The sequence below is a fragment of the Azolla caroliniana genome, unplaced genomic scaffold (genome assembly GCF_043228905.1).
Source record: "Azolla caroliniana isolate FFs.n. ecotype wild unplaced genomic scaffold, voAzoCaro1.0.p SCAF_1, whole genome shotgun sequence".
NCBI lineage: Eukaryota > Viridiplantae > Streptophyta > Polypodiopsida > Salviniales > Salviniaceae > Azolla > Azolla caroliniana.
This window is the reverse complement of record NW_028230436.1, coordinates 2,277,452-2,327,989: the sequence shown is the minus strand read 5'-3', so window position 1 is coordinate 2,327,989 and position 50,538 is coordinate 2,277,452. Positions and strand designations below refer to the sequence as shown.

Genomic DNA, 50,538 nt, shown 5'->3' with positions numbered 1-50,538 from the left:
TGCGTTAGTAATAGAGACGTGTTTGGTTGTGGTCTCTTTTTCCCCCCAAAACAAACACTCCTTCACATTAGTTAGCATTGTTGTGGTCTCTTATGTTAATACGTCGTTGATTTAAGTGATTAATCTTACATATGTAAAATTATGTGTTAATCCATTATGATTAATTGTGTTGAGGGTATAGATTGAGACCAAGCTTAAATTTGACCAATAATTGATTAATTCCGCAACCCATTTGAGAATGGTTGAACCGATGAGGTTAACACTTTCCCTAATTAGTTAAGTAGAAGGAAGCGTAGATTGAACTTAACCTCGTCTTTTTTTTAAAGAGTAACATAAGTAAACTTTTTAGTCCTTTTATCGTTAGTACGATCTTATGGCAAGATAAACCCTCTACCTTCTACATGCATGTAAAAAGGGCTTAGTAAAAATAGAGAAAAATGTGTGAATTCTTACTTACCATAACTTTTAGGGAGGAGTCGTACATGCATTATAATCATCATTATAAGCGATAAGAATATTATTGATCACCTTCTTGCTCTTCAAGCCGCAAAGTCTAACGGATAAAAAAGCTTTTGATATGATGCCTTTCTAAGCATATTTGGAGATACACGGAAGAATGTCAATTAGAAAAAATATATGCTTGCAATATCTCACATACTTAGAAGATGATATGTCCTATTTGCATGGGAGATGGAATTTTAAAGTTTATCATTAGCATTATTGGTATTAAGGAAATCCCTCTCACCAACTCTGTTTGGTGCATTAATGAATTGGAAACAAATACTTGACTAGTTTGTACAACAAGAAGCTATTGAAGAGTTATTATTGGGAACAAGTCACCATGCCTTTGTTGTACATAGATGATGTAGTGCTTTTAACAATGACCTTTAAAAAGCGCACAAAATCTTATGATCAGTTTGAAAAACTTTTGCATCTCAATAAATTAATTGTCAATAGCTCCAAAACAATGGTTCATATTGAGCCACTTGGAACTATAAGAAACTTCAAATATGTTGGACTTGAGGTTCAAAACAATCATAGATGAAACAAATATGTTACTCGTCAATTGAAAGTTGGAAATGGAGAACACACCCAATGGAGGAGAAATCAAATTAAGATTGGATTCTCAATGAATACTTATTTGACACTTTGTTGACATCAATGCTTGTTATTAGTTAATGGCATGGTACACCATCATAGTTTACTTAGAAAGAGTTTGGAAATAGAAATGGTAGTAGATCACATCGACTTCTTAGAATACCATGGAAAGTAAGTAAAAAAATTTAAAAGCAACGAAAGGGCCCATTACTTAGGAGAGATTTTTATAGAAAGGCTATACAATGTGGCTTATATATATATATATATCGGGGAATCACCCCCTAGAAGGACCATTACTAAAATCTAACTATCCATCTATATTATCGATCTCTCTTAGGGACTTACTTTGATGATGATGGTGGGCAATTATCGGTAGCTACTGATGCACAATCAATGGGAGGGGCAAGGTATGGGCAATACAACAAGGAGAGGAAGTGTTCAGTGGGGAATAAAACAAAGACATGTTTTATAGATCCACAAATGACAACAATAAGAGAGAGATAGGTTTTATTAATGTCCACTAAGGACCAGAACCCTGAAATAAGAGAGAGATTTTTAATTTAGCATCCTTGGTAGTTAAAATACGATTGATAGGACTAGATAAAAGGCAAGAATCCCCGAGAAAAAGGAGGAAAAGGAAAGAGAAAGATAGAGAATGGGAGACAAGGAAGAGTGGGTGGCATGTGAGAAAGGGTAAGGAAATGAGAACAACGTAGGGTATGTGCATTAGATGATTGTATTTATTTTCTTTCTTTGAGTATGAATAACAAAATTATGCTAGAAAATGAATGATGCATGTTGGTGCAAGAATTGGTAAAGCACCAAAACTACATTCTTTTTAATCAAGAAAGCATACATACTCCCTCAAGTGGGTGGGCCAGGACTAATTAACAAGGTGATATACCAAATCTGAATAAAGAAACTGGTTTCACCTAAAAAGTTACCAACCAATAATTAGTTCAGGTGGCGAAGTGCACATTCCTCAATACTTAACATCTTTCGCCGAATTTCCTAAATCTCTTTGGAAGTTCTTTCAATATGATGCATAATCTCGTTAGGTTTTACACTGTCAAAATTCTCCCCCCGTTCGAATGGTGAGTTTCTACGCAAGCCTCCCTTTCAATGACGATTCATAGACACTAAATCCATGGCTTAGATCTTAGTATTTCCGTTGGCCATGTACATGGAGGCTTTATGTGGTGAGAGATCTTTGATTAGGATCATTGAACGTCAAACCCATAGTTGAATTGTAGTTCTAGCTCTCAATCTCATATTGGCATTTTCTGGTTCACAACATCATGTTTACTTCAGATCACCCCATGTGTCAAGACCTATTAGGTTTAGCTTGGAAGCTCAAACATTTGCTTCGAGTACGATGTGAAACCATCCAGAGTAATACAAGCATTGATACATTCTTGGCGTATTTTGATACAATGAGTTTCCATACCACCAATGCTTGGAGAGAGCAGATCTCTCATGTGTAAAACTTCACGTTCACTAGCTATTAGTGTGATCCAGAGATGTTCGTGAATTTGTTGTTAAAAAGGGATCTAGGAGATCGGCGAAACCCAACGAGACACGAAGAAGGGACTGGGGGGACATGGATTAGAGAGAAGTGATTGGGGGAGTTATTCTATAGCAATGTGTGTGCGTAGTTCTTTTTCAGCTCTGCCTTCTTGGGTAGGCAAACGACACGTGGGCACATCATCATATGGAAAAAAAGCGTCCGTTAGTTTTAGATCTAGCAAAAGAGAAAACAAACGTAAAAAAAGGATTAAGAAGAAAAACGAATTGAAAAAAAAAGAAAACAGAAAGAATTATTTTTTGGAAGGAAGGTTTCACTTGTGGTCCTGCTCATCACTTTTGACCGGACAAAAGGCCCCATCAGTGTGAAACCAGCCGGCGCCTTGTCTGTCTATCTTGCGCCGTTGTCCGGACAAGAGGCGTAGGGTGTGAAACCAACGGACAAGACAGTGAGACTCGACAGAGCAGTAGGGTTAATTAATAATAATAATAATAATAATAATTTAATAAATATATATCTGTTTTACCTGTAGAATATGTCTTTTGTGCCTGTGTAATGAATGAACGCATGTGCACGAAGCTTTCCTGCGCCATAGCCACTGAGCCATCGCCATCGCCATCGCCCCCTCCTCCTTCCTTCCTTCTCGATTCTCATCCTCCATCCTTCTTCCTTCTTTTCTCCCTTCTGAATGAAAAAGGAATTAGGGCAGGGAAATTTGTCCTCACTTTTCCACATAAATGCCGCCATAGCCACCGACCGATATGTACTTCTTCTTCTTCTTCTTCATGTCTATCTGTTGCCCGCCTCACCTCTTCTTTTTCTCTTTAGTTTTCTGCAATGCGGACATGTTTTGTGATGTGCTAGATCCCTCTGTAAAGAAATGTAATTAAACGGAAGAAACTAGGGGCAGCGCTATTACATGTTAACATCCAGATACGTACTGTAGAATGCATGTGAAACAGTTGGTTCGCCATAGCTAAAAGCTTTACTTTTAGTTACCTCGCCTTTTATCTTTCTGCCTGAGTACATGCATGTTCAGCAGAAGAAACGTAGCCATAGCCAAAAGCTTCACTTTTACCGATATTTTCTCCTTTCTTGGTCACTTTTATGTCTTCCTTTTCATCATCATCATCATCTTCTTCTTCGTGGTCTTTCTTCTTCACCTTCTGCTGCAATGTGAATGGTCACATTGTTGCACTGAACTCAGCTATCTAACTGAATAACGGCATCGATCCTCTTTTATCTGATGGCGTTTCAGAATCGTCCTCTTTACGGCCTTCTTCTCTTCCACCGTCTTCTTGCATTTCTGTGCTTCTTCGCAGTAGATGAGATAAAGTCAGAGGGCACAGATCTTGCAGATGTCGCAGTGCTGAAGGAGCTTCTGCAGAATGTGGGCGGCATAGCTTACCTTCCTTCTTGGACGGGAGACGATCCCTGTGGAAGCAAATGGGATTATATTCAATGCCATGGAACCTCAGTCACAGCCATTGAGCTCAAAAACACAGGACTCCACGGTCAGCTTCCTTCTTCTCTTAATTCTATGGCAAACCTTCAGAGCATTGCGTTGCAAGGAAACAATTTCTCTGGACCTCTTCCTTCCTTCAATGGCCTCTCTTCTTTGCAGAGTGCTTACTTGAACTATCAATCTTTCTCTGCAATCCCTTCAGATTTCTTCCATGGATTATCTTCGCTTACATTGCTCACTCTCGATTACTCCCCTCTGAACATCTCAGAAGGAGGATGGATGCTGCCAGGAGAAATCGTCGAGCTCAGAGAGCTTATTACGCTGTCTCTTACTTCCACTCATCTCACCGGAGCCTTACCAAGCTTTCTTGCTCTTCTTCCTAACCTGCAGAACCTTCATCTTGCTTATAATCATCTCTATGGATCCATTCCTCCTTCTTTTGCGTCTTCACCGAAGCTTGTTTCTCTTCAGCTCAACAATCAGATAGGAGTTTACCCTCTCAATGGCACCATCGCTCCTGTTGCCGGAATACAGTCCCTGTCTCAGCTGTGGCTTCAAGTGAATGCCTTCTCTGGTCCGATCCCTGACGAACTCGGAGCTTTAGTTAGCCTGAAAGACTGTCGATTGAATGATAACAATCTTGTTGGACCCATCCCAGCAAGCTTCGAGAGTTTAACATCACTCTCATCTCTTTCTGTCCAGCACAATAGCTTGGTTGGACCTCTGCCAAGGATACCGGGGCTGAAACCAGAGAATTTTACTACTGAAGGCAATGGCTTCTGCTCAGATGTGATCGGCGATGTCTGTGCAGAAGAAGTGAATGTTTTGATCGATTTCTTGGGAGGATTTGGTTACCCTCTCGACCTTTCTTCATCATGGGTTGGTAACAATCCTTGCTCTACTACCTCAACCTCGGCCCCATGGATCGGGATCTCCTGTAATTCCACTACAGGGAAAGTTATCACCATTAACCTTCCTAACCATGGCCTCACAGGTTCCATATCTCCATCTGTGGCTAACCTTTCTTCCCTGCAGAATCTCATTCTCAGTGACAATGCCATAACTGGAACCATTCCATCATCGCTCAGAGCCCTCAGGTCTCTCCATAGGCTCTCGCTTCAGAATAACAACTTATCTTCTCCTGTGCCATTGTTGCCAGGTGTCTCTGTAAATCTGACAGGTAATCCTATGCTAGATAAAGTTACAAATACTGACATCCAAGCTCCTGCTCCATTGCTAGCCAGCCCCTCTGGCACAGGAAACATGAAGGAACCTACGAGTTCATTACCATCTCCTCCAGCAGTACCTACGACAGATGGATCGCCATCGGTGCTCCCTTCACAGAGAGATAACCCTCGTTCATCCTCACAGGAAACTAGTTCTGCATCGTCTTCATCTTTGCAAGGTAAGAATACAGAGACGAACCGAAGGAGTACCTCTAAGTCTGTTCTTGTGGGGGGTATTTTAGGTTCGGTATGTATAGCCTTCCTTGGTGGCGTTCTCGCAGTTCTCTTGGTGAAGAAGAAGAAGAACTACAGACGAGGTCGGAGCCCTAATGCAATGATGGTTCATCCAGATGAGCATGAACGGTCCATGAAGCTTACGTTAGGTAATCGACGAGTCTTTGATCTGTCAGAGAGCTTAACAGAAAGCTTGGTGAGTAGTGGCTATGGTGATAACCATGGCGTTCAAATGGTGGCGGATTCAGGTACTAATCTCCTCATTTCCATCCAAGTTCTTCGCAACGTGACACAGAATTTCAGTCAGAAGAATGTGTTGGGGAAGGGAGGATTTGGAGTCGTGTACAGGGGAGAGCTTGATGATGGAACAAAGATTGCTGTGAAAAGAATGGAATCATCTGTTGTGAGCAGTAAAGGATTGAAAGAGTTTCAATCAGAGATTGCTGTTCTGACCAAGGTCCGGCATCGCCATCTTGTAGCTCTGCTTGGTTATTGTATCGATGGTAATGAGAGGTTGTTAGTCTACGAATACATGCCATTAGGACCTCTGAGTCATCATCTCTTTGAGCATCAGAAGCTTGGCTTGACTCCATTAACGCTGAAGAGAAGACTGAGTATAGCTCTGGATGTGGCCAGAGGAATGGAATACCTCCATGGCCTCGCTCGAGAGGCAAGCTTCATCCATCGTGACCTCAAGTCTTCTAACATTCTTCTCGGAGATGATTACCGAGCAAAGGTTTCTGATTTCGGTTTGGTGAAGCTCGCTTCCGATGATACGAGCTCTGTGGAGACCAGGCTTGCAGGAACATTCGGCTACCTTGCACCTGAATATGCAGGTAAATCCATTCAACCCATCATATCTTATTCCTGTGCAGGACTGTATTTGTTTATAGCTCAGTTTTGTATGCAATTTTTTTATCAACTCCCAGGATCCATGGTGAGTAGTTTAATTGCAGAGCCTGTATTCTTGGTGTATGACTTTTTGTATTTGAGCTGTGCACATCTGCTTTATGTACTGGTTTCTGCAGGATCCATGGACAGATTCATGGGCAGATTCTAATTGCGCATTCATTCTTATAAAATCTATTCTTTCTCTGTATATGACGAGCCTCTTCTCTGTTTCTCGTATTGTCTTGTTGTATGGTTTCTGTGCAATATTAGGAATTAGTTTTAAGGATCCATGGCAAGCTTCTAATTGCAATCTGAATGATCGTCTTGTGTATAGTTTATCCACAAGTCAGTTTTGGTCTATTGCGTTCTTCGTACTAGTTTCTTTGCTGTTTTAATCCATTACCAGTATCCATGGCAAGATTCTAGTGGCACAGTTTGTAATATTTTTTTGTGCCTTCTTGTGTGTGATTCGTGTGCAAGTCTGTTCTTTATATTGTTTTCCTCGTACTGTTTTTGTGTGTAATTCTAATTCTACTCTATCAGGAGGAGCCATGGTGAATTACCTCCTGCACAGGTTCATGCCTATACTGTTTGGCAGGATCCATGGCAACCTTGTATACCATATATCCCACAAAAAAAGGATCACACCAGTGATCGACAGATATCTATCCGTGTTTGAACTTTACCCTCGTGATCAACGAATTAATGAATTTTCGTAAAGCTTCTGTGGTGGCGACCTTCTGTTCTGTTCACTAGCTAGGGAACACAACCTGCTTGCTTCTGTCTCATATACTCTGGTTCCTACAGTGTCATGAGATAGATACATGAATGAAATGATTTGGCACTGTCTGTTCTCTCGCCTAATTTGACGTTTTTGGTTTCCATTTCTCTGCAGTGACAGGGAGGGTGACGACGAAATCAGATGTGTTCAGCTATGGGGTGGTTCTGATGGAGCTAATAACAGGAAGGAAAGCACTGGACGAGACACAGACCGAGGAGGACATGCATCTGGTGGCATGGTTCAGACGCATGAGCGCCAAGAACGACCTGCAAGAACTGATGAAGACCGCCATGGATCCTGCTTTGATGGAGGAGGTCATGAACGCAGAGAACGACACATCCGTGCAGAGCTTCAAGGCAGTGGCGGAGCTGGCTGGGCACTGCACGCGGAGAGACGCATGGCAGCGTCCAGACATGAGCCACGCAGTGAACGTCCTCCTTCCTCTGGTGGAGCTATGGAAACCTGCAGACATGGAAGGAGAGGATGGGATAGGGATCGATCTCCACATGACGTTACCTCAGGCACTGAAGAAATGGCAAGCTTATGAAGGCGTCACAGGGACATCTTCTTCTTCCACCACCACTACTTCCACCTCCTCCTGTACTACCATGACCAGCACCAGCACCACCATGGAAAGCTCCTCTGCTTTCTTCACGCATTACTGCTGTGTGGACCTTGACACCACTAATGGTAGCATGCCTAGCAGACCTCTCGGCTTCGCAGAATCCTTCACTTCCAACGATGGCAGATAGAATGGCGGTGTACATCTCCCATCCATTTTCTGATCAGCCGAGACAGACAAAAGAATCAGCGAAAGAGAGAAACCATCAGAGAGAGAGACAGAGAGACAGAGACAGAGAAAAGTTTTCTTCTTTGATCTGTGTATACATATATATATATACATACATATACTGTGTGAGCGAGCTCTGGCTATGGCGGAAGGGAGCGCTTCTTCATCTTCTTCTTCCGCAGAGCGAGGAGCGGGAAAGAAGTGGAGCTGCCGGCGCCGGCGCCACGTAATGCTCTTGCCACGTCACACGTCGAGGCCCTGCCAGCTGGCGCCTCGTCAGGCCCTTGCCACGTCACACGTCGAGGCGCTGCCAGCTGGCGCCACGTCAGCATAAAGTTTTATTATTATTATTATTATTATTATTATTTATTTGTTGGCTTTTATTTCGTCTTTCCGGCTGCGGACCTGTAAACAATGGGGTTTTTTTTTGTTTTTCTGTGATCCTCTGGTTTTTCATTTGTATTGTCTTATTAATTTGAATCCTAGTGACCTGTCTGTTTATGGTTATATTCTTAAACTGAGGTGTAAACCCTAAACCCTAAACCTTAAACCCTTGTGAATGTCCATATGGAAGTGGTTTTGGTGTCCTATACACACAAATATACATACATATATGTACATGTCCTAGAAGAGCTACCATAAATCCATCGGGCCCTTAACATGTATCACGTCCATTTTTCCGTTCAACCCTTGTGGACGTCCATGGCCTATACACATAAATTTGCATACATATGCATACATACATATATGTATATCTCCTAGAGGAGCTACGAAAATCCATTGGGCATTCGCATGTATTGCGTCTATTTTGGGCGTGCTGTCTAGAATAGCTCATTCATCTCATCACATTGTTTGTGACATCCCACAAGAAAACAAGTTCATGCAACATTTATTCAATCCGAACTTCTTGTTTCTTTTTCTCTCTTTTTTTGTGGTGCGTGTGTTCTGGTTTGCTTGAAGATGTGTGGCTTTGTTAGCACATCTGCCTTTTCTAGGGGAGTGGGGCTTTGGTGGATTGGATCGAGGCCTTGGTTGGAAGTTGGAACACGAAATTGGTTCTTGCGGGGTAGGTAATAGGTTTTTTATGCACGCATTCTTGCGGATTATGTTTGCTTCACATGATGTATGTATGTATGTATGGACGTGTTTTTTACAATCAAGACACATGATAGTGCACACATAAGTTCTTGGGTGTTTTTTATACGTTGAGTGAAGACCCTTCGGGTTTTAGATTTGGAAAAGGGACCCATGTCCAAGGGACACACTTACATGGACAAATCGTCCAATGTCTCTGTCCCTCCTAGTAAAGTGAAGCGGGAAAAAAACATCCACACTCTGAAACAAACAAAAAAGACGAAGCAGTCTCTGTGCAATGCAGAGACAGACAGACAGACCGGTATTTCCCTGACATGGTAGTGGAATTCATTAGTTTTGCTACTGATTTAATGTGTGATCTGCATCTTGAGGTTGTGAAGTTTCTTAGCTGAAAATCACGTGACACCTGTCATATGATTGTACCCATAATAGTTTTCCAGTGATGGAAACGATGCTTCGCAATTCATTTCTTGTGACCAAACATTACTGTTGCGAAATCAAAATCAGCAGTGTTACACTACCAGTATATTTTTTTGTGTCTCTCAATCCACTTTGAGATGCATTTCTAATTTTCGTATGTAAAACTCATCAATAATTTCTCCATTCGTGGTAATTATGCATCCATTAATCTACCAAATACTTGATCTGTAAACATACTCTCTCATCATACATGAAAAATAATCTGACAAATAGTGTTAAACAAAAAAGAGATCATAAGGAGGAATTGATTTCCTTTTCAATGGTAAATTAAACAACCGTAATTAGAGACTATATATCCAATAGTGGTTATAATTCACGGAAAATATAGGCCTGGAAGTGTCCCCTCTCTAAGGCACTGTCTGCATTGTAGCTCCAATCGGTTAAACTTTGTATGGCAATAGCTCATTCCGTGGTATGCATGGAACCTCTTGCTTGAATATGTAAGTATGGACCAGTTTCCAACAATCAACAGATTTCATCCTAAGGCAACACATTAACTACTCTTAGCCCAACCCATACTATTGGCAGAAATTCAATAAGTCTATTTGCTTCTCTTATCCTCTTATTTATTTTTTATAGCAAACTCACTAGCTTGTTTATACAGTTTGTTAAAAGTCATTGATATCCATGATATCTCCAAAGATGGTTCAAAAGTATTTTAAGTACGAGGCATTTTGGTCTTCGTGAAAAAGAAGTCTCGTGAGTTGTAGCAAACAAGAAACTCACGAGATTGTGTCAAGTGCGAAGGCAAAGACTCACCTTCCACTAGTAAATTATCTCACAAACAATTACAATTTCGAGTGTGTATTTGTAGTGTGAATAAACAAAACATTGCGTGCAAATGCACACTGGGTTATGTTGGCTGTTCTCGTGAAGAGTGTATGACGTAGCATCCTTTAGAACCTAATTACTGAAAAAGAAAAAAAGTGAGTGATGGAGTAGAAAATTACTAATATAGCCACAAATATGTAGGCAAGTCCTATAAATTATAAGATGAAAATAATGCAAAAATGTCAATTCTACACCCAATAAAGCGATTGGAATTATTGTTTCACGGCAATTGCTTGCAAGTCAACAAATGCCCTCTAAATCAATTTTCCCCACAAAAATCAAGATTCACAATCCTCTATTGATCTAAGGTCAAGCATGTGGGCGAAGTACATCAATTAAATGCCATATAACCAAGGAGATGTATGACCTCAGGTGTACGAGCACATTACAGTCAACGACATGTACGGTATCTCCAAAAAATGCAAAATTACAATATAAACCATAGAACATATCAATAACAACCTAAATTAGTACATTTGAGTCTTGTTGCAACTAATGATGTTAAGTTGAATTTGTGCAAGCTGAATCAGTTTACAAATGACATAAAACATAAAGCAGGAGCTCAAACCACTACTAATCAATATTACTCCAACCCCACATTTAAGATATGAACCAGACACAATATTTCCATCACCTTATAGATAATGGGTGATTGAAAACATGCAAGATACTCCCCCAGACAATACAAATGTAGTACATCTAAACTCGAATATGCATTTAGGTAATTCATGTATAACACTGGCTAAAGCTGGCACATGAATGATGCATCAAACATTAACAGTCCAAACGTACTTGCATTAATAGATTAATAGAGTTAGATTAAGAAAAATGTTCCCATGCCTGACTACATAGGAACTGCATTTTGCTATAATTTCTCAAATATGTGATGTAACATCCATTTCTATTTTCGACGACAATAGCAAAAGCATATATAAATAAATCTTCTTGATCTTATCTGATAAACGAGAACAAAAGAAATTCATACATTCCATTACTGCTCAGCATGCATTGGTGCAAGTAGGGATCTCCATCTTGTATAACCTGGGATGCAGTTGGTATAAAACTTTTTAACAATTAAAGAGATTGGTTTAGAGACTTTATAACCAAATAATGGAGAATGCTTTGAGAGTTTTTTTCCCAGGGACAAGGTTTCAAGATTTCCAACTCAAAAGCCTTTCTTTCCTTCGTTTCGCTGATCAAAGGTTTCAGGTACAAATCTTATCGAATGAGAAGGAAAAGAAGAAAATCCATCCTAATATAGGAAGTCCTAAAAAAGGTATACAATGCTAATATAGCACAAACGCCGATTGAGGCTATGTATAATAATCAGGATCAGGAAATTAATCAGGCTTTTTCAATATAATCAAATCAAATTTTTCCATGGCAAATGTATGGGTTGGCAGCTTGAAAGTTGAAGCTTGTGACACCATGATGGATAGCAAAAATCCACTCCAAACAAATTGTCAGCAACAGATGATGTTGGGAGTCATTTATACCCATTTTTGCAAATATCATGATCTTGGATGCTTGCCCAAGTGTGAAAGCACTCGCACATTCCTCTTCCCAAACTCTAGAGTCTCTCGCAACCCATCCTCAAAGCTTACAGTAAACTCTGACTGCTTAGGTAACACCTCGGTAACCCTTCCTTTATACCTGTCGAACCAAACGAAATTGAATAATATTTGAATCAGAACCAAATGTGATATTATATATATGCATTTTTTTTTTCTTATAATACATTGTTTGCCAGAATGAAAAAGTCATCATTGACAATGTTTGTCTATTAACCTGACAAAATGGCAATGATTGAACTTTGCTTTACCAACATATCAATATATGTATATATATATATACCAACCAAATGTGTGTATACATATAAGTATACATATATGTATACACACACACGCACACATACATATACATATATGTGCATTACTTACCATGACCTATCCCTTGGACGGAAAACTTCGACCCTTTTTCCAACCGCAGCTCGGCCTAGTTTTTGTAAAACCCAATTATCATCAGATTCCTTTTGATCCGATTCCAATTCACTCTCATTGTTTGGCAACATTTTCCGGACATTCAAGGCAGAATGTTTCCTCCTCTTCGATCGGGGGCCTCGAAAAGTTCCGCTACCACCACCATTGTTATTACCCGAAAATTTTGCAGAGAATTCTCTCTCAGGATCTGAAATTACCCGAAACACCTCTTTTAATTTATTTACTTTCTTCTTGTAGCAATACATGTTTTGCTTATTTTATTGATGGCAATATCATTTTTATAGTTTTTTTAAGGAAAGACTAGAGGTAGTGATTCTACTTATTTGGAAGAAATTTGGATGTTGAAGTAAATGGCATTTTCAAGACCTTTGAAGGGGTACTTTAGGAAATCAAGGGACAGTTAATGAATTTCATGAATAAAACAGATAGTTTTGTAAATATTCATTTTTGTGTTTTCATACTTTCAAGAAACAGCTTTACTTTTAGTTTTATTTTAATTTATAAGTAGACACGTCCTCGTTTCTCAGTTATGGCTTACTCTTAACTTATCAACAACAACTCGGGGTTCAAATCCTTAGTACTTTCACACATCTTTGTTACACCAGCTACCATTTCTCCTAAATTACATGCCACGGTGGTGTATCAAATCAAATCAATGGTTGAAAATTATCTCAACTAGTAACCATCTGGACTTCTCTTATCGGTTAAATATATGATATGTGGTCTATCGAAGCACAGGATATAATAACCTAAATTCTTTAGAGATGGTTAATAAGCTTTTCATTCCTCTTCTCTCTTCCGATCTCTCTACTGGTTCGTGTTAGAAGGAAAGAAAGATATATCAACGTATTTTAATGGCCTATAAGACCAAACAAGAGATTACATCTTAAGTGTTGTCTCGTCTTTGAGAACAAATCAAAATAAAATAAATATTACTCAGAAGTATATACATATATACATATATATAGAGAAATTATTTACACACCCATAGAAGTGCATTTTTTTATACAACACTTAACACTTACCAGATGAGGTATCATTTGATGAGTCTAACCCTTGATGATGACCATCATCATATCTTTCTTCATAGCTTCTCTTGGCTTTTGCTATACCCGTATTCTTGTCTCGATACTTAACACTAAGAGTAGAATGCCACCCGAGATCTCCTCGGACCTTGAAAGCCTGGGCTGTGATTAGTCAACATGTAAAAAGTGAATTCATAAATTGACATATACTTTGTTACCTTGAAAAAAAAGGGAGAATTATAATATATTGAAAAAAAGAGTAGTATATCTACAGTAACCCAACAGATAAATGACATAAAACCAATAGAAAATAATGCAAATAACATAAAATGTATATAATATATATCCAAGCACTGATTTGTCGAATAACTCAAGACAGTCCAAACCTACACTCTAAAGCTTATTGAACTCTCGCTAAGGAAAAAGTGGATACGTAAAGAACAAGTTAAAAGCTAGCAAAACAATTTGATGATAATATCACCCAATCAAATTAAATCCAAGGATATAAAAGTCAAGAAACAAATGGAGAGCCAGTCATTGTTACGCATTTATAAAACTCTTGCTTTTTCAGACAGTACCGAGCATCCAATTCATTTTTCAAGTGAAAAAAACTAAAAACCGCCAAAGCTTAACAGAAGCTGTTTACCCTTGTAAATGTGATTTTCTTGTTGTTTAACTAATTTATAACTTTAGCATTGTTCACCTTACATGTGTACAAGAAATGCAAGTGTAAAGTAAGCCAACTAATAACATGAGAAATTTATTTGTTAAAATTATTTGTACAAAGACTTCTAGTATACTATGGTGTAAACACATTAGAATGAAAAAAAAATGTACTTGAAATGACAGTCTATAGAGATTATACCACTTCCATCGTGGTAAGTACTCCTCAAACCAGAACCACCTTCCCGTGAACCACTGGTGTCTTCAGATCCTGATATTAGAAAAGTAAAATGAAGCTATATAATCCGTGTAAATGAAAAATACAAGTCCACAAATGATCTACCTAACAAAAGAAATAAATCAACACCTTCAAATATTTATATGAGATCACAAATATCCAAAAAAGATACTGGGGACCTTTATACGAGAAACAAAAGTTCGGGATATAACAAGAAAAGATAAACAAAACTGCAATATATGCTGTACTCAAGAAGAAAATGCCGTGCTGATTCCACATTCATATCATCAAATGTCAAAGATACTCCAATGATCATTAGTCAAGCAAAAACATTACACTGATCAATCTCCCATGTGCACTATTTCTTATATAATGGCATAGTAACATGAAACAAATTTATCCAAAATTTAAAAATCAGAAAAAAAAACAAAATATTCTGATACACATTTAACAATTCAAGTCTATTAAAATTATATTCTGATTTGAGTTACCTATTGGGCCTAAACTGTAAGCTAGCATATGTTTCAACAATAAATATATACAAGTTGAGATATCCTACCTTCATCCAAATGTAACGGATCAGGCTGCCTCTGAGGTTCCTTTGCACCTATGAAGGGGCGGATTTTCATTACTGTTTTCTTGGTGCCTGTTTGATTCTTATTTGCGCTGTTAATAAACTTTACAGTCTTCACAGGATTATCATATGCTCTCTTAGCTTCAGAAGAAGGGTTCATCCTACTTAGCATATCCTTTTTCTCATCAAATACAAAAGTAGGTTCATTAGACTTGATTCCAGAATTATTATTATTATTACGATCAGCAAAGGAGATCTTCTTCCCATTGCTCGTTGCAATTGACTCTCTCGCTTGAATCATATATTTAGTGAGCTTGGCAACCGAATTATTTTTCTTCTTGTTCGTATTTTCAAGACCCCTCTCCTCAATATAACCTATGTCCTTTGTTTCATTCTGTTGTCCCTTGGACATATTCATGTTCAATTTTGGCAGAGTGATCTTTAACTTCTTTATGACACCACCACCAGTTCCACTCTTATCGGGCACATCCATTTTTTGCTTTCCATATTCAGCTTTTTTTAATGGCTTTTCGTCGTGTTCCTTTACTGCAGGGACAAGCATTTTAATAGTCTTCTTTATTGGACGAGATTCTGTAATTTGCTCATCATCAGAAGGACACAGTCTTAAATTTTCATCCTTCGGAGGAAGCCCTGCTGCAATCTGGCATTGCAGTATCAAATCTTTATCACGCTCATCACGTCTCCTCCATATCTCTCGTATCGCATCATCCACATCTTTGATCTGTATAGCAAAACATGGTTGTTCAGTAAGCACACTTTTTTTCTACATCATACATAGCCTTTAGATATATATACAGTACAAATGAAGGCCGCACACATAGGCCATAAAATATTACTTTGTGACATTCCCCACGGCACGCAGGGCATGTATAGTGCAGATTGTTGTCTAGCTGAAATTCCTGATACTTTTCATCACTGAAAGCAAATTTCCAGCTTAATGAATATAAGAACTTCACATAAGTTCTTTAATTTTGAGTTTTCAGTTTAAAAACTCAGTATGTTGTTCACAATCAGCACGTCCTCTTTTCATCTTTTATTGAAGACTCGATAAATTTGTACCTTATTCCATCGCAATGAGAATGGACCCAATGCTCACAGTTGTCACAGCAAACCATAGGGGAAGCCTCAGAATCTCTGTAAACCTGCAATTCACATAGAAACTCATGCAATCAAAACCTGAACACAACGTAAGATAAGAGATTCTTTGAACACATAATAAAGAGAAAAAAAGTTCCATCATAAATCTCTTAACAATTTTCATGTACAAATAGTTTTCACGTCATGGTTTTCCTTGAACTATTTTAACTTGCCATATATCAATGGTGCAAATTTTAAACATCAGCGGACACCGATTTTGGGGTAGACTAAATGTATAACCTTTCCTTGGATTCTTGCCATAATAAAGTTAGCCAAAAAGAACCTATACGTTTGCACTTTACAATGCTCTATGTTAAATATTAAATATTAAGACGGCTGCCACATATTGAAAACTGATACTTAATGAAGATTCAAGGAAAATACATGTAGTAAGCTCTTGATTTCATACCACTACGTTGTCAATGTTCTTTCCTTCATCACTTAAAAAAAGATGAAATTCCAGAGTCAAAATATGTGTCTAGCAACCCTCAAGTTATGGTTTCGACTTAACAACAAGCCATAGAGTATCTGCATAGAAATGAGAGAATTCCTTGTGTGTTGAAATTCCGTCCAAAACAAAGTTTGTTTTTAGAAATCAGACCGTAAAAATGGAAATCATCATAAAAAAAGCAATGCATCACATAGTAATGTCTGTAAAATTTTTCAATAAGAGGGGAAGTAATCGCAATAGAAATGATAAGGATTCCCGAGAGGGGAGCTCTAGCAGCAAAATGTGGTCACGTGAACTAGAAACATAAATTAATTCAGAAAAATTCCTTTACCGAACAATCAGGTGTGCATTCAGTTCAAAATATATCATTCCATGATGATGAAAACAGCGTATATGCCACGTAGGAACATGGAAATGCACAAGATAGGAACTTACACAATCCTTATTTGTGATTGAACTTGAATAATTGGTATACACAGATGTCACATTAAGTGATTCAGATTCAAGCATGTTCTTCCCATTGGAAACATAGTATAGGCATAGTAAGGATGTGGAAAAACACAAAATTGAAACAAAAGAAATCAATGATTCAGCATTAATCAGTTCAGGTGTAATATATCATCCTTCTACCAAAACAGAATGTATGAAGGGTACGAACATGGAAAAGCACAAAATAGAAACTAAAACGACCCATTATTAGCAATCAAGCTTGAAGGATTGGTATAGACATACAGATTCAGATATATTTAGTGCCAGAGGATTAAAAAATCACTTGCCTTCAGGCATACTGTACAGTACTTCCCCTTCATGAAAAGTCTCCCACAAGCATCGCAGAAGGTATGCTCAAGAAACCACCTGTTTTATTGAGAAACTCATCATCCAAATTATATAAACTTTGAGGTTTTTCACATCTCTGATTTTAGAAATCACACATATATCAATGCTTTTCAGTTTTTTTATGCATGGTCATTTTCAGTTCAAAAGTTCAAAACTACCATGTAAAAGAAATGAAACAAAGCCATAATTACTGTCGGAGAAGTTTCTTAATAGAAGGGAAAATATAAAGCTACAGATGGTTTATTAGTCTTATCAACAACATGTTGCAAAAGATAAGATGTTGCCATACATTTGCATACTACCTAAGCAGACTAATTCCTCACATTGTGCTCTACAGTTGACCCGTACCGTAGATTGTCAACAATATAAATTATTTATGAATGGTGAAATATCACAGTTGCTTGCATACATAATAAGGCGATACTTATTATGAGTTTAGGGCTACATTAACCCTCATAATGCATGGTATAAACAAGAATAAGCTTTTGTCAGTATTCTTCAATGTAGTTAGATTCTTGCAAACCAGATCAATCTGCAAAATATCAATTTGAAAATATATACCCTTGATAACTTGCTTGGACATGAATTTACTCTTACCTTGAACTAACTCCACTTCCAGGAACTCGAGAAGAACAACTGTGGCAAATGGCATGCTTGGGACAGAGATACGGTCCTTTACTAACGTGCTGTCATATAAACAGTAATTACAAGAATATGTCAGAGCAATAAAGTGGTTACTCAAGAATCCAATGTTCAAAAAACACGAATGTACTGACCTTGAGTGGTGGCTGCTGGCAATATACATGAAGACCAACATCACATCTTTTGCAAAACATAAGCTTGTTAGGTTCTCCCGTGCGTCTACAGACCTTACAATTTTCAAATCAACCAGAGCAATAGCCATTAGATCACTCAAAACACATAAGAAAATAGAACTAATAGCTGAAAGACTCATTAATATTTTATAAAAATGATCCTACCTCACAAACCCGACAACTTGCACAAACCCAAGATGACCAATTGAACAAATCTACAAACAATACGATTCATCAATACAAAATGGAGATTTGGGGAGATATCAGATAAAAAGGGATTCAACCTAGATGCACTATGTACATGCATATAAAAATTATATTCCTTTTGTGAAGAAAATAACAACTCACCCCGGTCGCCAGCCCAGCGCTTCAAACAATTCCTATGAAACATCTTTTTGCAGCTTGGGCAAGGTATCATCCTATCAGCTTTCCTACTGCCAGTAACCTCACTGAAGAAGCAAATCTCACAGGTTACCCCACCAGAAATTCCATTTGGAACAACTCCAGTTTCAGTGAGCTGAAAGGAAAACAGGCCCCAAATTCAGTTCTACAAACTTTCATATAGTGTTACAGATCATAAAAATAAAAACCCTCATCATAATGTAAATCATACACATTCATAATTTATCCCGAATTTAACTTAAATAGTACTCTTTACTGTCTGTAAGCTTGCTATATGTATAATGATATGTCTTGATTAAATAAACCAAAGACATCACATACGAAATTCCCCCAAAGTACATTTGTATCATTTATAACTTACCTTAAATTTCTAATTTCAGCAAATAGTGGACCAAATGCCATGATATGCATACAGTTAAACTGATATGATCCTCTTTGTAATACTAAAGGATGTCATAGTCATGCGACTTATAGTTGTAAAACTGCTTTGATTACTCGTCTAGCTTTGTTAAGAGTGATGGATATGTAACTTACAGACGTAAACCTGATATGTTCCTTCATTTAACCTTGTTCAAAATAGAGTAAGAAAACCAATGGCGATGTAACTTATAGAGTTCAATTGACATATTCTTTGATCTAGCTTTGCTCCGAATATATTAATGATGGCTTACAGACTTGAACAGAAATGATTCATTATACTGCCTTGTCAAACCATACTAATGATCCTCAAGAGACATGAATGCAAAGTAACTTACAGATTTAAACTGATGATCCTTCACCTAGACTTGTTCCAAAATACAGTACGCAAACCAATCGTAGTGTGGCTTATAGAGTTCAACTGACATAATCCTTCATCTAGCTTTGTACCGAATATACGAGAGTTACAATTATGGACTTGAAACTAACATGATCCATCCTGTAGCTTTGCCAGGATATACTAACCACCGTGCTGTCTAATTGTTGAGTATATGTTTCAATTGATCCATACTGCATCTACCTTTGTTCAAAAATAGACTACAGGAATAATCATGTACACATAGACTTACATTGATATCATGAGGGAAGCGATGATTGAAGGTGACTTATAGAATTAAAGCCAATGCATTCCATCATCTAGACTTGTTCTAAGGATGTACGTCAACTCATATCATCTTTCATGTAGAATTATAAGGGAGGTGATCATAGTGATGTAACTTATTGACCTACTACTGATATGATCCTTCATTTAGCCTTGTTTAAGGATGAACATACATACTTAAACTGATATGATCCTCTACCTAACCTAGTTCAAAATTTATTAAGGAAGCAAGTTATGAATTTAAACAAACATGATCATTCATTTAGTCTTGTTTGAATATCCCAAGGGAAGAGAAGGTGATGATGTAACCAACCTACCTGTCTAGAGTCGCCAATCCTGATATGCTTTATTCATTTGCTCACTAAATATACAATCAAATGTAGAACAAAACTGATAAAAGTCATCTAGCCTTGTTCAAGTACACTGTGGACGTGATCTTGATCAACGTTCCTATGTGTACAATGATATATGTAGAAATTAACTGATGTGCCCTTTCCTCTAGATTAGTTCAAATCTTTGATCTTGCGGCCTCGGCCACTTTGTTCATTCATCTCTATCGAATAAACAATCATATGTATAGAATAGCCTTGTTCAAATATTTTTGAAGGACGTGAAACACAATGTGACCTCACTACATCTGCAAATGCCAAGATTTTAGCTAAAGAAAAATTGGGTGATGTAACTTACATGCCGAGCAGCACCAAGCCGAGCAGCCTCGGCAACTTTCTTTGCTTGCTCAGCTAGAGCTGCTGCCTCGGCTACAGCAATGGCTGCCATGGTAGCCTTCTTCCGCATCACCGCTTTCTTTGATAGGGAAAAGGGTGTATCTTCTCCGCTCTCTCCTCCAGTGTTGTTCTTTGTCTTCTTGGCCTTGAGATCTTTCGCAAGCCGAGGAACTAAAATATCTACCATCTCTTCGCCTCCCGATGCCATTAAACATGGATTTGCGAGAAGCTTTTCCAAATCCATCACATCTTGTAAGAATGATTCTTTGCCCCCAGGAGCCAAAAGTGGGGCCGGGGTCCCATGAGCACAAAAACATATCTTCCGGCTGGCGCAAATAGAAATAAACCAAAGAAACAATCATTGTTAGCGAGAATTCGGCCCAGTAAACAGAAAATAGAAATCTTGATTTGTGGTAAGAAATAAGGAGTAGGAAGTACAATAGGAAAAAGACCCGGAAATTCCATGTCAGAAAGAAAACCCTAAAAGGAAATCTGAATTTGCAAAAAGATAAAGGATGCATAAGAAAAATTACCCAGAAACCCATGTCAGAAATAAACATAAACCCTAAGATACACTGAAAACCATAATTTCAAGAAGAAACAGAGAAAGGAAGGATAGTGTAAAAACTGACCCATAAACCCATATGAGAGAAAAAAGACTGTTTTCCTATTTACAAGAAGAAATAGGTAGCCCAGACACACTCATGTCAGCAAATAGCCAAAAAGAAAGCACAGAAACCTCAAATTTGCAAAAAGGAACAGCATGCATCCAGAGACCCATGCATAAAACTAACCGTAAAAGGCGCACAAACCCTAATTTCAAGAAGAAACGTGGAAAATAAGCATGAAAAGAAACAGAACCCAGTATTCCATGTCACAAAAAAGTTTGCACAGGAAACCCTAATTTCAGAAAGAAAAAGGGGAACTTACGATAGGCGAGAGGGAGCAGAGAGTACAAGATCCGAACAGAAGAAGAAGACGGGTGAGGTATAACGAGAGAAGGAAGAGGAGTATTGAACGGTGAAGACGGCGATGGCGATGGCGAGCAAAACATAATAACAGAGATAGGGGGGAGGGGGAACACAGAGAATGAAAAAAAATAACACAGACAGAGAAAGAGATAGGGGGAGGGGGGGAGGGGAGAGAGAGAGAGAGAGAGATCGAACCAGGTAATGGGACATGCGACGTGAAATGCCATTAAAATCGAAGAAGATGAAGATGAAGATGAAGGAAAGAAATTTCCGACGACAAAAGACGTTCAGTCTTTTCTTCTTCGTCCTCCTCCTCTTCCTTCTTCTTTGCTTTTGTTGAGTTTTCTTAATATCTCTCTCTATACTTCCTTTCCTTCTTCTTCTTCTTCTTCTTCTTCTTCTTCCCTCCTCCTCCTCCTCTTCTTCTTCTTCTTCTTCTTCTTCTTCTTTCTCAACAAAAGAAAGAAAGGAAGGAAGACATAGTTGAGACTAAATGGAAGAAAAGAAAAAGAAAACAACTTGTCTCTATCTTCTTATCTGAATGTGTGTGTTCTCTAGATTATATGAATCCGCGTGGGAATGAGACCAATCCCGTCAACCAATACCTTCATCGCCGCCAATCCTCCATGTCCCCCGATAAGTGGTGTCACAATTGATGAGTTACAGTAGGGTCAACGATCATGGGCATTGTTGACGTGTTTTGAGTCGTCAAATTCACGCTTCATTTTTTGTGTGTTTCCACTCCACTTCTCGCATGTTCATGAGTTCTCTACCTTTCTCCCACTCTCGTGACCTCTTTGTTTGGCAAATGAGTGACCATCCCCGAGTGGGCTACCAGCTTTTATGGCCACATCATGGCATCCTTGCTCTATATTATCATATGCATCAATGAGATGGGATTGTTTCTACTCGGCTCATTTGTCGACCCAAAGGATGTCACATCCCTTTCATATGTATGCCATGAAAAGTTTTACATATGATTGGCAATAGATGTCAAGGATATTGTTGTTTTAAGAACTCTAACAATGTAACGAGATCATGTCGGTGCGCTATCACCATTCGATAATACCTTGGTTTTTACCACCTTCCCTAATAATACCACTCATCTCAACCCTTCTAGTTAGCCTGCAATTTGACCATTATACCCATATGTGTACATGACCCCTAGAATTGAACCTACATAAGTACGCATGCTAAAGTCAACACTGTGCGTTATCACCATTCGATAATACCTTGGTTTTTACTACCTTCCCTAATAATACCACTCATCTCAACCCTTCCAGTTAGCCTGCGATTTGACCATTATACCCATATGTGTACATGACCCCTAGAATTGAACCTACATAAGTACGCATGCTAAAGTCAACACTATGCCAAGTGGCATAAGTAATCGTTATTGTCATGAGACATGAACAAAGGACATTTGGAGAAGTTCGTAGCATCTTCAATTTTACACCATTCTAACATGACATTTTTATTCAAGTTTGGCCATTGCCACTTGACTTATGAAGGCTTTGAGCATAAATGATTGATGGTTATGTGTTACATCGCAAAGGTTTTGAAGGACACATGGGATGTTTTGGAATGATATGAAAGGATAACCCTTCTATAAACAAGGTTGTGAGCTCTCATCTAAATCATGGAGTGACCTCCACTCATGGACTTTTGTACATTGTGTGGTTATGTCCACCCAATGATTTAGGTGGTGGTTATCAAACATGGGCCCTTGTGGGTAAGCGCTAACATAATGTTGTAGACTCAAGGGCAAACACATAGTGTTCATTTGTTGTTTATTGTGAGATGTGTTTTTCTCATGCTACCCAAATGAGAACACATTTATATGCTTGGATTTAATTGGGATTTCCCTTTAGTCAATATTGTATACTCAACAATTCCCCACAAAAGAGCCAATGCATGACCACAAGTTTACAAAAATAATCTAGTACGTATATGTGGGCAACTAACTCTACACACTACATGTGCAGGAACCACCTACAAGCACTTGTAGGCATCTACTTTCTTGCAACTTACAGACCCTTATCTCCCATATGATGGGCATGAATCCCAATCCTCAAACAATGACCCTTGGTTCGCATTTTGTGATCCTTGATCAATGACTTGGAGTTAACTCATGATGCTTTATTATCAATTGTTGAACTAACACCATCCTATGATGTTTTAACTCATGATGTTGTATTATCAATTGGTGAACTAACACCAACCTACGATGTCAAACCATTGATGCTCGATCTAGTGCTTCCTTGAGCATATCAACCCTTAACACCCTTAACGTCTAAAATAGGCATTAACTAGTGCATTTATGGCATTGCCCAATGTGATTAATTCTCAAATGAGGTTATACTACACCTGAATATTAATAGCAAATTGCAATACCAAAACTATGCTTTGTTATACACATATCACCCGAGTTTGTGGTTCATAAACATAGCAATCAAAATAATAGTTATCAATCTGTATGTCCACCAACACAACCCATGGGAAAGAGTACCAATAAAATAGTTCAACCTTTTTCTTGATTTTTAAAATTAAATGGGTCAATCACTTGGTCGTGATGAGTGAAAAGTTGTAATACAAATATACTTCTTAAAAATAATCCAATGGTTATAGATGTACAAAATCCTTTTTACAATATAGTGTAAGCCCTAAACTAAAAAGGGAGCTGCGCATATACAAGAAAGAGTTGCCACTAGAGTTGATTCCTCAGAAATTGCCCATGGGGTATTTTACATATTATAGTATTGATGCTAAGAAGAATTACATAAAAAAGTTCCTTGTTCACTATGTGTTGATTGGAATTATGTTTAAGTGAGATTCCAAAGCCAGTTTTAAACAAGCTAGAGAGGTATCTCTATTGTCTTCTTTCTGGTACTCAGACTCAAACGCTGAACCTCCACACCTGCAAAATCGAACATTATGAAATAATTCACTACCTTAAAAGCTGGTAGCATTATGCTCATTAAATAAATATTAAACGCCTTGGATGAAGAAGAATGTGTTGTCGACATGGATAATCAGTTTAGTAAAAGAAGCAAAAAACAAATTTGTCGGTAATGAATTCAGATGATTAAGAACAAATACATTTTTAGTAGTACGCATATTTCAATAATTGATGACCGAAGAGCTGAGCACGACTTGCTTTCAGACGCTTCTGTGTACAACTGAGCGAGTTCCTGCCAGAATCTGCTACAGCAAGCAAAATCAAAAGTAACACAGAAGAAACCATAAAAAATCCTTTATAGCAGCATCACTAAAATGGAAATATTATATAGTATGATATAAACCTTTCAATCATAGTGCATTCATGATCACATATTTCAATGGAAAAAACAAGAACTCAACTAACCCTTCATGGTAAAGCATAGAAAATGATGTATGACAAACCTTCCAATATGATAGGCATTCATGCACACATTTCTCATGACAAAAAATAAAAACCATCCAGAACTTGCTAAAACGCATAAGAAAAAATAGATACTTTTAATGATGATAACCTTTTAACATGGTAGGGCATTCGTGGCCACGTGTTTCTTATGACATCCTTGAAGACTTTGAGCACCTGCACCATCATCCCATTAAATGCACAAATCTAACCCATGAAAACATGCACCTTAATACATTAAAAATATAAAATCTAATACATTTACAATGAACAATTACAACCCATTAAGATACACAAATCTGACCAGTAATACGACTGAATCGTCTGCAGTATGCGCCCAAAAGAAGAGGAGAGGCAGCAATCGTCGAAAATGTGCCACCAGAACAAGTCCCATTGCATCAAATAGGTCACCTACATGGTGGAGCCATATCGTATACCAAATGGGATTCCTCTGATTTCTTTCCAATTCACCCAACATCTCATTCAAAATACTCCTATACCTGTTTCCAAAGAGCATGGACATTCAGCAAATCTTTAATCCCATAAATAACGTTTTGTTAGCAACAAATTTGTTACAACCTGGTCCTGACACATGGTACTAGTGTTATATTAGATATAAGCTAAAGAAAAACTCTAGACCATGTGTGCTATAAACTAGGTTCTTGGTGGCTAGGTTTGAAAGTTTAAGTGTTTTCAGTTCTCATCTAGCTTTCCTCTATGTGGTCTAACCTAGTTCCTTTTTGAGCTCATAATGGGTGGTAGACCTGTCTGCACACATCATTACACAATCAATTTTGGGACCGGGATGCATTCACATCAGTATATGGGAAGGTCGATGATGGTTGATGTATGGAGGTCAGATGCTATTTGTTTGTGTGCAGGAAATGGTGTTTATGCATAAAAAAGGCATAGCCCGTTAATAACCTCAGTTCAGTATATGCCAACTAGCTCATGGATGAGTGAATGGTGTTGTATCCAGCTGAACATACATCGACAAGCTCATGCATCAACGGAATGACGGGTCTGGACTGTATCCAGTAAGTGTATGAGATGATGAGGATGATGATATGTTACTGGCAAAAATGTTCTGTGAGGCCAAAGGTAAAAGAACGCAAAAAAATTTGCACCTAAATGATGTAACTAGGCTGTGATCAAAGTACAAAGTTATCTGAACCATGTGTACAAGTAATGCAGAGGATACAATGTACAAAATAAATAAATATCTTGGAGAAGTAGAACTTGAATGAATCAGCCCCTGAATGCTCTCACAAGGTCTCTTGACACAGCTTTCTACAGAAGTCTATAATGGCCTTTATACAGGCCCTGCTGGCCTTCCATTATTCTGGAGAGACTCACTAAATCTACCAATCTCTAGTAGAAACAACCTCAAACATCACTATACATAGAAGTGCATGCATGCCTCAGGATAATGGTCCAAAATCCCTCCTTCAAGAGGCAGTAGAAGCATCCTCGAAACTCATAGTAAACTGTAGACTGGCATTGTTAGTGCTCCTCACTCTAGATCTGTATGGCATAATGGAAATATCCTCTGCTAAAGAGGAACATTTTAACCATGCAAAGTATCCAAACAAAAGAAACTGATAAGATATAATCGGTAAAAATAAATAATGGAGACAGGAGAGATTTACAAATAATTGAGAAGGGTGGGGATTAGGACGGGAGATGAAAGGTCTTAGCTACAGCCATATACACTCCTAAATATGTGAGGTACAACTATGAAATACATATGGATCTGATCCTTAGAATTTGCGTCATCTAAGTGCATCAAGTGTGAGGTGTTCTTCACTGTCATGTTCCTGGGCGAAGCATTGTGTTGAGGCGATCTTCTCTGGTTAGACCTCCCCATCCTCCATACTTAATTTCCAGATCATGGCTAGGGGTGCATTTGAAGAGTAGACATAGGCTACAGATTGGTATCACTCAAGATCAGAACCCCATTTCATCATTGTGTTAGTACAGTTATCAATGGTGCATATATTGGCCTTGGTCTTAATTTTATCGTAATTAATTATTATATATTACTCCACCAGGAAATGATAGAGCGAGAAAGGGGTAAAATTTTGAACCCACATTTTAACACCATTTAAGGTATGATATTACCATTTCGCCCTTGGATTACTTCCTTCCAAGCATCTAACAAGTTGTATTGATGTTTGAACCACAAGGGGCCAAAGCTCGCCGGAGCCAATTATATTATGTGTGACAGAATCAAGTATAATATCCTTGTACCAACGAAGCTCTGACGGATTAAGATTTTCTTTTAAATGCATGAAGATTTTCAATGCCTGTCTCTGCCAATTACATTCCAAGTAAATATTGTTATTAATAAAAAAATTGTTATTGCAACATCTAACTGCAGTCCAATAGCGAACCACATCATTGATGAATATAAAAGATGCAGAAGCAAAATGAGAAGAGAAAAACAAAAGAAATTGTGTGAATTAGACATACTATATTCTGAGTATAATATGTAGCTATGTAATCATGATATGGCAACAGATATGACATACTATATTCTGAGTATAATATTTGTAAAGCTATGCAATCATCTTTTTCCTGATGCACATGCAAGTAGGAAACAGGAAAATTTTATTACAATCATTTTCACATAACGTTTCTTACATCCCAATCAATTTATGTTATACAATGCTTCTTGTGATATGATGATCATTTCTTAAACGGTCATGGTTTTATGAAACAACTGAACAAGCCTTACCTTGACATGCAAAGAATGATGATCCAAAGCCATAAGAGCACAAGGTATTAGTAGAGTAGAAGAAGGACTCAAATGTGGATGCTTTACCTGGACATGGGAAAAGAAATGGTGATCAATTACTGCATTCAAACTTGCACACATGATATTCTAGTCACGGTTTATTCATACGAGAGATATAAGGAAAATTCTGAAATGCCCGAGGTTTTTCTTAATTTCTACAAATGTCCCTACGTTTCTGTTATTTCTCAAAATACCCACCGCCATTCAGAGAGCAATTTTATGTGTTCTTTGAGCAATTAAACAGTCAATTTATCCACTTCTTCTCAACTATATGTGCTATTTCCATATTTAAAGGGGGCAAATTGATCATATAATTGTTCAAATAGCACATAATTTGTTTTCTTCACTTTCTTTTTATCTTCTCTCTTTAAGGTCTCCTTAATTCTTTTAGCACATATATACAACTTAAATGATACTGAAGGGTTCTTTTAAAACAAAAGTATTTCGACATTTCCAATTGCCTTCCAGAAACAAGAATTGAGCATAGCAATTGGGTAGTAAAAACATTAATGTTATCCATCATGAAAAACCTGTTTTAAGCACCAGAGCAGTTGATGTGCTGCAATAATCGCAGATGCCAAACTCACGCTGCTTGAAATAGCTTTACAATCAGTTGTATTTCTCTCACCAAAATCATTCTTCAATCGACTCTTAAGTATCGGTACAAGATTAGGGAGCCTCCTAGATACCACTCTCTCAAGACCAACACAAGATTCAACCTTGGTTTTTCTGGTTTGTCCTTGTTCCTGAAGCTCTGATTCTCTGACATCACGAAAAAAAGTATCAAGATGTCTCACTATTTTATTTGCTAGGTCCTGGGCATCCTTACTTATCCATGAGAGGGGTGTCTTAGGATCATTTTCAGCAGAAGCTATTGCTGCACAGGTAAGAATCAGATCTTGCATCATGTCCCCTTGTTTCATATCCGCAATGTCTACCTTCAAAATAGAATATAATATCCTCAGAAAGAAGAATGAAGCACGGGTAAATTCCTCAGCTGTTTTAATATCCTGAGCCTCATTTATGGGGACCACAAGATCAGACGGAAGCTGTAGAACCTGCAGTGAGAAAGAAGATAAGGGCTGTGAAATAAAATGGCACACATATTTTGGGCACATGAAAACCCAAATATGCTGAAAACCATACTGCATACCTCTACTAGTTTCTGCAAAGCTTTCATTCTCTCCTCACAGAGATACTCAGAAACTTGTGAACTGTCCAGACCTCCAGTACTTTCGAGTGTAATTGAAATACCTCTAAGAATAATCATGGTCTCCAACTTTATAAATACATCTGCAGTTTCTTGATCCATAAAATGTGAGACCTGGTAATGTCTTACTAATATAGCACCCTCATAGAGTCCAGATGATATCATTGGGATCACATAGCACCTATAGTGGGGAGTTCCAAGAGATCTGTATGGAAATAAAAAGTTACATCAAAACCATGGGGAAGTTGAGGTAAGGATGAAGTGTGATTCACTTCACGCTCTTCATTTGAACGTTTCTAGTCTAAAGTTACATATAGTAACCTACTGATAATTTCATCAGAGCCACTTTTTAGGGGTTTTCAGCTCACATTAAAGCTGCCACCCGTAATATAATGGATTGCAAAAAATAAAGTGATTCGCCCAGTAAAAGATTACCTCAACAGTTGCAAGACTTCCTTTGCCCGTGGTTTATCCCCGGATATTTCACATTCTTCAAGCAACGCAGAAGCAACAACAATTAGTACAGGGAATAAGTTATCTTTGTTTGCATTGTCTGATATATCCATTAGCTGGAGATGTATGGCCCCCTCTATAGAAAATAATAAAAGCCTTAAATCAGACGTAAATTGGAAGCCTTCAAGGACTGAAACTGATGACTTTTTATGTACACTTCTTAGTGAATGTATTGCTGTTGTAACAAATCTCTGAATCAGCCGAATAATCATCTCCTGATTTCACAAGATGGAAGAATTCATTATACGCTTCAGAAGAACCACTGGAGTACTAAACTTCAGAGTAGTGTAAAAATTTGTTGTAAGTAACAAAAAGAACATTTAGGCTTTGAACACAATCACCACCTTTGAGCAAAGGTTTCTAAGAGTTGCATCCTTTTGCAGAAATAACTCTGCTGCAGCATTCTGCACTTCTTTGTGTTCATCCACATTTGTTGCAAGAAATCCCCATATGTATTGATCCAACCTTCACAACATATTCATTTTCAAACTTTCATCGTTACCATTTAATGATGTTATTTTACTGGCCATCAAAAAACAGTTTAAAGCCTCATATTATAGAACCAACATTCCACAATTCAAACAATGGGGTAACTAGGAGCCATAAAGCAAGGTCAGGCTGAAAAGTCAGGACAAATAAGAGGAGAATTTTCTTTTCCTTGTTAGATTCTCACATTCAACAAAATCACGGCTGCAAAATTATACTCTACTTTCATGTAGCTTTACTCCAGCCCACTATGACCTTCAGGTGAGAAATGATTTGCCTATTACGGAATCACATATCCAAATTGTAAGTTTCTATTTTCTTAAGCCACAACCATGACGAAGAATAGCGTATAACATACACAAAGCATTACTCTGGCACTGGAAGATTTTTCTGAATTCTCTGGAAAATCTTGTTTGCAGATTGAATGGCACTAATACGCACCTGAAAAAAATGAAGAAAAATGAATTCATTGGCATATATAAGCTTAGATGTAAAAACTTGAATGTATTGAGACTAAAGTTGAATCTATTGAAAAAGCAGTACGCAAAATAAACGAATTCCAGTATATTCATTACAACTCACATCAAATGGACAGTTTATTGAGAATTTAAGTGAAACAAACTTCCTTGTATTAAATATTAGGAGGGGAAATTTGAGCCTTTATCAAGCCTAACTGAGGCATCTTTTGACTCTATTATCTAAGATTACCCATAAGAGAGTAAATTGGAGCTAAGTAAATAGGCATCCAACACTACTCATACACAGAGAGAGAGAGAGAGAGAGAGTGTGTGTGTGTGTGTGTGTGCACTTGCAATGTAAGAAGTATCACAGTCTTCTTTAGAACCCATCATTGGAAACCCATCATTGCCTAGCATACAATAAATTTGGGCCCAAAGATAGAAAACTAAGGATCATTGAAGAACCCATCATTGGAAACTGCATGCTGGATTGTGTGGATTGTGTGGATTGTGTCAAGTGCATTTGTGTGTGTGTCTCTCTCTCTATATATATAACTTTTCAGTATATTTTCTTGGTGATTGAAGATTCTAGTTGAGATGTTGCTCAATTACTACGACAACTTCCATGATATAGAACCCTGCCAATCTACTTACACTAGATGTGATATTTGTTTCATTGGCACTCCACATCCACCTTTTTAATTCGTTTTCGCAACATAGGATGGTTCATTGAAAACATAAGCAATGAAAGTAGCATAGATTTTCCTTAGAAATTTGAGTCACAAAATCATTTTGGAGTCTTCTTTTGGTACTTACTACATTGCATAGTGAAATCCAAGTCTTCAAAACATATAAGTAATCCTCATCAGGTTCCATGAGCAAATTTTAATCATATGATGTATATCAATTCATATTTACTTCATTGAGCTTCTATGTGTGAGTAGATATGTGCTTGATCTTTATCCACTAGTAGACAATTTAAATAAAATAAACCCAAAAGAACAGGGAAATGGCCAAGCAAAATTTCAATTATCCTATGAAAAACTCAAACAGGCATAAAAAAGCAGCAAGCACTCGTTTTTCCTTCATTCATACCAATCTCTACTCTCACACATGTACTGAAAATACTGGGAGAACATATCTATATACAAACTCGATTTTCAAATATGCATAAAACCGTTATTTTTCATGAAATTTCTATACCTTAAACCAGTTCGACATATTCAAAAACAACAGCCATAAAGAATAACAAGAATTTTGATTGGCTAAAGAATAAAAAACGCAAAAAAAAAAACATTCCTTTGCAACAATCAAGGTAGAATCAAGGTAATTTTTCTTGGTTAAAGATTTGATATGTAAACATTAAAGCTTGAAATTTTGATAAAAAAGTTTACAAAATTAAAATCATGCAAATAAATATAAGCAATTGTAAATAGATAAACAAAGAAAGGTTTTATGAGAACCTTGGAGGTTCCATGCTTTTCGCATTGAGATGTATGTGACTCATATCAGAAAGAGAGAGAAATTTTAAATTAAATAGAAAAGCATGTACCTTCAAGTTGGAGTCTGATAAAGCCAGAGTAAACAAGAGAAGGTCCAAAATTTCAACACTGAATCGAAGAAAGGATTCGTGGCTGACACTGTCGTCGAAGGGGGCATCTTCAAAGAGGGAAGAAACAGACTGTATAGCTTCTAATCGCTGGCGATAATGCTTGGATTTCAGCCCTAGATCTCCTTTCAATTTCTCCCAGTGGACCATCGGATCGCTGTCCTCCATTTCTTTCTCTCTCTCTCTCTCTCTCTCTCTCAGTGTAGATCCCTCGACCTCTTTCTGCAGTAGGAACTAAAAAAGACCGGAGGGAAATGAAATGTACTATGAAGGGAAGAATTCAAGCAGGGTTTAAGGAAATTATAGTGAATACCCCTGCTCATTCTCACTCATCTCCGCGTCCATCTTCGAGGGGAGACCAAATTATACCATGAAGAGATGGCTTTAAGCAGGTTTTAACGAAATTATAAAGAATACCCCTCCTCACTCATCTCCGTATCCATCATGGAGGGGAAACCAAATAGAGAGAGAGAGAGAGAGAGAGAGTCTCGTGGGGCACGGCGCGGCACGGCACCGAGTCCATGATGGATGTCGATCAAACTTAGATTCACTCTTTGTTCCTTGACTTTGGATTGATGGTATGGTGTACACCACCAAGTCAACAGCCCGAGAAAGAGATGGATAGATATTATTATCGCCCAATTTGACCTCTCAGACCAAATGTGAAACATTTGCAATAAGAAGATAGTAAGCACTTGGAAGCCGATGCAAGTATTCCATTTTTGCGACAAATCCTCGTGCTCCAAGTTCAACTACCCCATATGAGAAGTGTGTAGGATGGTTCATGACCAAAACTTATAGGGTAATGACGTTGAGCTTATATCTAGTCGAACATGTTAAACTTATTGTTGAGGAGACTCTAAACCCTAAACGGTCCTTTTATGAATATATATATATATATATATCAATTAGGTGTCCACCCTTATATTTTAACATGGAATTTTTCATTTGTGCATTCCCAATGAATGTAAAAAACATCTATCCAAGTGCACTAGGAAAACTCTACAATCAATGGCTTCACGAATGATGCCACAAAAAAATATTACGATTATTCCTACTGGTAATATAAAAAAACACGCATCTGATTAATATCAATCCACCCTCGAGATTTCAAATATCGATAAATGTAGAGAAATCGACGCTCTGATTCACCTTCACCACTCGGCCACAACCGAGTAAGCACGAATCAATGCAGCAGAAAATAGGAACCACAGAGAAAGAACACGAATACACAGGGATTAACGTGGAAAACCCTAGACGGGAAAAACCACGGGAGTACAAGACTCCAAACCAAACACTATGCACAGAGAAATATACAGTGGCGAGCTGCAAGGCGACGACCTTGAGCTCGTTGTCCTCGCCACAGGCGGCGGAAATACACAGAGGCGTCGACCTCCTCCTCTCTCACGCTCTATCTCTCTCACGGCTGCTCTCTCTTCACTCCTCTTGAGTGGAAAAACAGAAAAATAAGAAGCAACAACAAAACTGTTTGCCCAAAGTCATATTTATACACATATGACTTTCGGGCTATTTACAAATATAGCCTCAAGGGCCCTTGGCAAACATATTCACAAATATGTCCCCGCATCCGGATCTCTCTCCGGGTACATTCGTCATCCGGCTCCGTAGCCGGGTCTTCATCAGCCGGCTCCGTAGCCGGGGTCTTCATCATCCGGCTCCGTAGCCGAGGTCTTCATCATCCGGTTCCGTAACCGCAACCGGGCTTGCCGTCATTCATCTCCGGACATCCCATCCGGAGGGACCGAAATCCCAACAAACTCCCCCTTCACTTCGGCATGGGATGTCTCTCCAATCCGATCCTCTTCCGGCATGCTTCCAGCTTGTCGGGTGTGAGCACCTTGGTCAGCATATCCGACCCGTTCTCATTCGTGTGGATCTTCGTCAGCACGAACTCCTTGTCTTCTATCCTTTCCCGGATCCAGTGATATCTTCGCTGGATGTGTTTCGTCCGGGAATGGTAGGCCGCGTTCTTCGCAAGGTGGATGGCACTCTGACTGTCGCAGTAGAGTCGGTACTCCTCTTGCCGGATACCGAGCTCTCTAATGAAGTCCTTCATCCATATTATTTCCTTGCCGGCTTCAATAGCTGCCATGTACTCCGCCTCCGTGGTTGACAACGCAACCGTCTTCTGCAGCCTCGACTGCCACGAAACAGCTCCCCCTGCATACGTCATCACATACCCTGATGTGGACCGGCTGGTATCTGCATCAACCGACATATCCGAATCGGTAAAGCCGTCGAGTTCGGGCTTACCGGAGCCGAATCGGAGGCACACGTTTGTCGTGCCCTTCAGGTATCGGAGTATCCACTTGACCGCGTTCCAGTGCTCCTTGCCGGGATTACTCATATACCGGCTCACCACTCCTACTGCGTATCCAATGTCCGGTCTTGTACACACCATTGCGTACATCAAGCTTCCGACGGCAGAGGCATATGGTACTTTCATCATGTCCTCCTTCTCAGCCTTTGTCTTGGGGCTTTGCTTGCTGGACAACTTGCAGTTTGCCGGGAGGGTTGAACCGACCGGTCTTGCTTCCGACATATTGAACCGGTGAAGCACCTTTGTCACATACTTCTCCTGTGACAGCCACAACTGCTTCTTCTTCCGGTCCCGGATGATGTGCATCCCTAGTATTTGCCTCGCCGGACCCAGGTCCTTCATTGAGAAGGTTCGGTGAAGTGCTTTCTTCAGCATCCGTATCTTGACCTGGTCCCGTCCGACGATCAACATGTCGTCCACGTACAGGAGGAGTATTAGAGAGTCTCCTCCTTCGAACTTCTTCACAAACACGCAGTGATCGGACTGCGTTTTGTGGTACCCTTCGTCGGTCATGAAAGAGTCGAACTTCCGGTACCATTGCCGGGGAGCCTGCTTCAGTCCGTAAAGGCTCTTCTTCAACCGGCATACCAGGTGCTCCTTCCCTTTCTTCTCGAATCCTTCCGGTTGCTGCATGTAGATCTCTTCTTCGAGGTCGCCGTGAAGGAATGCCGTCTTCACGTCCATCTGTTCTACCTCGAGGTCCATGCTTGCCGCTATGCTCAGCACCGTCCGGATGGAGGTCATCTTCACTACCGGGGCAAATATCTCGTCGAAGTCGACGCCCTTCTTCTGCTAAAACCCCTTCACCACGATCCTGGCTTTGTATCTCGGGGGGTTTCCGGCATCTCCCGGTTTCAGCTTGAACACCCACTTGTTTCGAAGTGCCAGCTTTCCTTTCGGCAACTCCACAAGTTCATATGTGTGGTTCTCATGCAGGGAATCCATCTCGTCCTGCATGGCACTCAACCACCTGCGGCTCTGGGTGTCATGCTTTGCTTCTTCAAAGCTCTCCGGCTCCCCCTCGTCGGTTAGCAACAGGTGCTCTGGTTCCGGAAATCTCTGGGGGGCCCTTCTCTCTCTTAGAGGATATCTCCGTTCCGGAGCTTCGGTAACCGGTTCTTCCGATTCTTCTTCATCCGAATCTATTTCGGGATCGGGGCCGGTTCCCGTATCATTTTCATCTTCTTCGGCCGGTTCTGTTTCTTCACCGTCTTCGACCGGATCCTCGAGTGCTAACCGGTCCCTTGCCGGTCGGGACTGCTCCTCGTAGAGTTGATCCTCACCGGTCGACTTGGAGCTCTTCATCTTCTTCTCCGACTCCCAGTCGGCGAGTGTCTTGTTCTCCATGAAGATGATATCACGACTCCGGAATATCTTCTTGTCGACCGGGTCCCATACTCGGTAGCCGAACTCGTCATCGCCGTAACCGAGGAATATGCATGGCCGGGTCTTTGGATCTAGCTTTCCTCTCCGGTCCTTTGCCACATGCACGTATGCGAGACACCCGAACACCTTCAGATGCCGGTAGGATACTTCCCTACCGGTCCACACTCTCTGCGGCGTGTCTCCGTCCAAAGGTACTGAGGGTGATCTGTTTATCACGTATGTCGCCGTCGACATCGCCTCAGCCCAAAACCCCTTGGGTAATTCCGCATGCGCCAGCATACTCCGGACCCTCTCCATTATGGTCCGATTCATCCTCTCGGCCAGCCCGTTCAGTTCCGGCGTCTTCGGCACAGTAAACTCGAGCCGGATTCCCTTCGAGCGACAGTACTCCTGGAACTGTCCCCGGTATTCCCCTCCGTTATCCGCTCGTATCGCTTTCAGCTTCTTGCCGGATTCTCTTTCCACTCTCGCGTGGAGTTCTTTGAAGACGGACAACACTTGGTCCTTTGTCTTCATCGGTGCCGTCCACAGTCTTCGGCTATGATCATCTATGAATGTTACGAAGTACTGGGCTCCGCCATGTGACTTCGTTTCTACCTGACACACATCGGTGTGCACCAACTCCAATGGTGCGCTACGTCTCGTCGGTGGCCTTGAGTGGAAGGAGGTTCGGTTCTGCTTACCGGCCAGGCAATCGGTGCACTTCTCCAGGTGCACATGCTTCACTGGAATAAGGTTGTCTTCTGCAAGCCTCTTCATCCCCTTCTCACTCATGTGGCACAGTCTTTTGTGCCACAGCTCACCGGCAGTGTCGGCTGCCACATTCAGCTCTTCCGGACATAACCGGGCATTCATCAGGTACAGTGTGTTGATCTTCCGGGCCCGAGCCACTATCAGGCTCCCTTTGCTGAACTTCATTACGCCGTTCCGGATGCTACCTGTGTAGCCTTCATCGTCTAGCCTCCCGGCCGAAATCAGGTTCAATCGAACCTCCGGAACGTGTCGGACATCCTTCAGCAGCATTTTACATCCGGTCGAGGTTGTTAACCACACGTCTCCTATGCCGGCGATCCGGCACGTACCTTCATTTCCCATCCGAACACAGCCATGCTCACCGGCTGTGTAGGATGAGAAGTATCTTCTTTCCGGGGTCAGGTGGAACGACGCTCCGGAATCGACCACCCAGGTCGTCTCATCGCCGGCAATGTTTAGCTCACCTTCTTCGGTGATGAGCATGATTTCTTCCTCACTTGCCGCGAGTGCCGTCGTTCCTTTCCTGTCCTGCCCTCGCCGATCCGAACCATTCCGGTCCGTGGCTCCCCGGTAAGCCCCGTTTCGTTCCGAAGACTTCTTCGAATCGGTGTCGTCGGCTCCGTTATCTTTTCGGTAATGCCGACAATTCTTTCGGAAGTGCCCCAGCTTCCCACAGTGGAAGCATGTGGGCCTTCCTCTTGACTGCGACCGGGTCCCCGACTTCTCCCGTCTTTGCGGACTCCGGTTCCGTTGTCTTCCCCGATCCGATTCGGTAAACAACATCTTCGGATCGGAGGCCGGTTCTTTATCTCTCCGACGCGCTTCTTCGTTCAAAATACTTGTTTTTACCGTTTGTAGGGACAAGTTATCTTCGGTGCAGGAGGTGTTGAGAGTCACCACCAAGTTCTCCCAACTTTCCGACAATGTACACATCAGGATGATGGCTTGCATTGCATCCTCCAACGGGAACTTGATCGCCGCAAGCTGGTTCACGAATCCCATGAACGTGCTTACGTGTTCCACCATACTCTCGCCGTCCCGGTACTTGAGGTTCACTATCTTCCTCATCAGGGAGGTCCGGTTCAACGCATTCTTCCTCTCGTAGAGGCCCGACAGCTTCCGCCACATCTCATATGCGTTGGTGTCGTTCGCCACATGTTGTAGAACGCTCACGTCTACGAATTGCCGAATGGTTGCTACGGCTTTCCGGTTCAGAAGTCTCCATTCCGACTCAAGTACCCCCTTCGGTATTTCCGACCTGTCGATCGGTTCGTACAGGTCCCGAACAATCAGAAGATCCTCCATCTTGATCTTCCAGTCGGCGTAATTCTGCGCATTCAGCACCATCATCCCCGGCTGCCCGCTGCCGCCGCCTTCCATTTTCTGCAGCAGTCGCTCTGATACCAGTTTGTAGAGAAATCGACGCTCTGATTCACCTTCACCACTCGGCCACAACCGAGTAAGCACGAATCAATGCAGCAGAAAATAGGAACCACAGAGAAAGAACACGAATACACAGGGATTAACGTGGAAAACCCTAGACGGGAAAAACCACGGGAGTACAAGACTCCAAACCAAACACTATGCACAGAGAAATATACAGTGGCGAGCTGCAAGGCGACGACCTTGAGCTCGTTGTCCTCGCCACAGGCGGCGGAAATACACAGAGGCGTCGACCTCCTCCTCTCTCACGGCTGCTCTCTCTTCACTCCTCTTGAGTGGAAAAACAGAAAAATAAGAAGCAACAACAAAACTGTTTGCCCAAAGTCATATTTATACACATATGACTTTCGGGCTATTTACAAATATAGCCTCAAGGGCCCTTGGCAAACATATTCACAAATATGTCCCCGCATCCGGATCTCTCTCCGGGTACATTCGTCATCCGGCTCCGTAGCCGGGTCTTCATCAGCCGGCTCCGTAGCCGGGGTCTTCATCATCCGGCTCCGTAGCCGAGGTCTTCATCATCCGGTTCCGTAACCGCAACCGGGCTTGCCGTCATTCATCTCCGGACATCCCATCCGGAGGGACCGAAATCCCAACAATAAATACCTCAAATAAAAGGGTAAGATGCAAAATATTCATAGGTAAACTCTTTATTTTGGATTATGGTTCTACTACCACTATTTATTATGATAATGTGTAATCCATATATATACTACATTGACAAACACTTTTTTGTCCTTATGATGAGGTAAAAGAATTTGTTGTCTTTGTCTTTATGAATAACGGGCGTGCACCAAGTTGGACAATCCTTTGATTTACAAACTTGTGTAGATGTCTAAGTAAACAAAGTTTCTATAATATCCATGTGACTTCCTACGCTCAATATCCCCCACCCACCCACTTCCCATTACTTATATGTGTGTTTTTCATTTTCACAATCACACACATTCACGTAAATAAAAGCACCCATGTGGAGGTTTTTTATGCATCTAAATTGCCATTGTTTACTACACACCATATAAATGATGGTGCGACAAGAGAGTGTTAGATATGTGTGACGTGTATAGGTTGTATGGTACAAAAGAAAGTGTTGGTAACCACTCTAAAGGGAATAACATATGTGTGTCAACAATGTGGGGTATTCATCCATTAATCGCGTGTTTACAACACTACTACCTTGATGCACGATACTTTCCCTAGTTCAAGTATTTGGTAATGTGTTTATTACCTTGTAGTTCTTTAACACACATGCGCGCGCACACACACACACACACATACCTACATACAAGATAGTAGTCACTTGAAATTTAGGTCAACAAGATTATGTTTTTGTCTTGTTGACTACGCACATATATTCATCCATATGCGCATGGACATACAATAAGCTTATGATAGGAGAGTGTTCATAATGCGACTTTCATCTTGTAAAATGGCTAAATGTGATAAATTGCAATGCAACAATACATAAACTTTAATGGCATGCCACAAATATTTTCGCATGTTTATGATGTTGTTGCCTTATGGGTACTAGTTATATGTTGAAAATGATATCTTAGCCACAAATCTATAGAACATGTATAAGTTATTGATAGACAAGAGATGCCTTTCACGATAGACCCAAATCATCTAGTCCTGAAGTTGGTTGACACCTTGAAATAGGTTGCCCATGAAATGTTAGAGCTAAATATTGCAAAAATTTGTACAATATTACAAAGGAACATATATTGTATGTAGCATGAACACGATATATCGCCTATGATCAACGATGAATGTTATGAAAATCATTTGGTCATATCTCATGCTTGTCGGTTGACATTGATCTTAGATCCCTTTCCCTCTCTTTTTATGAGGCATTATGTGTAGAGTGTCACCATTAGAAATAATTTTAGAGGTTTTACCTACTCAAACATGTCACCTAGTACCATGATTAGGAGTATCATCATAGTCCACCACCATCCTCACAAGTCACATGTCTACACCATAATCTATTGGTTGTCAATAAGACCCAAATTTTCTCGTGTCATAACGTTGATGTGTATTCACTAGTTTAAACAATATTGTTTAACTTCTCATATTCGTCTCGTTAAGACATGTACATAACGTTGATGTGTATTCACTAGTCTTTGAGTAAGTCTTTTGTGTATGCATGTAGATACTTTTGATGGTTTTCCTTATCATTGACTAGATCTAACGTCATGATTCTAAGGTACTTTCAACCATCATAAAATTCCTTATCAAACCATTTTTGTCTTGAGCTACATTTATTAGGACGATTGCAAAGACATGTGCTCAACTGGAAAGAATTTCATTCTGCACGAGAAAATGATTGTCATGAAAGCTTACTATTTGAGTTCTAGTGTTACAACATTTTGAAACAAGCTTTTGTAATGTATAGATGTGCTCTTTTAAAGTTTATGCACACTATCGTTTGGATCCATGCACCCAAATCCTTCCATACATTTAAGATCAATGCATAACAACATATTATCTTATATCAAAGTTTATTTTTCAAGCAAAAGTTTCTGGATGGATATAAGATACCTTTTGAGAATAACATATATAATCAATCACACTATTTCCATTATGTTTTCTACAAGTAAACTCATTGATTCATTCTATAAAGATACACCATTTGCAATCAACATTATAGTATCATTACACATTCATAAAAGTAACTTTTGATATTGATTGAGATCCTTTAAAGTTTTCATCCATAGAATAGTGATCATACATATGCATATCCTCTTGTATCCTTGAGATAAAAGGCATGAAATATCGTCATGCATGATGTTTTAAAATCGTTGTGCAACCATTCATGTCATAAAAGAAAATAACCTCAATTCTCTATCTAAAAAAGCATAATAGAATCATGACGAAGGAAGTAACATTCAATTGCAAAAGTGGGAATACCGTTTGGTGACAATAATTCATCATTTCACTCACATCACACCTCATGGTATGCATGCTCATGTTCAATCTTGTTTAGTCTTTCATTTACCTCCAATGATCTTGGTTAGATAATTTAACTTTAGTCACAAATTGTGTGAGTCATTGGGGTTGCACTTCGAATAACGAGGCCATTTGGCAAAAGATTGTTTGATTGCCCATGGGAAGCCTATTGCAGCTATGAATAAGCAAAATAATAGTGTTGTCACTACCTTGTTGCCTCATGAAACTCAACAAGTAAAGGGTTTCAATACATCGCCAAATAAAGTGGGTAAGGGAAAAAGTGACCACTCTCATCACTTGTACCCCAACACCTTGTCTCACATCACAATGCATGTGAGTTAAGTCGCATGGAAGCAATGGTTCGAATGGCAAATAACGGTATGGGCTCTAACATGTATCGATGTGTACGGTTTCCCCGTTCCACAAAGAATATGGTTTTGTAGTTAGGTGCAACATGTGTAGTATAATGTGTGAAATGTGAGCCTCCACATTTGTCCCATGTCATGATACATTGGCATTGCAAAAAGGCCTCATTTACAGAGGAATCTAGTGATGCATCATGAAGCAAGTGTCTCGCATCCCATCTAGCAAACCATTTTTCTATATCTTGCATCCAACCGGAACACAAAATTTTGCTTTTATGTGTCTTTTGGATCTTTTTGCTTGCTTCCCATACATTCTAGGAAGTCAATATGAGGGACTTTTTTGAACCTTAAGCATGTATTCAACAACCATTTCCATGGCCATGTAGGAGGAGGATGTAGGGTGTTTGTTTCTTAACTTCTAGAAACTTGGTAAGAAAATGTTTTTTGACATTTTAAAAATCATTCCACATAGATTTAGGGATGCTACTGCCCCATACTTCCACCCCATAGAGAAAAACCGGTGTCACCAAAGTGTCAAAAAGATATTTCTTGAGGATCCAACACTTAATATCTCCAAGATTGCACGTGTTCTCAAATGCATGTTATGATCGCTTACCTGCCTCTAAGTGGCGTGTAGCACATTCATTCCATCTATGATTTGAAGGAACTTCAAGGCCAATATATTTGAAGCTTTCCACACATTCGAGTGGCTCATTGTTGTACATAATGCATGGTTTATCTCTTTTTTGGCTCTTCACAAGCATAATCTTTGTTTTAGAGCTATTGACACTTAATTTAGTATGCATGCAAATTTTTCCCAATTCCTTCATAAGCTTTTGTGCATCTCCTAAAGTATTTGCAAAAAACACTACATCATCTGCATATAGCAAAAGCATAATCACAACATTCCCAATGGCAACTTCTTCAACACATTCTTCCTTTGCAAACTTGGTAACCATTTCTTCCAATTCATCAATGCATAGACCAAATAGTGTTGGTGAGAGTGGGCATCCTTGCTTAACACCAATAGTGCTTTTGAAAAAATCTGGAAGTTTATCTCTCATCCGCACACAACATATAACCTTCTCATAAATTCAGGAAATTGCAAGCATATATTCACTTGGGACCTCAAGTTCTTCCATTCGTCTCCAAAGATGCTCACGAGGTACCATATCAAAAGCTTTCTTGAAGTCTACACGGCAACAATATAAACCTTTACCTCTAAGACGACTTTCCTCCATTAATACTCGGAGGGTGACAAGGTGATCAATGGTGCTATGGTGTTTTCGAAAGCCAGCTTGTTCGTAAGCTCTCTTACCATTTTTTGTAGCCCATACGCTTATCTTTAATTCCATTATACATCCAAATAGTTGTGTCATTAATGAGCCAACCATGATAGTTCGATAGTTGTTTACATTATTTACATCTCCACCTTTATGTAAAGGTTTGATCCAATTTGTAGTCCAATCGTACGACATACCATGTTGCAATGCATCATTAAACATATCGCTTATCCATACATGTACTTCCTTTCCCGTCCGTCCATTTGAGCATTTCAATCTTTATACGTTAAAGATCACTTGCCTTTCGAGAGGCCAATTTACTAAGTCCTATGCATATATCTTCAATCATAAAGAAGGGAGACATATGTGAAAGAGAACCATAACACATCATCTTTGCGGCAAGAGATAACTCATATAAATTCTTACAATGCATAGACAAGTTGTGAAGAGTTAAGTCACCATAACTCTCAACACGTTTCCCCTTTAGATTCCCCCAAAATTTAGCACGTGCATGTGCTTTCTCTTGCGTTTGGATAAATTGTTGAGTAACTTCCCATATTCTTCTCTTTCTTTGAATAAGCCTTTTATACTCATGCAAATGCTTTTGGTAATTCTCTTTATCCTTAACTACATCCAAAACCATAAGGCACTTTCGAGCTTCACGACATTCTTTATCAAACCATTTTTTCCTAAGTTTCTTGGTGCATTTCCAAGATGTGCGGTTGGTCGAAAAACATTTGTTTGTATAGGAGAGAATGACTTTCTTGAAAGCTTCACATTTGCATTCTAGTGTGGCTCCATGTTGTATTTTGTCATTTGTAACATATCCTCAACCATCTTAGAATACATGGGCGCTCGCTTAAGGTTCATGCTCAAGTGTAGTTGTTTATTGTCTTCCATAGCCTTCTCACAATCAAACCTATGCATACATTTGAGATCAATACATAAAGGCCTATGATCGGATTCTGGTGTCCATTCACCAAGTGAGAATTTATGTATACGATCCAAAATACCTTCGGAAAGTAGCACATAGTCAATCACACAATTTTCGTTGTGTTTTCTACATGTAAAACCATTAGTGTTGGGCCATAAGGAAATACCATTTGCAATAAGCAATCCGATACTATTGCACATTTGTAAGAGTAACTTCCCAAATTGGTTCGGATCTTTTTCATCGCTAGAAGAGCGGCTATACATTTGCCTATCCTCTTGCATCCTTGAGATGAGTTTCTTCATTTGTTTTTGTTCCCTATCATGTCATGAGAACCCAGAAGACCATCCTTTTTTGTTTTTCAACTCTCTTCGTTCTACTATATGCCAATGGCAATGGCAATGCTCGTAAATCATAAGTGGTGAAGCGTGTGGTGGGTACTTAACTAATGAATGTGAGAAAAGATAATAAGCATGATTGGAAGGTGTGTACTTAGATGGATTGACTTTATTTATCTTCTAGGGTGAATGGATTCATTAATTTGATATACCTTGTGGAGCTTTAATTCAATACTTAATTAGAAGTACAAGGCATAACATATATTTACAACTCTTCGTTACACTATTTATAATTGGCGTCGATGGTTAATATAAAAGGAATCTTGTTCGATTGATCACCAACTTCCATTCATTAACATATGACATTGAATTATAGGTTCACTTTCATGGTTTATAATATAATCATTTGATTCATGTTGTGAATAAAATCCGATATGGATTTGATGTTCATGGCACACGTAGATATTACATCATTGAACAAAATGAATTATGATATGTTATTGTTAAAGGTCCAAAATGTAAGGTTATTTTGTGAGGTAAACATGCTCTTAAAGTCAGTATATATGCTTTACGACAACAACAAAGTAAATTATGTGATTTTAAAAGCATTTTCTAAATATCTTACCAATTAGCAACATGTCCAATATATACCATTTTCATGTTTTGGCATCTTTGTCCTTTTGACATTATTTATGTTCCCAAAAGAATGAACCAACACTTTCACTACGTTTTCCCCAAGCAGAGCATGTTTCATAAACACTATTGTGATTGTATAGAAGGGTTTGAGAATTGATCCATTCAATTAATAAAAGTGTGCCTTTTTTGTATGTAAATGATTTAAAGGCGTTCTTGTGTGTTTGGATAAAAATGCGACATTTAACAAATCCTCTGCTTTGCAAGCATATATGTACCACAAATGTAATGTGTACATATCATGAGCTTAGGGATCACCCCACATATGTCTTTATCTCATTGAATGTTTTTTCATTCTTTCTTGTGTATAAGGTTGGAAGAATAATAGCTTGATACCCCTAATTGTTCACCTTGAAAGATTCTTACAATGTTGTCTATAATTATGATGTTGGAATATTTCAATTGAGAGTGCACATTTGATTGAGTGAGAGAGGCCCAGGGTTTAGAATGTGCGCAACCAAGCATGAATGTGGTTAAAGGTGGAACATTGAAGCACATGAATATTCGATTAGTCTTCTTGTTGGTGTCACAACATCCCATTTCACATAAAAGATAATGTGCTCAAATTTATATGGTGGTGATGGTGCAAACCATATATAAGCCGGATAAGATAGTTTTGTAGTTTTGGTGCAAATTGCAATGTATGTAATATAAATTGTGAAGCTTGAACCTCCATTATCCATATATATTCCATACAATGATACATTGGCATCGGAAGAAAACCTCATCTTCCAAGGAATCCATGGAGGTATTATGAAGTACATGTAATGAATCCCATTATCAAACAATTTTTTCATATCTTACATTTACCAAGAATAAAATATTTTGATTGTGTGTTTCTTTTTAACTTGCTTCCCATGCAAATCTTGGGAAGTCAATGCAATCCTAGGGGGAACCATATGCAAAGGAAGTGTAAAAAACAAATTTTATATTCTTCCTAATAATCTTCTTTACTTTAGACTTGAGCTTTAGTGCGTGTACCTAGTGAAAAATACAAGTATATCAATAAATGTGCTTGAAAGACACTAAAATGGCAGCAGATTTGAGTGGTTTCATCGCCCATGGGTAGTGGGACATGTTGATTCGTTGATAGGAAAGATGAATGTTCCATTGAGTAAAGAGTTTTGACTTGCTCCGATAAACAAAATTGTCACATTAGTACTCTTTTCAACTCTCGTACATATGCTCTAACTCCATGCTTATCATCAAATATAAAAACATTGTGCATATCCCATTATGATGTAATCTCCAATATCTTAGAAATAGGAAAACGATCACCATTTCTTTCAAATTAATTTGTATGAATTGTACAAACACCCATTGTCTTGGCATCAAACAACGACGTGAAAAACTTGCCAATTTTGAGAAATGTAACCCCAAATATAATGAGCAATCAAACTTTGTATGAAATGATGAATACCATATTCGTTTCCACTTAAATAGTGTGCAAGATGCAATATTGCTTATTGTTAGTCCATGTCTCTTTAGAGCTAATGCCATGATCAACCCAATGAGCAATATTACAAGAGATTAGTAGTTATAACTTATTTGTAAAGACAATGCCTTACCTTGTAAACGTCATTCAACCCGTGGTTGCTCTTTGGCTTGTATAGGTAAAGGACCTTGCATCAATGCTATATTTTGTGGTTACTACCAAATAAACTCATATTTGGATGGATGTGCATAATAATCATCACACTTCAACAAACTCCAAACTTATTTGAGATCGAGCCTAACTACTCCTACCTCTTTGACCCCCAAATGAAACAAGTGATAAAGTTGAGAGCACAATATCTCCTTTTGATGCCAACATAAGGATCGAGAAGACGTACACACTCAATATGGGAAGAATCACAATGTTCTTTATTAGATAATGATGCCCATACAAATTAAATATTAGTAGATGATGGTGTCCATACAAATTAGAGAGTACTTAATGCCATGAGACAACCAAGCGTTGAACACATGAAGACTAAGAGATTTTTAGTGTAATACTTCTATTATGTATTTGTTAACACTATGCCTTAATCTTTGTCCTCCCATTTACATCCTTCTTCTTAATGAAATATTGGCCAATAGATATCCAATGTTGTGAGTGTGAACACATGTCTTAAAATAACAAAAATCTATAAGCCATCATATGCATAAACAACAGAACGTTGCAACTCCCCCAAGCGCGTAGGGGTTATTAGATGGTTCCATGCAACCTTGTGGTTCCCATCTTATCCCGCATTCTCCACAACAAATATTGAGGAGGTAGCAAAACTTATTACAAAACCTTCTTTGTCCATGGTAGAAACAAAAATAATGCAATATCATGGGTTGCATAATACATACTTTGAGGAGAATTATTTTGGGAACAATAACTTACCAAACTGAAGCTTGGTCATTCCTTAAGAAATTCTTCCATAATTAAATGTCCAAAATGGTTCAACTTGGTTTTCTTATGAGATAAATTTGAGCATGTTGATTATGATAGCATGCTCCAATGCTCAATGTAACACATGCTCGCTTAGGTGAGGAGAATAAAGTGCAACTGTGTCATCAAAATTTGAAACACATGATAACATGCTCCAATATCTTTGGATATTGGATACAAACTTCCATGTGATACTCTTGCTCCAAACCAATGATACACCAAAACAATTTCTAAAAATCATCAAAACCCTAAAACTTGTATACCATCTCACAAGATCAAGAAATATAGCTACTCAACAAGTAAATCAAGGTAGATTAATCTAATACTGACCGAGGTATTCGTTCTCAATCAATACAACAAAGAAGTTATAATCCCACTTAGTTTTAGGCGAACTCCAAATTTTTTTCTCAAAAAAGAATACAAAGTTATATAATCTATAACATCCAAAGTAGATGGAAAGGAAGCCAAGATACATACAAAATCTTCTTGTGAAAAAGTCATTGGTAACCCATAGATATTTCCCTTAAATGAGCTAAGGAGATGAATATGTATATGTCCAAAGTAGCGGAACCAACCAACAAGGGAAAAAGTTAGCCAAATCATCTACAATCTACCAAACGAAAAACTAGAATGCAACTCCAAAGCTTCAAAAAAGCAGTCCAAAATCCATATGTGTAGGAATACTATCATATTTAGACAATCTCTTTTAGAAAAATGAATTAAGAGTAAAAGGAATATGGTAACACAAAGCTTAATACACCCTCTCTACAAAGTTTTAATCATATTAATTATTATACACAAGATACAAATCCATCTAGAAATTGTGCATTCAATGTTCTCTCTCATCAAAGGCATAATTAAGTTCCTATTACATTCAACATGACGCGCCACTTACAAGGGATTCATCTAATATATTACCTTCTCATAGTTTTGATCAATTGTATGTATACATTCACTTAGTTGAGAGCAATGTGGACTATCAACGGTCAAATTCTTTTTCTACATTATTCAAGTGGAAGATAGTGCTCATCGTTTCATACAATGTTTGATTGCTTGTTAGATTTGGAGTTACATTTCTCAAATTCGGCAATTTTTGTCTTAGTGTTATTTGACACCATGACAGTGGGTGTGTGCATAATTCACATAGGGCAACCCAAAATCGAAGATGAAGTTCATTTAACTATTTTTGAGGTATTAGGGATTGCGTCATAATTAGGATATGCATAATGCTTTCGTATTTTATAGTAGGATTGGAGTCAAAGCATATCTACAAAAGTTAAAGGGAGTACTAATGTGGTAGATTCCACTATTTGAGCAAGTAGAAACTCTTTCCTTAGTGGAGTGTTTGTCTTGGCTATTGGTAATTCAACACGTTCCACTACACATGTAGTTAATGGGTGACCATACATTCCAGTGTGACATCCATTGATTGTAAGTAGTATTTTTCACACACATTTATAATATAATGGTGTGTTTTCACCCAGAGAGAGAGAGAGAGAGAGAGAGAGAGAGAGAGAGAGAGATTACATTATCGTATTTGGAGGTCAAATAGGACCCATGAGACCAAAAAAATTACATTTCACGTGATACGTTGTCGCGGTATTCTGCGTTCACGTGTCCAATAGGGCGAGACCGTAGGGGTCTTGGATTAGGGAGTCGAGATAGAGAGAGGTTATTAAGCGTGCAGTGGTTATCCGACCCATTGCCAGATTTCTTTACTGAGCACGTGGGTTCGTGGGACCTATATTTGATTCGGCGGCGTATTCCAAAAGCTGAGCACATGGGCTCTCAAACACAATGAGTAAGCACAGAACAGAGGAGGACAAAAACAACTCTTTCCCAGAAACAACGGATAGGATGCGGATACGGACGCAACACAAGACGGGAGTAGAGAACATAGAAAGTACCCAGATACAATAAACCCAATATTCGATTAAACAGAGGAAATAATACAACCGGACTCGGCCGGTGACAGAGCCTCGAGCTCAACACACACTTTTACACACCGACTAGTGAGTCTCTAGTTGGGAGCACACGGGCTTCCTACGCGAATAAAGACCTCCACCTCTTTATCCGAACTAGCACAAAAAAGAGTAGAAAACCGACAACTCAGAGCGTAAACAAACAACTTCTTCTCCTCCAGAACAATGGATCCCAAAAACAGACTCCCTCCCTTCTTTTTCTAGCTCAAGGAGAGGGAGGGTTAGTGTTACATAAGGTTGTTAAGACAAACATTTCGGTCAGAGATTCTCCCCATGATTCTTTGTCATCACTCACCTTTATTCCCCTCTATCCGCGTGATCATAAAGTACCTATTAAATACTCATGTTTTTGTACTTATTATTACTTGATATTTACATTTGTTTTTATACAATACTCTTTTTTGTGCACCCGTGCACACCCCTGTTCACACGCAGTTAGCAAGCTTTTCTCCCCTTCGCTAGAATCCTCCACGACAACATGTGAAAGTGAGTAGGGACTCTCAATGTTCAAGAACTTTACCAATGAATGTTGTAATTGAGAGTGCACATTGTAGTTGTGAGAGAAATTCGTGCAAGGATTGGGCTTGGTCGAAGATGTGTGGAAAGCATGGTCAAATATGATCAAAGGCAGAGCATTGTATCAAAGTGTGATACTCAAACTCTCGAACTTGTTTAGGGCAAAGTGTGCATAGTTGTCCACTCTCATCACTCGTGTCCCAACGCCTCATTTCACATTGCAATGCATGTGAGCTAAGTCGCATGGAAGCAATGGTTCGAATAGAAGCCAATGGAATGGGCTCTTATATGTATCGATGTGTACGGTTTCCCCATTCCGCGAAGAATATGGTTTTGTAGTTAGGTGCAACATGTGTAGTATAATGTATGAATGTGAGCCTCCACATTTCCCCATGTCATGATACATTAGTGTTACAAAAAGGCCTCATTTACAAAGGAATCTAGTGTTGCATCATGAAGCAAATGTGTTGCATCCAATCTATCGAACCACTTTTTCATATCTTTCATCCAATCGAAACACACAAAGTTTCTTTTATGTGGCTTTTGGATCTTTTTGCTTGCTCCCATGCGATTCTAATAAGTCGATGTGAGGGACTTTTTGAACCTTAAGCATGCATTCAACAACCCTTTCCATGGCCAATATCTCAATGGGAAGTGATCTTGTCTCAAGGAGGATGAGGATGTATGGCATTTGTTTCTTAACTTGTAGAAACTTTGTAAAAAAATGTCAAACTCTTTCCAAGTAGATTTAAGGATGCTACCACCCATACTTCCAACCCATAGAGAAGCATTGGTGTCACCAAAGTGTGCATAGTCGACCACTCTCATCACTTGTGTCCCAACGCCTCATCTCAAATTGCAATGCATGTGAGCTAAGCCGCGTGGAAGCAATGGTTCGAATAGAAGCCAATGGAATGGGCTCTTACATGTATCGATGTGTACAGGTTCCCCATTCTTTACAAGTAGATTTAGGGATGCTACCACTTATACTGCCAACCCATAGAGAAGCATCGGTGTCACCAAAGTGTCGAAAAGGTATTTCTTGAGGACCCAACATTTAATATCTCCACGATTGCATGTGTTCTCAAATGCATAATATGCTCGTTTTCCCGCCCCTAAGCGGCGTGTAGCACACTCATTCTATCTATGATTTAAAGGAACTTCAAAGCCAATATATTTGAAGCTTTCCACACATTCAAGTGGCTCATTATTGTACATAATGCATGACTTATCTCTTTTTTGGCTCTTCAGAAGCATAATCTTTGTTTTAGAGCTATTAACACTTAATTTCGTATGCATGCAAAAAATTT

The 50,538-nt window shown here is 39.0% G+C and overlaps 3 protein-coding genes across 5 annotated transcripts; 1 reads left to right on the top strand and 2 right to left on the bottom strand.

Moving 5' to 3' along the window:
* Window positions 1–3,854: 3,854 nt before the first annotated feature.
* Window positions 3,855–8,527, top strand: LOC147868257 (receptor-like kinase TMK3). Its single transcript, XM_087316998.1, has 2 exons — window positions 3,855–6,384; window positions 7,335–8,527. Exons 1-2 carry the CDS (start codon window positions 3,870–3,872, stop codon window positions 7,970–7,972), a joined length of 3,153 nt encoding a protein of 1,050 aa, XP_087173124.1. The 5' UTR covers window positions 3,855–3,869; the 3' UTR covers window positions 7,973–8,527.
* A 3,046-nt stretch (window positions 8,528–11,573) lies between these two features.
* LOC147868256 (uncharacterized) lies at window positions 11,574–21,707 on the bottom strand. The gene is made up of 14 exons (XM_087317099.1): window positions 21,549–21,707; window positions 20,345–20,708; window positions 18,526–18,694; window positions 18,343–18,392; window positions 18,139–18,231; window positions 17,960–18,048; window positions 17,302–17,380; window positions 15,997–16,079; window positions 15,774–15,852; window positions 14,902–15,658; window positions 14,307–14,375; window positions 13,442–13,603; window positions 12,357–12,603; window positions 11,574–12,069 (listed from the first exon to the last, which is right to left on the bottom strand). Exons 1-14 carry the CDS (start codon window positions 21,578–21,580, stop codon window positions 11,928–11,930), a joined length of 2,415 nt encoding a protein of 804 aa, XP_087173225.1. The 5' UTR covers window positions 21,581–21,707; the 3' UTR covers window positions 11,574–11,927.
* Window positions 21,708–23,865: 2,158 nt separating this feature from the next.
* On the bottom strand, window positions 23,866–32,044 carry LOC147868255 (ARM repeat superfamily protein). 3 transcript variants are annotated; one of them, XM_087317026.1, is made up of 12 exons: window positions 31,770–32,044; window positions 30,130–30,200; window positions 29,618–29,738; window positions 29,196–29,488; window positions 28,704–28,965; window positions 28,081–28,608; window positions 27,491–27,577; window positions 26,875–27,065; window positions 25,058–25,253; window positions 24,866–24,930; window positions 24,453–24,557; window positions 23,866–24,270 (listed from the first exon to the last, which is right to left on the bottom strand). In XM_087317026.1, the coding sequence occupies exons 1-12, from the start codon at window positions 31,992–31,994 to the stop codon at window positions 24,153–24,155; spliced, it is 2,262 nt and encodes a 753-aa protein (XP_087173152.1). In that variant the 5' UTR covers window positions 31,995–32,044; the 3' UTR covers window positions 23,866–24,152. The 3 variants fall into 3 exon arrangements, with proteins under 3 accessions (XP_087173152.1, XP_087173159.1, XP_087173169.1); XM_087317033.1 differs by having other exon boundaries at window positions 24,453–24,554; XM_087317043.1 differs by lacking the exon at window positions 31,770–32,044 and having other exon boundaries at window positions 30,118–30,133.
* Window positions 32,045–50,538: the final 18,494 nt, after the last annotated feature.

Bases quoted from the DNA above. Each gene is read 5' to 3' on its own strand.
- LOC147868257 (XM_087316998.1), top strand. From the start codon at position 3,870: ATGGCGTTTCAGAATCGTCCTCTTTACGGCCTTCTTCTCTTCCACCGT. The intron at 6,385-7,334 runs GTAAATCCATTC...ATTTCTCTGCAG, and splicing joins CCTTGCACCTGAATATGCAG to TGACAGGGAGGGTGACGACG.
- LOC147868255 (XM_087317026.1), bottom strand. From the start codon at position 31,994: ATGGAGGACAGCGATCCGATGGTCCACTGGGAGAAATTGAAAGGAGAT. The intron at 28,609-28,703 runs GTATGCAGTATG...TTCTCACTGCAG, and splicing joins CTTTGCAGAAACTAGTAGAG to GTTCTACAGCTTCCGTCTGA. The intron at 25,254-26,874 runs GTAATATCATAC...CTTTGGAAACAG, and splicing joins AGTAATCCAAGGGCGAAATG to GTATAGGAGTATTTTGAATG.
- LOC147868256 (XM_087317099.1), bottom strand. From the start codon at position 21,580: ATGGCATTTCACGTCGCATGTCCCATTACCTG. The intron at 18,393-18,525 runs GTGAGTTGTTAT...TATTGTTTGTAG, and splicing joins GCGCTGGGCTGGCGACCGGG to ATTTGTTCAATTGGTCATCT. The intron at 17,381-17,959 runs GTAAGAGTAAAT...TCAATAAAACAG, and splicing joins GGAAGTGGAGTTAGTTCAAG to GTGGTTTCTTGAGCATACCT.